This window comes from Podarcis vaucheri (assembly GCF_965113315.1).
Source record: "Podarcis vaucheri genome assembly, chromosome: 7".
Classification (NCBI taxonomy): domain Eukaryota; kingdom Metazoa; phylum Chordata; class Lepidosauria; order Squamata; family Lacertidae; genus Podarcis; species Podarcis vaucheri.
This window is the reverse complement of record NC_138765.1, coordinates 14,982,142-15,054,230: the sequence shown is the minus strand read 5'-3', so window position 1 is coordinate 15,054,230 and position 72,089 is coordinate 14,982,142. Positions and strand designations below refer to the sequence as shown.

At 44.5% G+C, this 72,089-nt stretch overlaps 1 protein-coding gene and 1 long non-coding RNA gene across 2 annotated transcripts; both read right to left on the bottom strand.

Moving 5' to 3' along the window:
• Window positions 1–20,227: 20,227 nt before the first annotated feature.
• On the bottom strand, window positions 20,228–24,475 carry LOC309537949. The gene is made up of 2 exons (XR_014222071.1): window positions 21,632–24,475; window positions 20,228–21,128 (listed from the first exon to the last, which is right to left on the bottom strand). It is a non-coding gene; the product is annotated as an uncharacterized lncRNA (long non-coding RNA).
• Window positions 24,476–56,020: 31,545 nt separating this feature from the next.
• On the bottom strand, window positions 56,021–72,065 carry LOC309537963 (uncharacterized protein). Its single transcript, XM_082233130.1, has 6 exons — window positions 71,303–72,065; window positions 66,328–66,414; window positions 64,504–64,590; window positions 60,342–60,488; window positions 57,141–57,272; window positions 56,021–56,573 (listed from the first exon to the last, which is right to left on the bottom strand). The coding sequence occupies exons 1-6, from the start codon at window positions 71,349–71,351 to the stop codon at window positions 56,416–56,418; spliced, it is 660 nt and encodes a 219-aa protein (XP_082089256.1). The 5' UTR covers window positions 71,352–72,065; the 3' UTR covers window positions 56,021–56,415.
• Window positions 72,066–72,089: the final 24 nt, after the last annotated feature.

Below are 72,089 nucleotides of genomic sequence, written 5' to 3'. Positions count from 1 at the left end.
CTGCTCTGGTTTGCCAGAAGCAGCTTAGTCATGCTGGCCACATGACCCGGAAGCTGTATGCCGGCTCCCTTGGCCACTAAAGCAAGATGAGCGCAGCAACCCCAGACTCATCTGCTACTGGACCTAACAGTCAGGGGTCCCTTTACCTTTACCTATTTCAGGGCCAGGGAGCAATTTTCTCCTGCAAACAAATTAGCCGGTTTGCATGTTTTTCCCCACCTTGTACCAACTGTCATAATTTTGGTGCATTAGGCATTGGACTTCATCCTTAGTCACAAGGGTACCCCATTAGAGGGGTCCAGGAAGAGTGACACTGGCAGCTTGTGTAGGGTTGGGGCATCCAATCCATTTTGCAGTTGACTCCGCACTAGGGGGTTGACCCCACCAGGTAGTTTAATCCTCTCAGGTAGCAAGCAGGCTGCCTGTTGCAGGATACATGCCCAATGCCTTAGTCAAACATAGTCTTTCCTGTAATCAATAAAGTTGTGGCCTAATTCAACCCAATACCAGTCTCCTATGTCATTCTTGTGGCCCTCCTGTCACCTGCCATGTCCATGATATGCCTGTGCCAGCAAATTCCAGAGATGAATACAAGATAAATGCCCCTTCCAGTCCATCTCAGCCTTACTCTTGTAAAACAGGAATTGTGAGTAGATGAGTTCTTTTCTGGAGTTCCATGAAATTTCACCACATGCCCTCCTACTTTATCCCCACCTCAGTTTCATAACAATGTCCTTGGGACCAAGATGTTCTCAGTCAGGCACAAAGTAACCAACAATTAATGCATCACATGCTCATTCTTCCCAGTCATCTGGTGATAATGGAACCTAATGGCATTCCTGGATCCAGCCAAGTTTACGTGTTCAATTTTGTAGTTTCCCTGATTTAACTGTGCATAGTTTGAGAATCCACCTTCTTTTAAATGCGTCTGTGGGAAGGGGAGGTGTTGTTCTGAAGTTTTGTTCTATTTCTTCCTTGTTTTTATCCTATATTTTATTCTGTGAACCACCCTGCAATCATATGATGAAGGGTGGTGTATAAATTTAATAAATAAAAGTACCAATAATTGTACCAAAGGAAGGAAATGGTGACACTGACATATAAAGCCCTTACAATTTTGAAGGAAAAGGTCACCAATCCACTTTAAATTCTTTCATTGCAATACTTTAGTCGCCATCCACTTCTCAGAAAATGCAGCGTTGATTCCTTTATTGGTAATGGAGCCCTACACTGTATTCTCAGGCATGCAGCAGGCATCACATGGAACTTAACTTTTCCCCAATTCTTTCGTATTCTAGTTGCCCTTCGCATCTGGGGAAACCATTTCAGGAATTCCAGGGTTTGCTTCTGGTCGGACAATGAAGAAGTGGTAAGGATTGTAGCCAGGCAGTCAGCAAAGTCTGACCAGGCCATCAGGGTGTTAGCGCTGTTCCTCTTTAATTTCTATATAAACTACACTGTTCAACATATGGCAAAGTATAAGTCATCAGCTCCCGCCCTGGAAGGCAAACATCTGAATATATTGCTATATGTGGATGACATGGCTGTCATGGCACTCACTCAAAGGGGCCTACACAGCATGCTGGAGGGGCTCGCAGCTTATTGTTCCCAAAACTCTCTAAAGATAAATTATGACAAAACAAAAATTGTGGTATTTACTAGAGCTCGCCACACATTTAGATGGTCTTTAGATGAACACAAAATTGAACAGTGTCTTTTTTTAAAATATCTTGGTATCACTTTCCAAGCTGGCTTGCCCACTTCAAGACTGTAGCCCTTCTAACACGTAGGACAATTGGTGCTCTGCTCAGCTTTTTTTATTCGAGGGGATGGCAACTGGTGATCCTGGCACTAAAAGCTTTCGTTGGAAAAGTGATTCCCCAGATGTTATATGGAGTAGAACTCTAGGGATGGAACCAGAAGCTGTTAGAACGGCTTGAAATCTTCCAAAATTTTTATCTCAGAAGAATTCTAGGCCTCCCTCAGAGTACTCCGGCAGCTCTCCTAAGAGTGGAAGTAGGATTACCTTCTGTGTCTGCCAGGGCCCACTTAAGATTCCTGCATTTTTTCACCAAGCTCACAGATGCCCCGAACACCTTATTGGCTAAACAAGCCTTTGTATCATTACAAAGCGTGTTCTCCTTCATGGAGAGCACGTGTTGTGGTGGGGGCCGCCAGGACACTCCAAAGTTGGGGGTGGGCTAATTGATTGTTAGACAATCTGGGAGCAGAATGCTGAACTAGATAGACCTTTGGTGTCATCCAGCAGGGGTCCCCTTATGTTCCCGACTCCTGAATCCCATAGTGGCTCTCCAGAACTTATTCAAACAGTAATAATCTGTTCTGGCTGCCTAGCGCTGTGTGGCAAATCTCCAGTAAAAGCAGCTACAAAAACCCACAGTGGGCTGCATTTTAGAGCTTTTTCAATGTTTTCCTCTTGATACTATGGGTAGGATGATTGCTCTTTTATTTGTTTTGATTTTTGTGATGTCCTTATGATATTGTAAGCCACTCAAAGATTACTTTAAAATATGGCTTGGCATATATTTTTCGCCCTATAGGACACACTTTTTCCCCACCAAAAATGAAGGGGAAATGTGTGTGCATCCTATGGGGCGAATGCAGGTTTTTGCTGAAGCCTGGAGAGCGAGAGGGGTCAGTGTGCACCGAGCCCTCTCGCTCTCCAGGCTTCAGGAAGCTCTGCGCAACCCTTGGGAGACCGGGCGAAGTCGCGCCCACCTCCCAATGGCTGCGCATAGCTGCCTGCAGTCCCGGGCTCAGCGCAGCTCTGCGCAGCCATCCGGAGCCGAGCGCGAAGTCACGCCTGGCTCCCAATGGCTGCGCAGAGCTGCCTGCATTCCGAAGCCTGGGGAGACCAGTGCGACTTACCGCTTGCCTCCCTAGGCTTGCGGATAGCAGGCTGTTCTCGGGGCTGGGGTTGGGGGAAGCTCGGGCTTCCCCACGCCAGCCCCGTGCCTGGGGGGGAACATTGGACAAATTCATGAAGGAGAAGGCTAATCCGCCATTAAACACATCCAAGTTGTGGACCATCATTACTTCTTGTAAGACCAAATTCCAAAGATTAAACACATGCTGTGTGGAGTAGTTCTTGCTTTCTTCTGCCCTTAATTTTCCACCATTCCATTCCACAGGTTCTAGTATTATAAATCGTGTTCTCCTTGGAAATGAGAGCACGTGTTGCGGTTGGGGAAATATAGGCCACCCTTTAGTTATTGGGCAGTATTGAAACCAAGCTCAGAAAGGGTTAATTCGGGTTACTGGGGAAATTAGGATGTTGCAAATTCTGGAGGAGGGAGCCGAGGGTATAAATGCAGGACGCCCAACGTTGGAGCGTCCTCTCGGCTTCTGCAACGGATCTTGGAGCAGTTCAAGTCGGGAGTCGGTTGTATTTCAGCTATTTTACTACCAAATAATTCTAAGCCTCATTTTCCCTCCTTCTTAAGCCTCCTCCCTTTTACCCTTCTTTCTTCTATATCCAACTACCTTCCCCTTCCCGTTGTCCTTTCTTTCCCATTGGTTTTCTATACCTTTCTTGCTTAATCAGTTGTTTAATTTAATTGAAACTCGGCTGAGGGTGGGGTTCCCCCCCCAGCCTGGGGAGGCCTCGCCTCCCTAGTCCAATTACGCTCCCACGCCCGCGGGTCCCTGACGCCAGGCCGGCCTTGGGACGCGGCGCGGCGGCGTCGCCGATCGCCGGGACCCGTCCCCCCCCACTTCCTCCCGCGCGAGTGACCGCCGGCGAGGGTCCGGGGCCTGGGTCCCACGGATCGGGCCGGAGGCCCTGACTCCGTGGCGGGCGAGGCCTGGTCCCTCTACCCGGGCCGCCGCGGCCGCCCCCACCCCTCCTCTAACAATACCGGGCGGCGTTCGGAGCCGCGAAGCGCCGGCCGGGGAGCCCCCCCTTTTTTCCCTTCCTGCCGGATCGCGGCGGTGCGTACCTGTTGGCCGGGGTGGTGGGTGGCCTCCCGTCTGGAGGGCCGGTGCTCCGGTGCCCTCCTCCTCCGTGGCGCCGAGGCCTGGAACGCGTAGGCGCGGAGCGGACGCACGGCGCCTGCTGCCTGGGCCGCGGCGGGCCCGATCTGCTGGCCACGCGGCCTGCCTGCCCGGTGGCAGCGGGTGCGGGGCCGGTAAAACGCCTGGGGCCTCCTGGCAAGGATTGGGCCTTCTCCCAGGGGCAGAAAATATTTTTTGCTGAATAATCGCGCTCGCCATCTTGGCGCGCGTGGTGTTTGGGGGGGTGTTTGCTGCTTGCCCTGGCCTGCGTCTGGCCCTCTAGTGGCCGTGGTTCGCTATTGCGCCTTGGCAACGGGAGTCCCGGCCTGTAGTTCGGCCTAGTTCTACATCTACTCATTTGGGTGAGTTGAACTGTTTTGCCCCCTGTTGGCCATAATTGGTTACTGCACCCTTAAATTTAATTAGGCTGTTATAGGCTAATCCATTGGAGTTGCTTGATTTCCTGCCTGCCTCTGGGCTAGGCCGGCCGGGAGCCGCGCAGCCTGGCTTGGGAATCGCGGGGCCTGGTTAAAATTCCTAGACACTGATAGATTAATTACACATTACTTTAGGAGTTCCTTTTGATTTGTGTTGGTTCCAATACTGAAATTTAACCAATTTGATTGTATCTTTGGCTAGCAGGTATGGCTCCCAAGAAAGTCGCTAGTCGTTCCTGCCCAGCTACCATTTCTAAGCGGCCGATTAGAGGCCCATCTCAGGCGCTACGATCACCACCTGCAAGCCAACCAGCGGGTCGGGTACAATCACTGGTGGCGAGTATGGCCGGTGACCCTTCAGCGCTTTCTCGCTTTGCAGCTGACATGGACAGTTTCCTCCAGCATTGCTCCTCCCAGCCCTCAACGTCTAGAAGGCAGCCCCCTGCGGCATTGGTGTCGTCACCGGCTTCACCATCATCCAGTGAAGATGGGGGAGAAGGGTCATCATCTGGTGGTTTGATCGCGAACCCCCAGTTATCTCAGTCCACGGTCCTACCTGCTGGTCGGGGTCAACCTCGAAGGTCGGGCCGTGCCACTAGAAGGGCCTCTGGGAGAAGAGCCCCTCTGGTAGAGTCCACCCGCAGGCGCTCGACCGCTAGTCATATGGGCGCAGTGGCTTCGGGTTCTGGCATCTCACATGCTGTTTCTGTCCAGTCTGTTTCAGTTCCATCGCAGCTGGAGCCTGATTCGGAGTCGTCTATTGAAGATAGTCTACCAGTCCCTGCCAAGAAGTCCTTGGGTGGGAAGCGTCGCCAGAAGAAGTCATCTCGGAAGCGTGCTAAGAGGAAGAGGGACGACACGTCTTCCTCTCATTCTGGTACGTCTTCATCTAGTTCCGATGATGAGGGTAGTAACATGCAGCTTTACTGGGGTTTTGGCGAATCGGCTTCCGGGCTTCCAAGGTGGGCCTGGGAACGTAGATCCAATACGCATAGGGCGCAGTATGGAGCGGTCCAGGAGTGTAAGGATGGCAAGTTGGTTCCTGACGTTAAAGTCTCAACCAATTCTGCCAGAGATATCATTCCGGGATCACATTTATCGTCAAAACTGCGGTCCAGAATCTTAAATGGCCGCTATGTAGATATGTTCAGGCTGCTCCCACCTTCAGAGGAGCCGGAAAAGGAAGGTTCCTCATCCAAAAAACGTATAGGGGCTTCTACAGCTGACAGGACGTTCGAGCACTGGCTCGACTGTTTCCAGGTCTTCGCAGGTGTGGTGGTGGCAGCCTATCCACGAAGGTCCCTACATCTGTTTGTCTATCTATCCATCGTGCGCTCCGCATTCTCCAAAGCTGGAGAAAAGGCAGCGATCAAATACGATGAAAATTTTAGGCGCCGCGCTGCCAAAATCCCCTCAGCACGGTGGGATCGAAAAGATCTCGATGTGTGGACTACTTACGTAGCTCCACTTATTGACAAAAAAGTGCCGGAACAGCAGAAGCCGAAGTTTTCTGCTTTCAGATCTGGCCGTCGTTTGCTATGCTGGGACTTTAATAAGGGCTCTTGTCAGCGTCCGGCTTGTAGATTTGCGCACAGTTGCGATAAGTGTAATGGATCACATCCTGCTTCCTCTTGCTTTGGTGGCAGGCGGCCCTTTCGCGGTGGTAGAGGGGGTTCTCAGCAACCCACCAAACCAACCCCTCCCCTCCCTTCAACCTCAGGAGCAGGAAAATAGTTCACTGATGTCATTGGCTCATACCCCGGTGCGATTGCCGGCTCTTAAAATTTGGCTGCAATCCTACCCCAATAGGTCTGATGCACGTTACTTAGGTGATGGTTTTTCTGTAGGTTTTCGGATTCCGGTAGCCATGCCTCCCGTGGCACGGAATCCTCCTAATCAAAAGTCAGTTCGTGAATTACCTGAAATTGCCCGAAAAAAGATTGCAAAGGAGGTGTCCTTGCATCGGATGGCGGGCCCCTTTTGTGCCCCGCCTTTTCCTAATTTGCACATATCCCCACTGGGCGTTGTGCCAAAGAAGGCCCCTGGGGAATTTCGGTTAATTCATAATTTATCGCATCCGAGGGGTACGTCGGTCAATGATATGATCCCTCCGGAACTTTGCTCAGTAAAGTATGCATCCCTTGATAAGGCAATCAAAATGATTCGAAGATTTGGACGGGCTGCTTTGTTGGCAAAATGCGATATTGAATCGGCTTTTCGATTATTACCGATTCACCCAGAGGATTTTTGGCTCCTAGGTTTTCGGTTCGAGGGCAAATTTTATTTTGATAAGGCCATGCCTATGGGTTGCTCTATAGCATGTGCTGCCTTTGAGGCATTCAGCACCTTCTTGGAGTGGGCCATCAAGCAAAAAACTGGGCTGGGCGGGGTCACTCATTATTTGGATGATTTTTTATTGGCCTCAGATTGTGATTCCGGCAATTGCGCGGAGTTGCTGCAGGCCTTTGCTGATCTTATGCAGGAACTGGGGGTTCCGCTGGCAGCGGATAAGACGGAGGGTCCTGCGACCCAACTTACTTACCTGGGTATCCTTTTGGATACGGTGTCACAAACTTCCAGCTTGCCTAGGGATAAGCTGGTGGCTTTGAAGATGGTCATTGAGGAGCTGATCCCCCTGGAAAAGGTGTCCCTTCGGCAGATTCAATCGCTGCTGGGTCACCTGAATTTCGCGTGCAGGGTGGTGGCCCCTGGACGCCCCTTTTGTTCACGCTTGGCCCGGCTTACCGTGGGTCTAAAAGCCCCACATCACCGGGTTCGTTTATCTAGTGAAGTGCGGGCTGACCTCAGCATTTGGCTTGAATTCTTGGAGGAATTCAATGGGGTGTCGCTATGGCAGGACACGTTGAACTTGCATAACGACTTTCAGGTACAGTCTGATGCCGCAGGTTCCCTGGGCTTCGGTCTGTATTGGAAAGGACGATGGTGTGCCATGCGTTGGCCACTGGATTGGCAAGGGACTGATATCACGCGGGACCTAACTTTTCTTGAGTTCTTTCCCATTGCAGTGGCAGTGCACTTGTGGGTCGATGAGTTCAGGGACCGACGTGTTTGCTTCTGGACTGATAACCTGGCGGTGGTGAGCGTGCTGGCCAAGCTGTCGTCACGCTCTCCTAGGGTGTCAGCCCTTTTGCGTGCTTTTGTATTACATTGCTTGCGCTTTAATATAGTGTTTTCTGCACGTTTCATCCCTGGAGTGTCTAACGAAATTGCTGATGCTCTGTCCCGTTTTCAGATGGAGCGGTTCAGACTTCTGGTTCCAGAGGCTCGGTTACGTCCGGAATATTTCCCGGATCATCTCTGGAGCCTTGGCAGGAATTAGTTTTTCAGGGAGTGGCTGCTTCTGTTTCCTCTTCTACCCTCAGGTCGTACACAAAAGCTTGGACTGATTTTCTGGACTTTACTTATCAGTCGGTAGGGGAGGAGATGGGGGCTTCTCCCTCCTCTTCTCAGGTGCTGAGATATTTGGCGCACCTGTTCCAGTTGGGACGTGCAGCTAAGACTATAAGGATCCAGGCCGCGGCCATTGCCTTTTACTGTAAATCTTTATTTGACAAGGACCCTTGTGCGAAATTTGTGGTGCGTAAGGCCCTTGAAGGGTGGGGCAGGATCTGTCCTTCTCAACCAGCCGCACGGCATCCAATTTCCTTTGACTTATTGCGTAAGATGCGCAAGGAATTGAGGAAGCTTTGCTGGTCAGGGTATGAGGCTCGCCTTTTTTCCGCGGCCTTTTCCATCGCCTTTTTTGGGGCCCTAAGGGTTGGGGAGCTTGTGTTGGAAAATCACAGGGATGGCTGTTCCAGGGGTTTATTGCTACAGGACATACAGCTGTCTTCGTCGGAGCTGAGACTCATGATTAGGAACTCAAAAACGGACCAAAAAGGTAGGGGAGCCCTTATTCGGCTTCCGGCTACAAGGGAGGCGGGACCTTGCCCGGTCAAGGATGTTAGGAGGTACCTGACCGTCAGAGCTCCAGGGGATGGTCCCCTGTTGAGACATGAGAATGGTTTACCTTTGACCAGACGTCAGTTTGCATTAGTAATGCGGAAGGCCATTAAGGCTTGTGGTGGCTCTGAGCATGATTTTGCCCCCCATTCTTTTAGGATTGGTGCTGCCACGACTGCTGCGCACTGGGGACTGACAGCCAACAGGATAAAGGATTTGGGCCGTTGGAAATCTGACGCTTTTAGAGTTTATGTTCGGTAATATTGCATATCCTTACATTTGTTTGTTTATTCACCTCAGGTTTAGCGGCTGTCCGCATCTGGATGGTCGGGCACAGCATCGTGCATTGGGCCGGCGTTGAGGCCCAGCGGTTTGGATTGGGACCAGGTCTCGGTCTTCCTCCACACGTGCATGTCTCCTGGCTGACCAGAAGGGGGATGTCATGGCCAGAGTTTCTGCCGTTGATGAGAAGGCAGTTGGGCGCAGAACGGCCACCCACGGCCATTGTGATTCAGCTGGGTGAGAACGACCTGGTGTCGATGGACTGTTTTTCTTTGCGTGCTGCAATTTTGAGTGATCTGGAGGTGCTGCGAGCAATGATGCCGGCTGCAAAGATATTTTGGTCAAAGTTTTTGCAGCGTCGTGTTTGGAGGGGCAGTCGTTGCCCAGATGCCACCGAAAGGTCCAGAAAGCGGATTAATTCTGCTGTCTCAAAAAAGGTTTTTGAGCTGGGAGGTGATGTGATTGCACATCCGGAGATTCGCTTTCAGGATGCATCTCTCTTTAGGGATGACGGGGTGCACCTTTCGGCCTTGGGAAATAAGGCGTGGTTGGGTGCGGTGATAGCTAAGCTAAGGGCTTGGCTGGGTTTGTGAGTGGTTTGGCGGTGAGCTCAGGGCTCTATGGCGGTTAGGCATTGGTTAAAATTGGTGGATGGAGGGGTAAGTGCCTACCCCTCCAATGGTGGTGAGGAAAGGGAATTCCGTTAAAGGAATCCAGGGGCTTACCATCCTTTCGTCCTTGTCCCCGGAGTCGGACTTGGGCCGGGTAAGCCCCACAGGAACATGAGGGTGAGAAGTGAGGGACTGATACCCAGCTTCATATTTTCTCACCCAATACTTGTTTCCCACTGGCTTCCGCTGGAATCCGGAAGTCAGCCTGTCCCTGGGCATGGACAGATAGTCATAACCAATGCCTAAGCAACCACTCACATATTTTGTATTGAATAAAGTTGTGGCCAAAATTATGCCAAAAAACCTAAACAAAAATGATGCGTGAAGTGTGAATTTTTGGTGGGGGGTGGCTTTATGGGACTCAACACGCAAATCGTGTTCTCCTTGGAAATGAGAGCACGTGTTGCGGTTGGGGAAATATAGGCCACCCTTTAGTTATTGGGCAGTATTGAAACCAAGCTCAGAAAGGGTTAATTCGGGTTACTGGGGAAATTAGGATGTTGCAAATTCTGGAGGAGGGAGCCGAGGGTATAAATGCAGGACGCCCAACGTTGGAGCGTCCTCTCAGCTTCTGCAACGGATCTCCCGCCCACCCTCCCTTTAATGAAGGGGGGGTTTCTGTTGGTTCGCTTGACCTTGCTATGCCTGTCTAGGGGTCGCCCGCCTTGGTGCGGGGGCCTGGTAGGAATTTACCATATGGCGAATTGGCTGGTGCCATTTGGGTTTCGCCTACTGCGTAGCAAATAGTCACAACTTGTAAGGTTGGCGGTTAGGCATTGGTTAAAATTGGTGGATGGAGGGGTAAGTGCCTACCCCTCCAATGGTGGTGAGGAAAGGGAATTCCGTTAAAGGAATCCAGGGGCTTACCATCCTTTCGTCCTTGTCCCCGGAGTCGGACTTGGGCCGGGTAAGCCCCACAGGAACATGAGGGTGAGAAGTGAGGGACTGATACCCAGCTTCATATTTTCTCACCCAATACTTGTTTCCCACTGGCTTCCGCTGGAATCCGGAAGTCAGCCTGTCCCTGGGCATGGACAGATAGTCATAACCAATGCCTAAGCAACCACTCACATATTTTGTATTGAATAAAGTTGTGGCCAAAATTATGCCAAAAAACCTAAACAAAAATGATGCGTGAAGTGTGAATTTTTGGTGGGGGGTGGCTTTATGGGACTCAACACGCAACAGTTTCTGGGGTTCACAGGTGGGAGAGCTACTCTGCTCATTCATTATTTTCTGGGCTTCTCACAGGCATCTGCTTCCTGAGAACTCTATGCTGGACTAAATGAGCCTTTTATGTGATCCAGCAGGGATCCTCTTTTGTCCCTGACTTTTGAATCCCTCAGTGCATCTCCAGAGGTCTGTCAAAGAGAAATTTACCCTGGTAGCCTACTGTTGTATGGCATATTTCCTGGAAAGGGAGCACAATAGCCCGACATCAGCTGCACTTGACTACTTTGTCCAGCACCACCCTCTTAATAAGTATCTGAAGCCACTTCTCTCAGCTATAGTCCTGCTTTGCATCCCTTTTCACATTAACACCCATTGTCAATGTCCTCATATGAAGGGAAACTCCCCTCAAGAGTAGAAATTGTATATTGGATGGATGGAAAGCAAGGAGATGGAGAACAAGGAGAAGGGGGGAGTTCAAGGGGGAAGACAGTTTAAGCTCGAACTCAGAGGGAGGGCCACCGGAAATAGCCCATCCCATGATGCATAGGTGCACAAGAATTAATGAGAGGCGTGAACAGAAAAGGAAGCAAAAGTGGGGTTTTAAATGTGGGAATAGGAAGGGGCGGAACTCAGACTCAGCAACAGCTAATTTGGAAGCAGACACTGAGTGACTGAGCTCCAGAGTGATTTGTGTGTTTTGAGCAATAAACCTGAGTTAATTACTGCCAGAGTTGTCTCGCTTCTATGGGAGAGACCCAACCATTACACCCATTATCACATAGTTTTTCCATATTACCATTCCTCTCTGCACATTATTGAAGTAGGATTTAGAATGTGAAAATGAATTTATTTTTATTAGCTAATATATTCCATTTCTTTCTAATTGGCTTGTTTCAAGAGTTGTAGGGACTTCAAATGTTTTGTTCCTAATACTATCCACCCAAATAAAAGTGTTATATACTGTGTGTGTATTCTAAGGTTGCCCAACTGAGGAGATTATGACCATCAGCAGGTCTCCGATATTTGAAACTTCTCAATAAATAAGAATGAATGTATAATTCCAGTCTTGGAATTCCAGATTTACGTTATTGAAAGCCACTCAGATTTCTTTGAAATATGGACTGGAATATACATTTCCTAAATCAATAAGATAACTCATAATTACCCATTGTTTTTCATTCTAAAAACAGTGCCCTTCATCACCACTGCCACCAAATATTCTTAATTTGATAAATGCAGACACACAACACAGTTTTGATTTGCTTCACCAATTTATTTTGATTATGAACAAAGGAATTTTTTACACATATCCCATGTTTTCATGAGCCAAAGCCCCACATTTCTACTTTAGATTTCTATTCCCTGCATCCCATTCACCAAATTGAAGCCTCAGGAGTCCTGTGAATACCAGTTGCTCTGGACTCCCATGTTCAGACAAGCAACCACCACTTCCACTGTTGCAGAAAATAGTGGAATCCAAAAGGAAGAAGACATTGCTCTCTCCTAACTACCTTTAAAAGCTGACTTGCTTTGGTGAAACTATAGTTTCATAGCATCGTGTTTGTGTTATCATGCCTGAAAAGTACTTGTTAAGCATTGATGTCTTGGCCAATTCACAAAAAGCTGGTGATGCACAGCCTTTGACGACCTTATCAGGAACTTCACTGTTGTCTAGTAAAGAAAAAGAGACAAGGTCAGATGAGCGTCTTGGTAGCAACCGGTGTGTGTGTGTGTGTGTATGCAAAAGAAAAAAAAAAGGCCCACCTTATTTTTTAATAACTATGTTGAGCAAGTATAGAAAGCCTCTGAAAATCACCACATGAAATGCATATGAGAGAGGTGTTAAGTTAGAAAGAAAAAAGACTATTTTTTTCTTTTCTTATGGGGCAAGGACTCATCTTCATTGCAAGGCGGTTCTACTTACCATGAACAAGAACAAATTCAATGCACTGAGTCTCCTCGTTGTAACACTTGATGGCATTTGAACCCTTAGAAACTTCTGATTCAGCTACACCAAGGTTTGGGCACTCCTGCCCATTCAAGCGCCTTGGTGGCTCTGCAAGAAGGAAATACTAAAGTCAAGACATGATTCCAGCCCATTTATCTTTATTCTTATTCCTAGGCTTCAGTTCTCTAATCTTGTGAGAGGGTTGCAACATCTCTACTTCATTCTGTTTCTGCAATGAATGATGTTGATGATGCAGATATTTAGACCTGAGATGAGCAGAGAAGCAGTGGTATTTTTTAGGGAATGAGTTGGGGAGTTTATTGTTGTGAATGTGACTTATTGGCCACTGTTATTTTTGGTGCTTGGTTTATTATATATAGTGTTCAAAAACTAATTACATATACTTATGTAGTGCTTTTTACTATGAAAAGGGTATATAATTTTGTTTAAGTATAATATGCTGCATACTTTGTTATTATGTTGGAAACACCTCTGATTAAGGTTACTATGTAAAGTTTTTAAACAACAAATGAATGAGTAAATAAATAAATAAAGCCTTGGTGTTTATCTGTTAATTTATTAATGATTATTATATATCACTTAATACTAAAAAGAGTCTCCCAGTAGTATAAAAAACTCAGAAACTACAATAAAATTTAATTTTATACCTAAATGCATTACAGTGCAATAAAATATAAAATCTCAAAAAAACCAAAAACATCAGCATATATTGAAGTGTGTTTAAAGTGAAGGAACCCTTCTGTCTTCAGTGCTCCAATATTCATAATAATAATAATAATAATAATAATAATAATAATAATAATTTTATTATTATTTCATTATCTATACCTTGCCCATCTGGCTCAGTTCCCCCAGCCACTCTGAGCAGTTTACAGCATTAATAAAGCATCCCCTAACTTACAAAATGCTACACATCACACTAAGATTCTGCCTCTAATATCCACAAACTATAAAATTATTACATCTGCAGTTCAAACCCATCAAGGCAAGTCCCATGGTGAACTGGGCTTTCAGAAAGCAAGGGGGAATGTTTTGTACACTTGTTGAGTGATCAAAACTAAGTTTCAATCTAAAATTTTATTTTTTTCCTCATGGGCAGGTAGGGTTTCAGCCTGCATACCAGTTGGAGCTGGTAGACAATTGCTGTGGACACAGAATTGACCTGCACCTCCTTGAACAGCTGTGCGTCCAAAATGACTCCCAGGCTGCCCTCCTGGTCTTTCAGAGGCACAGTTACCCCATTCAGGACCAGGGAAATCTCCACACCCACCCGCCCCCTGTCCCCCAAGAACAGTACTTCTGTCTTGTCAGGATTCATCCTCAATCTGTTAGCCGCCATCCATCCTTCAACTGCCTCCAGACACCCATACAGGACCTTCACCACCTTCACTGGTTCTGATTTAAAAGAGAGTTATAGCTGGGTATCATCCGCATATTGATGAACACCCAACCCGAACCCCTTGATGATCTCTCCCAGTGGCTTCATGTAGATGTTGCAAAGCATGGGGGAGAGGACGGACCCCTGAGGCATCTCACAAGTGAGAGCCCAGGGGTCTGGTCTGAACACTCATCCTCCCACCACCACTTTTAGAACATGGTCCAGGAGGAAGGAGTAGAACCACTATATAACCGTGCCCCAGCTCCCAGCCCCTCTAGACGGTCCAGAAAAGGGGCAAGCAACTTAAGATCCCCAGGCTGGATGCGGCCCAATCGCCTTCTCAATCCGGCCTGCAGACGGTCCCGGAATCAGCATGTTTTTACATGAGTAGAATGTGTGGTTTTATTTAATATGCATCTCCGGCCCACCACATGGTCTGAGAGACGGTGGACTGGCCCACGGCTGGAAAATGTGATTTTTGTTTTTAAAAATGCTTTTAAAATCCCCTCCAAAACCCAATAACTTATTTTTGTTCCCAAATATTTTTGTTCTCAAATAGAGCTCAACAACTTTGCCCAAGCAGTGCAACTTTTCTTGTTCTCCAGTTAGATGGCATCCAGCAGCAATAGATAGTTTCACTAACTACCTCTGCAGTTCTGCCCCACCAAGATGAGTCCCAGAGTGAGCAAGAGGGGGCATGTGTTCTTATCTCTCTCTCTGTTTCCCCAATTTTTCTGGGGCGTTCTCTTCCACACACCCAGTGGTCATTTGAAACTCTTGGGGAGAAAGTGCTTCTCCATGACATACAGATGGTGATGCTGATTCCAAGAATTTTTCAAACAAACTAGGTTAGGGCATGTACTGAACAGTCACGTAATCTGGTGAACCGGGTTCGCGTCTCCGCTCCTCCACATGCAGCTGCTAGGTGACCTTGGACCAGTCACACTTCTTTGAAGTCTCTCAGCCCCACTCACCTCACAGAGTGTTTGTTGTGGGGGAGGAAGGGAAAGGAGAATGTTAACCACTTTGAGACTCCTTAAAGGGAGTGATAGGCGGGATATCAAATCCAAACTTTTCTTCTTCTTCTTCTTCTCCAAAGAATTATTGAGGCCCCATTGGGAGCTCAATATTTACTTACTTATTTATTTATTAGGAATTAAATTTGTATACTGCCTTTCATGCAAAAATCACAGGGCAGTTCACTACATATTTTTTTGACATACCGTATATCAAAATTCTGTCCCTAATTACTGGCAAGGGAACATTGCACTGGCACTCAATCAAGTGATACAACTTTTTTACCTCATGTCATCTAATTTTCTTAATCTTTTGTACACTTGTTGAGTGATCAAAACTAAGTTCAAATCTAGAATGTTAATTTTTTATCTCATCCCGTTTTTGAGTTATGAGGGTTTGAAATTTCAAAGAGAGAGAGAGAAATTTGACCTTGCCAGAATACACACAGGCCTTAAAAGCTCAGCCCAGCATTGAGATATGTCAAAACTAAAAACACAAATCCCTGCAGAACCTGAGCTTCATGATATGTCACATGATGGACTTACTCTAAATCTAAAAATCTAAGTTACCAAATTTTCAATTTTTAATAAAGGATTTAAAAAATAAATATGATTTAAAAATTCAAATATATACTGATTATTTAATATTTCAAAGAGCGACCTGCAAATTTCACATTTTTCAAAATATAGTTTGTACATAAATGTCTGCCTTATTGAATTTTATTTGGGATAAATGGGTCTTCTTGGAGTAAAATATAACAGAATAAACAAGATCTCAACTATAATATTAGTTGCTTCAGGCATTTCTTTAGAAAGTTATTCAATTAAAAGGTGTCTGAAAAGCTAGTTAGGCTTTTCTTGAGGTAAAAAAGTTGGATTACTTGATATTGAATGACCCAGGAATGCTTGTCTTAGAGTAAAAAGAAAAGAAATTTGAAAGCTCAATGCTATTTATCTTTGGCAGTAGATAGAGAGTTGATAGATGGATAGATGATAGATAGATAGATAGATAGATAGATAGATAGATAGATAGATAGATAGATATACTTACTTTCAGAAAATCCTTGGTTGCAGAAAATTTTTTGACAGCAATAGTAGAAATTCTGGAAGTATTTGTTTTCTACTGAAGAGAAGGTGGCATTTGCTGAGATGCAATCTTCAGCACAACCCTTGTTCTTGTAGGTCTTTACAGAGCCATCTGTTAGAAAGAATTGAAGGAATAGCAATATATGCAAAAATTCTAATTGATGAATGTACAGATATAAATACATTGGGTAAATGGGTGATTTAAGAGAAAATACCTGGCAACAACTGAATTCAGCAAAGTAATCCATAAAGTAGTTTCTTTGAAGTATATTTTTTCTGCAATACCATGTGAATATTCTAGGATAGTTCCTTAACAACTTGCACATAAATGGGACTAGATGGACTTCCTTTTCTGCCCATACAAAAGAGTCTAGAATAGTTTGATCCACTACCCATCTCTACCTGATATGGAACTAGCTGATCCAGGGGCCTGACTCATGAAGCTTCCTTATATTATGTACTATATTTCTGAGAGACGGGAAAAGATGGTTTTTCATCTGTTTCCTCTAATTTTCTAATCTCTTGAACTCACTTCTCTCTGGCTATCTCAATACAAGAAATCTTTTTGCATGCAACCTTCTATGGGGAAAAGCAGTTATATCTGTCTGAGTATGTTTTTTCCTTTTTAAAAAATTTCTGTGGCTTCATTTGTCAACAGAGTATTTCAGCATTTGATGCTATGTGCTGTTACTATATGTTGCAGCCCTATTTGGCATCAGCTAATAGTGCAACTAGATAAATGGGTTCCACTCTGGCGGGAAGGTAAATGGCGTTTCCATGCACTGCTCTGGTTCGCCAGAAGCGGCTTAGTCATGCTGGCCACATGACCCAGAAACTGTACGCCAGCTCCCTCGGCCAATAAAGTGAGATGAGCGCCGCAACCCCAGAGTTGTCCGTGACTGGACCTAATGGTCAGGGGTCCCTTTACCTTAATTGGAGACTGGTTCTAAAAGGAGAGAGTGGGGTGGTGGCATTGGGGACAATATTTATAAGATGTGGCCAGGATCAGGTAAATTCATTCTGATTGGTCTGAGAATCTCCATTCACCCCTTCCTCCTTTTCAGGAGTGTTGTTTGCATCCCAGTGTGACAGTGGATAGGCTGCGCCTCTGGTCATTGCCTACTCTGGCCCATGCAGCGTCCCAAATCTTACAGACATGCCTGTACAAGAAAAAACTCAAAAGTACATGAGAGTGTAAAGCAGGGGTTGTCAACCTGGTCCCTACTACCGACTAGTGGCCATTTCAGGGTTCTAGGTGGGCAGTAGGGGGTTCTACAGCACAAGCTGAATCCTCCTTCCATCGAGCACTGGTGGGTGGTAAGGAAAATTTACCATCAAGAAAGATGGGCGGTAGTGGGCAGTAGGTATGACTACCCTGGGGTAAAGTGAAGTGACTTCTGGTTTCCCACAAGATGGAACATGGCATGAGCTCAGAAGGGCTCGATCGGTAATGGGCTTTGAGGGGGAAGACGCAAAGGCTACGCATCCCCCCAACCCCCAAGAGGGAGTCTTGGGGTCAGCATAGAAGCATTGTTGTCAAAGAGGAGTTTCCCGGTCTCTTCATCTCTTTGTAAGGAGAGGGGAAAGGGGGATGGTGCTGATGCAAGAGAGTAGCAGCCCATGATGCCGGTTCCAAGAAGCAGGAAATCTCCATATCCCCATAGTTTAACAGAGCAGAAAAGGGAAATCTTACAAATGAAATTTAAAATTGAACAAAAAAATCTGGCATGAAGAAAGGGGTAAAAAGAAAGTTCCCTCTTACTTGGTAAAACATACTCTGCCTTGAGTAGTATATGCACCCAGTGATAATAAAGCTGATTTCTATAGACACCTGGAAGAAACAGTGTTAGACTATATGGAGGAGAAAATAATTCTCCTAGGAGATCTGAATGGAGTTGTTTCGAAAAACGATAGAACTCAGAGAAGTGTAGATAATAAAACAGGACAATTATCTCAAACTTTTTCCAGTTAACAGAAATTTAGTAGACGCTTGGAGGTTTAAACATCCAAGGGCAAAGGAATTCCCATATTATACTGAGCCGAACCAGTATGCCAGCAGGTAAGATGGAATTTGGATCTCAAAAGAATTAACATTAAGAGTGAGAAAATTTGAAATTGATCCAAAGTCCCTATCAGATCACAATTCAGTGTCCTTGTTCCTGAAGGGGAAAGAAAGAGGGCGGAAAAGATAGAGGATGAATGAAGTGTTACTTATTGATGAAGGAATAATTCAGAAACCTTTTGAAGAATTCTTCAGATTTGATGTGGGAAATACTATGGACAAAAACAAGTAAATTCACTGCATGCATGACATTAAAAGAAAATTTAATGAAGATGATGTATTGGTGGTATTTGACGCTGACTAAACTTGATAAGGTATGTTGGAAATATAAGGAGAAGGAAGGGAATTTATTGTATATGTGGTAGACGTGTCCTAAGATTAAAGCCTACTGGGATATGCTATATAATGAACTGAAAAAGATTTTCAAAAATACCTTTAGTAAAAAGGTATATGAAGGAACATTGTAAACATTTGAAAACACTTGCAGGGTTCATTTAAAATATTGATAGGTTATGATTTGATACCTGTTTATAAAAATTAGAAGTCTTTTAAGTATGGGGATAAGATAAATATGGTGATTTAGAAATGCTAAAAGTGATAACATATGGAAGTCAGGGTGGGGGACAGGAAGAAGTCAAAGATCAGTTAGAGCAAAGATATATGTGGTGAAGAAATTTTATTTGGTTGTTATAAAGGGGAAAAAAGAAAATAATAATAATAAATATTATATTTAAAATATTAAACAATAGAAAAATTCTTCAAATTTAATATAAACAAAGGAACTAATATTAAGACTGTCTGGAAGACAGGGAAAGCATCCATGAGAGGATTTTTCATCCACCAGAATGCAATTCATAAGAAATTGAAAAAGAAAGAAAGAATGGAAATATTAGAGGAGATGAAAATAGTAATAATAATAATGAAAAAGAAATAGCTAAGAACCCAAAGAACAAGATGTTAAGTCAAACTATTAAAATGCTTCAAACTTGAATCAGGAAACAGAATGGAAGATAAAAAATGTTAAAACAAAAAATCAGACTAGTGTTGGAAATGTAAAGAAGTGGCAGGCAAACATATGTTTGTTGGACCTAAAAAAAGATGAGGGAAATTTGGGAAGGAATATATAAATAATTTTTAAAGATGTTTAAAAGCTCATTCCCTAAAAAGAACTAAACATTCCTCTTAGGGATCATGCGGGATGAAATTCCAAGAAACTTTAAGAAAGTATTTATGTATGCCACCACAGCAGCAAGAATCTTGAATGCCCAGAACTGGAAAATGGAGACCTTATCAACAAAGAGTTACTGGCTGATCAAATTGATGGAGTATTCAGAACTGGACAAGCGGACAGGTCAGATAAAAAGATCAAACAATACAAAAAATTAAAAAAATGATTGAAATATATTCAAACAGTATTTGAAAGACCATTATTGAGAATATATATATTTTTTTTACCACTTTAGAGTATTCCAGTAAGAAAAGAAGAAGAAAAAAGTAAAACATAATGGAATTAGGTTATTGAATAAATGGCTGTGTTAGGAGGGGCAGTCAACTAAGTCAAACTGAGGACTGAGGTAAGAAGGGGAGGGAAGTCAAACGGAAATGGATTACAAATGAATCAAATCAATCAATAAATATGTATTTTTGTTCTTTTTTCTTTCATCATGTTTTAAAAATATATGTTTAATCATGGAACTTTGAATTGTCAGGCATAGCCCTACTGGCTTTAGCCCAAACGTAGCAGAGTTTTCCTGCACAGCGAAGAAGCTAGTCGAGGTGGAAATGACTAGTCAGCTAGACTCAGAATAACTATTTACAGGATTTATTAAAAGGAAAAATAAAACCAGCAGAGTTTCTGCATACAAAGCAAAGCAAATAAATCCTTTCTATCTCTCTCTCTCTTAACCATACACAGCACTTCTAACTCCTAACACACCTAACACACCCCAAACTGTGCTAGCATTTCTAGATAACAGAGTTGAGTGCTGGTCGTTAACCAATCAGAGTAAGTAGTTTCTAGGTCAAGCAGACCTTGGCTTTCTGCCAAGAGTAAATTGACACTGCCTTGAGTTAATTGTTTGAAGCCAGAATCTGCAAGTTCCCACAAAATCAATTAACAGAACTGAACACCCCCTCACAGATTCTGCTGGACAATTAACATCAAATAACACCTATGTAGGAGATTATTTTTCCAGCAAACCTAAACCCTTGCACATTTGCTTGTTCTTTATCTTTGCCAATGGTTTAGTTAATACATCTGCTACATTTTCTTCACTTGATACATAAGTACATGTGATTATATTGTCTTGTACACAGCAACGTACATTTTGGTATTTTACAGAGATATGTTTAGAACGTGATTTGAAACCCTCTGTTTTACTTAAGGTTATACAAGCCTGATTATCAATGTAAACTTGTACTGGTTCTCCACAATTTACATTTAAATCTGCTAACAAATGCTTGAAATAAATCACCTCGTTGCACAATTCACTCAATGCGGCGTACTCTGATTCCGTTGATGACACACTTACAATGTCTTGCTTGCGTGACCGCCAGCTGATTAAAGCTCCACCGACCATTATGACTAGTCCTGTGACAGATTTTCTATCTGGCAAATTTCCCCAGTCACTATCACAGTAGCAACTCAACATTTCGTCCTCGGAAGAATTTAATTGTAACATATAGCCAATTGTCTGTTTGAGGTATCTCAGAACTTGTTTTACCCCTTTCCAGGCATTTAGTGTGGGTTTTGAGACCAATCTACTTAATATGCCTACTGCGTAGCTAATATCAGGTCTGGACCACTGTGCTAGATACAATAAACTTCCAATTACAGAGTGATATACATCAGGATGTTCAAATTCAGGACTCTCATCTATATGAAGTGTTTTTATGAAACCTGGATCCATAGGCACCGCTGCCCCTTTGCAATCCTGCATCCTGTATGTAGTCAGTAGTTGTTTAACTTTGTTCTGCTGACTAATTAGGCAGCTGCCATCTTGGGCCCAGCACACTTCCAACCCTAGATATGTCCTAACCGGGCCTAAGTCTTTCACTTTGAACTTACTGGACAATTGCTTGGCAAACCTTTTAGTTTGTTTATCTGTTTTACAGGCATACAATACATCATCTACATAAATCAGACAAAACTCTTGATCACTGCCTGTACCACATACATAAACACAATTGTCAGCTGTACTCTGCTTGAAACCAAATGACACTAAGGCCTCATGGAAACACTTGTTCCAAGATCTTGCAGACTGTTTGAGACCATATAGAGCTTTGTTTAATTTCAACACTCTATTGGAACCTGTCTCATAACCAGGCGGTTCGGCTAGATACAGGTCTTCTGATATTGATGCATGTAAATATGCAGTCTGGATATCAAAATGGTTTAACAGGAGTTTTCTCTTTGCTCCAAGCGTTAAAATCAGCCTTACACTGTCCCCCTTAGCAGTAGGGGAAAAAGTCTCATCATAATCTTTTCCAGGCCTCTGAGAATATCCTTGAGCCACTAAACGAGCTTTGTATTTGTACTTTCCTGTCACCAGAGGTTTAAGTTTGTACACCCACCTGCAGCCTACAATCTTTGCCCCCTCAGGCGCTGCTACTGGTGTAAAAACCTTGTGCTCATTCAGAGAGGACATCTCTTCCTCCATTGCCTGTTTCCAGAGCTCTGCCTCCTCTTTTGGTAACTTTAACACCTCCTGAAAACTCTTGGGTTCTGCAATTACACTAAACACATTTGCAGTATCAGGAGAAAAACGCACCGGAGGCACTCCTTTGTTTTGTCTTTTAGATCTTCTGGGAGAAAATTTTTCTTCTGACCCACTTTCCTCCTCAGAACTACGACCTCTCTTTTGTTGCTTAGCAACTGGTCTCTGGCTAATTCCACTTTCTTGAGAGCTCTTATCTGAACTTTCCTCCCCCTCAGACTCTGATTCTCTATGTTTACCTTCAGAGTCATGAAGCTCCTGGGAAGGTTCAAACCAAACCTCAGTATTGGCATGTAGTCTCTCCCAGCCACTATGTTCACAAAAACTGGCATTCCTGGAGATCACAATGCCATTTGTCCCTTCAGCAAAACGGAAACCTTTTCCCAGCTCCTGGTAACCCACAAACACTAACTGTTTGGTCTTAGGATCTCCCTTCTTTCTGATTTGTTTTGGAATTAATACCCAGGCTTTTGATCCAAACACATGCAAATGGTCAATTTTGGGTTTTTTCTGAAACAATTTAAAGTACGGGGTTGTACCTATTGTTTGATGAAAGAGCCTATTTTGGAGATAACACGCGGTGAGCATGCTCTCCCCCCAATAAGACATGGGCAAATTAGCATCATCAAGCATGGCAAACATCATATCTTGTAAAGATCTGTTTTTTCGCTCTGCAACGCCATTCTCCTCTGGGGAAAAAACGTTCGTTTTTCTATGCCCAATGCCACGCTTTTGTAACCAATCTCTAAAGGCATTTGACATAAATTCGCCACCTCTGTCCGTCTGTATCCTTTTGAGCTTAATGGACAGAAATCTTTCCACAGATGCCACCCAGCCTTTAAACTTAGTGAACACGTCACCCTTATTCTTCATGGGAAAAACCCAAGAGTAACGCGTGGCGTCATCCACAATTGTTAGTGAAAAGCGCGCTCCACCCCTGCTTACAGCAAATGGACCAATTACGTCCATGTGAACCAGCTGTAGCGGTGACTCACTAACTCTGTCACTTCTGGGGTAAGAGACTCTGTGGGTTTTAACCTTTTTACAAACATTACAATCAAGGTACTTGTTACAACTCTTTAAATTACCCCCATCAGCCAATTCAGACATTTTTAGTACACTTTTCCAGCAAGCATGCCCCATTTTCCTATGCAATAAGTGCACACAGTTGTCATGTATAGCTTTGTTATTCACTGCAGGCTGAGATTTACTGACTACTGCTGCAACTTGAGATCCTGCTTTAAGCCAAAACAAGCCTCCCTCTGACTTAGCAGTGCCTAAAATCTCACCAGCCTTCTTAATAATGCAACTGTCTCCTTCAAAATACACTTTAAACCCAGCTTTCAGCAAACAATCTACAGACATCAGATTGCTCCTTAATGAAGGCACACAAAGTACATTTTGCAGGCATTCACGAAGACAAGGAACAAAAACTGCACCCCCCGAAATCACTTCGGAAGTACTTCCGTCTGCTAAAGCCACCTGGCTGCGCTGTGCTGAGTTCTTGGAAACAAACAATTCATCTGAATTTATGATGTGGCGAGACGCTCCCGAATCGACCACCCAGACCGCTTGTTTCTCATCAGCAATCTTGACCTTGGCAGTCACCAGCTGAGCCGACTGTTTTTGTTTGAAGAATTTCTTTTTACGCTGCTGCTGCTGCTGCTGATCTCGTCTCTGCTCCTGCACCGGCAACTGAGACTTGACCAACTCTGGACATTGTCGTTTTAGATGCGCTGAAGACCCACATTGGAAACAACGCCTAACAGCAAACGCTGACTCCTCACCAGTACGCTGCTTTTGCTTCACCTCTGGAACGGCATGAGAACTCCTTCCAAACCGCCCGCCAGTAGAAGTCTCTGCAGCCAACGACCTTTCTTGCCTCTTCTGCCATTCTTCAATCAAACGCCCAGTAACGTAACTGACTGATAAATCACGCTCCTGTATGCCCTCTAGAGACAAAACTAAATTATCCCAGCTTTCCGGGAGAGAACTCAAAATAATAGCCACCTTCTCCTGCTGGTCTAATGCACAGTCTCTTTCCTGTAGCGCGGCAAACTTTAACTGTAAACTGTGTAGGTGTTCCTGCATTGTAACCCCAGGCTGTAACATTGCCTTGTACAATGCCTTGCGAATGAACAGCTTGGAAACCGCTGTCTCGCGCACATGGAGTTCTTTAAGTGCTTGCCACACACCTCTAGCTGTCTTGATTCCCCTCACATATGGCAACTGGGAATCTTCCAGCCCCAAGACAATTGTGGCCCTTGCTCTTTGGTCTTTATCGAGGTCTTCATCATCAGGCTTCGTAGGAAACTTACTCACCACTTGCCAGAGACGATCCCTCTGCAGCACTGCCTGCATGCGTTCCGACCACAGCAAGTAATTGGAGTCATTCAGACGCTCAAAAGCCATCTGAATTGGTTGTGAGGCCATCTTGAGAGCGATGTCCCTGGAACCCGGAACCAGCTACTCACGACCACCGAGAGAGAAAACAGGAACCACAGCACCCAGCACTCACACGCTGCAGCTGTTGTCCTTGTGTCCGCTGCGTCACCAGCTCACAACAGTCAGGAACCAGCCAGTGTCCATCTGCTGCACCAACAGGAACAACAACTTCTGGGACTGCTGGAACCAACACCGTTGATGCTGACACCACCACAACTCAGGCTGGCAGCACAATGCCCATAACCTCATGGAACTTTGAATTGTCAGGCATAGCCCTACTGGCTTTAGCCCAAACGTAGCAGAGTTTTCCTGCACAGCGAAGAAGCTAGTCGAGGTGGAAATGACTAGTCAGCTAGACTCAGAATAACTATTTACAGGATTTATTAAAAGGAAAAATAAAACCAGCAGAGTTTCTGCATACAAAGCAAAGCAAATAAATCCTTTCTATCTCTCTCTCTCTTAACCATACACAGCACTTCTAACTCCTAACACACCTAACACACCCCAAACTGTGCTAGCATTTCTAGATAACAGAGTTGAGTGCTGGTCGTTAACCAATCAGAGTAAGTAGTTTCTAGGTCAAGCAGACCTTGGCTTTCTGCCAAGAGTAAATTGACACTGCCTTGAGTTAATTGTTTGAAGCCAGAATCTGCAAGTTCCCACAAAATCAATTAACAGAACTGAACATTTAATTAGAGGAAAATCAAGTTGTTACAATGTGATTTGATGAATGTATGTCTAAAGCAACCAATAAAAATGAATTACAAAAGAGAGAGAGAGACAGAGTAAAGTGAAGTGACCAATGGACCCAAGTCACAGCAGTCTGCTTTGCTTTCAGTGGAAAACATTGCAGGACTCAAGGGAAGAAAACAACAAATGAAGGAGGAGGAGGAGATTGGGTGGTCTGTGTGGGCCGTACACAGTAGGAGGACAAGGAAAATGCTTGTCTGTTGCTTGGTTAGCCCTGCGAATGAAAGAGGCAATTGTGGAGGGAAACTGTCCATCCCATCTGAGTTAACAAGGACCAAGTACTAGCTTTTTTCAAAACGACCTTGACAGATTAGAGAACTGGGCAAAAACTAACAAGATAAATTTTAACAGGGAGAAATGTAAAGTATTGCACTTGGGCAAAAAAAAATGAGAGGCACAAATACAAGATGGGTGACACCTGGCTTGAGAGCAGTACACGTGAAAAGGATCTAGGAGTCTTGGTTGACCACAAACTTGACATGAGCCAACAGTGTGACGCGGCAGCTAAAAAAGCCAATGCAATTCTGGGCTGCATCAATAGGAGTATAGCATCTAGATCAAGGGAAGTAATAGTGCCACTGTATTCTGCTCTGGCCAGACCACACCTGGAGTACTGTGTCCAGTTCTGGGCACCACAATTCAAGAAGGACACTGACAAACTGGAACGTGTCCAGAGGAGGGCAACCAAAATGGTCAAAGGCCTGGAAACGATGCCTTATGAGGAACGGCTAACGGAGCTGGGCATATTTAGCCTGGAGAAGAGGAGGTTAAGGGGTGATATGATAGCCATGTTCAAATATATAAAAGGATGTCACATAGAGGAGGGAGAAAGGTTGTTTTCTGCTGCTCCAGAGAAGCGGACACGGAGCAATGGATCCAAACTACAAGAAAGAAGATTCCACCTAAACATTAGGAAGAGCTTCCTGACAGTAAGAGCTGTTCGACAGTGGAATTTGCTGCCAAGGAGTGTGGTCTCTTACTTTGGAGGTCTTTAAGCAGAGGCTTGACAACCATATGTCAGGAGTGCTCTGATGGTGTTTCCTGCTTGGCAGGGGGTTGGACTCGATGGCCCTTGTGGTCTCTTCCAACTCTATGATTCTATGATTCTATGATTCTAAGTAAGATTAACTAAGTGATGAAGCAAAATGTGCAAGCCCAAGGGGACTTTTTACAGGACAGATTATACACTACTAAGCAGCTGGCTACAAGGCGTGGCTTGTGGATATCCTTAATGGCATGCAGGTCTTGGTCCAGGTGTTGTAGGTTTGGCAGTCACCTTCTATGCAACCTTCTATTTCACCACTTTGTGCAGCAGAAGATTCCTTGGGCTGGATTCCTAGTGGGAATGGGAGGTGAAGCCCCACCCTGTCAGATGGGATCCCTCTCAGGGATCTTGGAAGAATGTATTCCTTGTCCATACATCCAGCTCAGCGGTTCAGGGGACAGAGCACCCCTTGCCAGTGTCTACTTGAGGTTCACAGGATGCTCTTCATGCTGTTGATGGATTCTAATATTGGTCATCCCCAATAGTCTATCAGTCAGTAGGCAGACTGGTTACATGCCCAGTGTCTGTGTCAAAGCTGTTTATCCCTGTAATCAATAAAGTTGTGGACTAATCTGAACCCAACACATGTCTCCTTGTGTGCATTCACTTGCTGCGTACCTCATTGCTACATCAATGTGTCTGCACCAACGAAGAGTAGACTCTGATTTGGTTGCTTTCTAAGCAGTTGGGAATTATCATTCAGTGAGGGATTGTCATTTAAGAATTAAGGGGGAGCTATGAGACAAATGTCAGAGAAAGATGAGGCCTGAATATTTGTGCACAGTTTGTTCACAGTAAGCAGCTGGTAAAAGTCAGGAGAAGGTTACCAGTGGCTCTGTGGATCTATGAGGCTTCCCTGAGTCAAAGGTTCCACACTCTATTAGTTAATGATATGGAAATGTGCCATCTCAGTGGCTCCTTGCAGACTCTGGAATTCCCTTGCTGAGAGAGAGAGAGAGAGAGAGTTTTCAACATAGAGAGAGATGGATGGGTTTTCTTCTTTATTTATTTATTTATTTTTTGCTTTTATTGTACCTCACAAGAATTTAGACTAGATCCCGCCTTGTTGTCATTTTACAAGTGGGTCTCAACAGGTTTTTGGAGAATGACTGCTTTTACTGAAAGGGTTGGGGTTGTGTTGTTTTTATTGTAATTATTGGTACATTTTAAACAGATTTTTAATATAGTTTTAATTCTAATATTTAATTGTTGAAAAAGTTGAGTTCCTCAAGGATGGTGAGATCAGCATTCTGTTGTCACACTAGATACCCGAGAGACCAAAGGATGCACTCACACACTTTGAGTTAATATGACAGAAAGGCTTCATACTCACTTAAATAGGTTTCAGTAAGCTGAGAAAAGCAACTTCCTCCTTTGATACGACAAGTATTCTTCCTATTTGCAAAACATTCCACAATTTTCACTGCAGAGAGGAGAGGAAAGGAAACATAAGTTGTTCAGTGTTTGAGAAACAGAATATTCCAAGCCAAACACAAGCAATGTTAATGGTCTCAGGATCCACATGAAGTGGTGGGTTAGAGGCTGCATGCACACCAAGACACATCTCTCCCCGCCCCCATTCCTCACACAGGAACATCTCCAGACACAGAAATGGAAAGACACAAAGCCTTCTTCCCATTTGCTAGTATGCATGCTAAATCAGGGACATACTCTTCCCCCCATACCCACTACATGTTGTTGGCCAGTGAATCGCAGAATGGGACTTCAGCAGTCTCATTACATACTTTCACATTCAGCACACTGGTAATGGTGCTTCCCCTTAACCAAACAAATCAATTTGGGGTCGATGAAGAGAGTATGGGGAGAAATGTACATGAGAGTGTCTTCCCTATCAACCACCCACCTCATGGAAATAATGTCCATCAAACCCTGCCAAGGACCTTAGCCACCTGAGGGAAGCACGATTGCCACAGCAGAGCAAGGGCTGAATCAACAAATATGGAAAGTTGGCAACCTGCAGATATATGAGGCCCACGGACCACAGTTAGGTGACCTCTGCTGAAAGCAATGGGAAGATGGCTGAGTCTTCATGAGATCAGCATAGGAATCCCTACAATTGTTGACTCTAAAACCAAACTCCCATCCACTTCCAATTTTCCATTTAATATTCCCAATCATGGGCTCAGGAAGCAAAATTATGAACAAACCTGGGGTGTGTCTTTGTGAAAAGGCATTGCACACAGTGCACAGATGCAGATTAGCACCATGGGTGTTTGCCACAAGTACTGAAGGAACTCTATACCCAACCCAACAGGTGGGGATGAACTCTTTGCCCCTCTGATGTGGGTAACATGGCTTGGGTTTGCCTAGGCATTAAGTGAGCTCAGTGTGTAAAGCATGAGACTCTTTATCTCAGGGTTGTTGATTTGAGCCCCGTGTTGGTCAAGGGATTCTTGCATTGCAAAGGGTTGAACTAGATGGCCCTCCCAGTCCCTTCCAACTCTACAGCTCTAGGATTCTATGGGACTTATGTGAGATATAAAATGGAGCCATAATTCAGCCACCTTTCCCCTCACTCCAGGCCTACTTAGTAGCTGCCCAGCTGTATAAAGCTTCATCATAGGTCTTCAATCCCCCCATGAACTCTAAGTATGCTCCATAAATCCATAATTTGATATATTAATTCTGGCATAAATTTAAATACCGCAGTAAGCAATTGGCACCTTCCTGTGCTTTGGTTTGCCTGCATCAATCTCACCTACAATGTCCTTTCCTTTCTTGGTAATTTCCCTATTTAAGTGAGTGAACACAACACAATATCCCCTTTCCAAATCCTTTCCTTGGTAGTTGGGAGGAGATGGAGCCAGGTGCGGGCTGATGGCTCTGAAAATGGGGTGGCATCCGCTTAACCACATCCAAGGGATCAGGGTGGGGCAGCACTGATGATATAGACCAGCCTTCTCCCCTTCCTTTGCCCTCTGAGCTGGTGGGTACTACTGCATGAAGGGGGGGGCATCAGAGTTATCCCTGCAGATCAGGGTGATTAGTCACATCCACAGATCCTGGGTCCCTTTCCTGATTACAAGCATCCAACAAGATGGCACATCCCCCTGTATAAAGGGGGAGTCCAGTGGAAGCCGCAGCCACCACTGGAGGAGAGAAAGTCCACTGAGCTGGACTCCAACCCTGACCAATCCATGGCAATTGGGGATGCCACCCTGGCCAACTCCACTGCTGAGAATAAAATGCCTCACCTGTTGCAGTATCAGTTGCCATGACCACCTCCTGCGTGCCTTCCACCTCTGGCACTTCCTGCGAAGCAAAACCGGTACTTACTTCCAAGGCATCCAAACCTGTTGAAATTAAATTAACAGCACCTTGATTAGGATTTTGTGTTTCTTGCTTCTGGCAGCTGACAAGCACTTGGAAGTTACAGGTGCAGTAGGGCTCTTCCTCCACAGAACGAACAGGAGGGGAATGGGATGCCTATGCATGCTCTTTCTGTGCTTTTCCTTTGCCCTTAGGGCCCCCCTTAGCCTTGCCTTTACCTGGAGCCATGCTAAATGCACCCCACTCCCCATAATAATCCTGAGGCTCAAAAAGGCTCTGCAAATGTAAAAAATTCCCCTTGCCCCATTCCCTAAGGAGATATAAGCACACTTTCTAAATGGACCCTCAAGACCCAACCACTAAAAAAGACTCAATATCAGCTTTGTGGTTGAATGGGGAATTTTGAATCTGATCTCTCTCAACTCCTGGGCTCAGTACGCTAACCACTACACTACTTTGCCTCTCCTGCTTCAAAATGTGGCATATGGACACTTCTAGCCCCTTGACTGAATGTTCTTCGAGAAAGAATTCAAGATCTCAGGCTCCTACTCACCTGGGCAAAGGATGACCAAGAGGAGACAAGTACTCAAGAAAGTCCTCATAGTGCTGAAGAGATCAAAGTGCTCAGAACAAACAAGCCGGTGAAGGATGGAGGATGAGCCTAGTTTGGAGGGTTTTATAGGCCAAGAAGGGAGCCTGAGGGTTCCAGGTGAAAAGAACTAGACCAGTAAGGGGGTGGGAAATGATGAAATTAGAGATTGCATGCTTTCCCAGACATGGTGCAATTTTATACTGGAACACAAAAAAGGATTAACTCTTTTTTGGAAACGGTATGAAATTCTGCCACCTGCAGTTTGCACTCCCTCCCATTCTCAGGGTTAAGAAACAGGTATTTTCCTTAATTGAATCCTTTTTGAGAACCCTGTGTAATTTCACCAAATAACCCCCTAGTATATCCTACCTAAATTTCATCACAATGCTTCTGGGGAAATGATGTCCATGATCAGGTACAGTGATCAGCAATTGGTAAATCACATATATATTTTGTTCACAGGAATCTGGTGATGCTGGAACGTGACTGTATTCCTAGAACCAGCCAACAGGGTATGTTCAGTTTTGTAGTATTTCACCATTTTTCAAAATATATCCTCTAGAAATATTTGGAAGTGTGGTTCCTTGAAGCTGAATCAAATATTCTGTCCATAGTCCTCACAAAAATGCCACCTCCAGAATCCTCTAGGGAAGAATAATGGGTACTACATGAGAATGAATTCCATTATAGTGGATGCTCAGGTTGCGCACATGATCCGTGCGGGAGGCACGTTCCCAATCCGCAGTGTTTGCAACCTGCAACGTCGCGATTCGGCTTTTCTGTGCATGGGCAAAATTTGATTTCGTGCTTCTGCGCATGCGAGAGCACCAAAACCCGGAAGTAACCTGTTCCGGTACTTCCGGGTTTGGTGTGGTGCGCAACCCAAAAACGTGCAACACAAAGCATCTGTAACCTGAGGTATGACTGTATATAGTTGTCTGCACCAACATTATCATATCAAACTGTGATTTACAAATTTAGCCTTCAAATTATTGACTGGGAGGGTGTGTTTCAGCTTTTTAAAGTTATTGATGTTTTCAAAAGTTTTAAATACATTTCATTTTATTTGAAACTCTATTCTTTTCTGTTGTTTGCTTCCTTACGTTTCTTTGACAGGATGTGTGGGACCAAATAAAAAATGTTGAAAAGCCCCAAACCCAATACAGTGGTACCTCTGGTTACATACTTAATTCATTCCAGAGGTCTGTTCTTAACCTGAAACTGTTCTTAACCTGAAGCACCACTTTAGCTAATGGGGCCGATGGAGCACGATTTCTGTTCTCATCCTGAAGCAAAGTTCTTAACCCGAGGTACTATTTCTGGGTTATTGGAGTCTGTAACCTGAAGCGTATGTAACCTGAAGCATCTGTAACCTGAGGTACCACTGTATTGAGCATTGAGAGACCCCACATCTGACCCGTCTTCACTGAGGATACTGCAGGTTTATACTGCTTCCTATTCTTTACTGACCGTTCCTTGTCTTCCAGGACAGCCAAGCTTACTCAGAAGTCTTTTATGGTGAACTTAGGGTTCCCACATCCCAAAAAGTAAAAGCCAGTACACTCAAAACTTGGTTTTTTTAAGGAAACCACCAAAAATATTGAGCTTTTTGAAACGAGAACCCAAAAGTTGTTGAGCTTTTTATAGAGGTCAATTACCTGTAATGTCTGGGAAAATATGTATGTTTGCCAGCCCTACGTTATAATGTTTTTTATTGTTATGTACTGAGTTGAATAGGATCCAAACTGCAGCAGTCTGATTGGTCCTAGAACAATAGGATCCAAAATGCAGCAGTATGATTGGTTGGCAGGAACCACCCAATCCTGCTCCAGATAGAAGTGAATCCACAACCTGATTGGCTTACAGTAGATTTCCGGAATTAGCCAATCATGTGCAGCCCATTGTGTAAATAATGTATATAAAGCAGTTACTGTGAGGGGACTTTCATTCATTCCTCCTCACCACTATGAGCTGAATAAAGAGCATGAAATCACTTTGCGACTCTGAGTATATTTCACTGGCGACAAGGATGGGATCCCGCAGAGCTGACTGCCACACACAGCACCGCAGCACCGCCACCTGCCGCACCGCTGCCTCACACCGTGTATCCAGGCTTCAGCTCCGGGACACAAGGAACTCAGAATGGCAGCCAACAGCAGCGTCTCGCCATTCAACCCAGCATCTGGAGACTGGGAAGCGTACGCCTCCCGTTTCACCTTCCTCCTAGAAGCCAAAGGGGTCACCGATGAAGAAGACGCCAAGAAGAGGGTGATATTCTTCAGCGTCTGCGGAGAGGAGACGTTTGAAATTGCCCAGGCTCTCCTTGCACGTGAAGACGTCGCTACTGTTCCATACAAAACAATAATGGAACAGCTGAAGGGGCACTTTTCGCCGCAGCCCTCAGTGGTGGCTCGTCGAAATGCCTTCTACGCAAAGCGGCAAGCCCCTGGGGAAACCATAACTGGGTTTGTGACCTCTCTCCGCCAAGCCGCCCGGTTCTGCAACTTCTCAGAGCTGGAGAACATGCTTTGTGACCGCCTCGTCGTTGGCCTGAAGGATGAGAAGCTGCAACGACGCCTCTACGCTAAGAAGGACCTAACGTTCCAGGTCGCTCTGGAGGAGGCCCTGGCAACGGAAGCTGCCGAGAGGTCGACGCAAGAGGCACGGCCGAGCCTGCCATCCCAACCGAGGGTCCACCACGAAGACCTCACAGACGACTCAGGATCCGACAGGGAGGAGGTGCACCGAATACAGCAGCGAACTCAAGCAGCGCACAGACCACAGCTTCCTCGACGAGAAGGAGGAAACTACGCAAGCTGCGGGGAGAGTCACGAGAGGAGGACCTGCCGTTTCCGCAACGCAGAGTGCAGGCAGTGCAGAAAATTGGGACACATTGCCCGGGTGTGTCGGGCTTGGCCCACCCGACACCAGGCATCAGATGACCAATCCAAGAGCCCCAGGTTCCAGAGCCCAGCGCACCAAGGCAACTCGACGGAGCTCACGGACTGCCAGGTATACCAGTTGCCCCACCCCAACGTAGAGAAAATTTATGTAGAGGTACAGATAGAGGGGGCCCCATGCCGCATAGAGCTTGACACAGGTTCAACTCTATCCATAATCTCGGCAAGGACCTTAAGGAAACTGTGTCCTGCTGGGGGTCCCAAACTCAGACCGGCCCCATTCACCCTACGAGACTTCCAGAAACGTAAGGTCCCCACAATGGGGGTGGGGACCTTCAGGGTGCAATACCGAGGGCGGACGCGGCAACTGGACTTGCTCGTGGTCAGGGGCCCCTACATTAGCTTACTGGGATTGGCATGGTTTGGACCACTGGGGCTAGCTGTCACCGGGGTGAACCACACTAGCTTACAAGTGGACGTGGACGCCATATGCAAGGAATTTCCAGGGGTTTTAGATGGGAAATTGGGACAGTATACGGGCTCCCCCATTGCGCTACAGCTTGACCCCGCAGTACGACCGGTCAGGCTCAAGGCCCACCGGGTCCTGTTCGCCTTGAAACCCCGTATAGACGAGGAATTGGGCCAACTCGTGGAGTTGCTGTAGCCGGTGCCTAATGCCCCCTGGGAAACACCAATCGTCACTCCCATCAAGCCTAATGGATCGGTCCGCATCTGCGCAGTCTACAAATGTACCATAAACAAGGCCCTCACGGCCCACGCATACCCAGTGCCAGTGGTCAGCCATGTCCTTGCCACCCTGGCTGGGTCGAAATTTTTTTGCAAGCTGGACTTGGCCCAAGCATATCAACAGCTGCCAGTAGATGAGGCCACAGCTGAGGCACAGACGACTGTGATGCACAGAGGAGCGTTCAGGGTAAAGCGGCTGCAATTCAGGGTCAGTGTGGCACCAGGCATATTCCAGAATCTAATGGACTCTCTCCTTAAAGGGATTCCTAGCGTCACCCCCTTCTTCGATGATGTGTTGATTGCCGGGCCCACAACAGAGGAGTTTGAGGACCGCCTCCGCACCGTTCTGCACCGTTTCCAGACGGCGGGTCTCAAGGTGAAGCTGGAAAAATGTCTACTAGGAGTGCCTCAGGTGGACTTTCTGGGATTTATGGTGGATGCAGAAGGGGTCCACCCGACTGGGGACAAGGTACGGGCCATTTGTGATGCCCCAGCGCCCAAGAGCAAGACTGAACTTCAGGCCTTCTTGGGACTATTGAAATTTTACCATTCCTTCCTTCCCCACAAGGCGGCGGTAGCGGAGCCCCTACACAGACTCCTGGACAAGCAGGCCCCTTGGGCGTGTGGCCAGCGCCACGAGGCCGCATTCCAGGCAGTCAAGGACTTGCTTGTCTCAAACTCGGTCTTGGCACACTTCGACGAGAGGCTGCCGGTGGTGCTAGCATGCGACGCCTCACCCTATGGCATTGGCGCTGTCCTGGGGCACCAACTCCCGGATGGAAGAGAGGTACCGGTGGCGTACTTTTCCCAGACACTCAACGCAACCGAGCGGAACTACTCGCAAATCGATAAGGAGGGGCTGGCAATCGTGAAGGGAGTTAAAAAAATTCCATGATTTCTTGTATGGGCGGCCCTTCACCGTGGTGACCGACCACAAGCCGTTGCTTGGCTTGTTTGCCCCCGATAAGCAGACCCCCAAGTGCTGTCTCTTCGCGTCCTCAGGTGGTCAATTTTCCTTGCCAGCTACCAGTATGCACTGATTCACCGCCCTGGGAAGGTGATGGGCCATGCGGATGGCCTCAGCAGGCTACCACAACCGGAAACAGGCCCTGACCCAGCACCTGCACAAGAGGTTATGAGCCTGGAGCTGCTTCCCGACCGCCCCATTCAGGCACAAGAAGTTGCACACCATTCCAAGAAAGATAGGGTCATCTCCCGGGTCCTGGACTGGGTGTGAAGGGGATGGCCCAGCAGCAGCCCCGGGCCAGAATTCGCTGGCTACACAACCCACAAACATGAACTGTCGGCCCACAAGGGGTGCCTGTTATGGGGAAGCAGAGTCGTTGTTCCCCAGCCCCTCCGCCAAAGGGTCCTCACAGCCCTACACGAGACACATCCAGGGGTAGTAAGAATGAAGGCCCTTGCCAGGAGTTATGTGTGGTGGCCAGGGATCGACAGAGAGATAGAGGCCTGGGTCAAACACTGCCAGGCCTGCCAAGAATCCCGCCCAGATCCCCCAAGGGCCCCAGTCCAGTCCTGGGAGTCCGCCCGAGCACCATGGTCACGCCTGCATGTGGACTTCGCTGGCCCCTTTCAGGGGAAAACATTCTTCATAGTGGTGGACTCCTACACCAAATGGCTGGAAGTCGCACTGGTACCGTCCACTTCTACACCCGCAGCCATTCGGGTACTACGCAGGCTGTTTGCAACCCACGGGCTCCCTGACACTCTCGTCTCAGACAACGGGACTGCATTTACGTCAGGAGAATTCCAAACCTTCACAGCGCAGAACGCCATCTGCCACATCCGTTCGGCACAGTTCCACCCTGCCACCAATGGCCAAGTAGAACGCATGGTGCGGACCACCAAGGACACCCTTTGTCGCATGACGCAAGGGGACTGGGAGTACCGCCTTGCCACATTCCTTCTAGCACAGCACAGCACCCCCAGCTCAACGACTGGCCGGAGCCCCGCTGAACTACTAATGGGTCGGCGCCTTGCAATCAGATTGGACCGCCTTCACCCCGATAGAGCTCAGGATGAGGTAGTGGTGAGGGAAGGCAGGAACCCCCAGACCTTCGAGGCCCAGGACCCAGTGTACGCAAAGAATTTTGGGGCAGGCCCAGCATGGGTACCCACCACAGTCACCAGGGTCACTGGCCCAGTGTCGTATGAGGTGCTAACGGATGGGGGGCAATGCTGGCGCCGCCACTGCGACCAGATATGGCGACGATTCCCGGGTGAAACCCAGGAGGAGGACAGGTCAGAGGAGTCCCAAGGGAACAGCGGGGCAGTGAGGCCCTTAGAGCAGGAGGGGCCAGCAGGAGAGGCAGAATCAGTAAATACAGAGAGGACCCGTGAGGCCGAAAGGACACCGGAACCAGAACCACGACTGAGCGAGCCGGTTGCACCAGACCAAACAGCCCCATCACAGCCAGCATCCTTGGAACACGAGCCAGAACCTGGAGCCCAGACCATGGAGCACCCCAGGCCGCAACGCACACATAGGCCGCCGGCATACCTTGAGGACTATGAATGCGACCTCCCGGGCAGGACTGGAACTTAGAGGGGAGGGGTGTTATGTACTGAGTTGAATAGGATCCAAACTGCAGCAGTCTGATTGGTCCTAGAACAATAGGATCCAAAATGCAGCAGTCTGATTGGTCCTAGAACAATGCAGCAGTATGATTGGTTGGCAGGAACCACCCAATCCTGCTCCAGATAAAAGTGAATCCACAACCTGATTGGCTTACAATAGAATTCCGGAATTAGCCAATCATGTGCAGCCCATTGTGTAAATAATGTATATAAAGCAGTTACTGTGAGGGGACTTTCATTCATTCCTCCTCACCACTATGAGCTGAATAAAGAGCATGAAATCACTTTGCGACTCTGAGTATATTTCATTTATCATCCAATTTCGACTTGTGTGGGAGGAATAGTGGTATAGTAATTGGAGAAGAGAAGAGAAGAGAAGAGAAGAGACAGGATAAACTGGGATTTTCAAATGAAAAACCATTTGAATATCCAGCCAGGGCTCCTTTGGCAAGAATGATGAGATAGAAATTTCATAGATAAAATTGATGATTAATAGTATATTCATTGTGGTGGCCCATATAGATAATAAAGGGGCTGTGCAGCTCTCAAAGTTTCACCATTTTGATTTAGTGAAACTTCAGGTAAAGAGTTATGTGGCGGCTGCATTTGGCTCCCAGGCCAGGAGTTCTCAACCCCAGGAGCATATTAAAAAAGGGCTTGATAGTGTCTCAACCTGTTTGCTCTTTTGGCTCCCCACACTCAGCCACATGAGCATTCAAATTAGATAAAATTATGAAGCCATACATCTTCAGCAGGTACATTATGGAACATTGAACTCTGCAGCAGGTACACTGGGTGAACACCACTTGGAAGCAATGAGGAGTTTGGCTGCTGTAAGAAGATTTCCTATTAACTGCAACAGGGTAGAAGATAGAAGATAGAGGAGTTTGGCTGCTGTAAGAAGATTTCCTATTAACTGCAACAGGATCAGCCTGTTGAATCAGGCCATCTGCCCAAGAAAAGTATTTTTACAGTGGCCTGAAAATAGGACATGAGAGCAACGCCACTCTCCTACCACTGTTTCCCAGCAACAGACATTCAGATCCACATTTCCCCCAAACAGCAGAGCTAGAACATAACCATCGAGTTACTCAATTTCATTGCATGTCCACAGGTTCTCATATTATGAGAGACAGATGAGTACTAGTCACAATAGCTACTTTTCCTCCCGTATAATAGCCAATGAGACTCTCCGTTAAGGTTCTGGAGATCACAGGTGGGAGAGGCTTCTCACAAGCATCTGTTTCCTAAGAATACTATGCTGGACTATATGAGTTTTTGGGTGATCCACTAGGAATCTTCTTATATCTCTGACTCCTGAATCCCTCAGTGCATTTTCAGTGGTCTATCAAAGAGTAGCAATTTGCCCTAGTTGGCTAGTGTTTTTTGTCAGATTTCCAGAAAAGGGGGCATAATAGCCTAAAGTCATTCGAAGTTGATTATTTTATTCAACCCTGACCACTTTGATAAGCAGATAGAGTGGATAAACTGTTACACTTCTGAACTTTTAACAATTTTAGTAGGGCTTTCCTCAGCTCCCTCTGTTCCCCAACCCCCTAAACCTCTCCCTTCCCTTCCAGTGCAACCATTTAACCTTCCAAACTCCATATCTCAAGCCACTTTTCTCTTCAACCTTGCAATCCTGCTCTCCACCCATTTTCACTTTAAAACCCACGTCCGTGTCCACATGAAACGTCCCCCTCCTTTCCTGCAACCCCACATTGAAAACAAACCAGCCTGTGATAACCTCCTGTATCTTCCTCCTGCCACACATTGCAGCTATTAAAGCCCTTTCTCACTTTCCACCCAATTATGGTGGCACCACCCCTTCTTATTCTGCAGACATTTTCATACCCTCCTTTCCAAATTACCATGTCCCTATGCCTGATACTCCCTTTTTGCAAACCACTTGGCTCACTTATCTTCAGCTTCACCTCCTCTTCCTCCCTTCCTCTTTACTTATCTCATCGCTCCCTTGCACACATATTCCCCTATTTCCATTCTTTCTCCTCTCTCTTTTTCTGCAGTCTCCTTTTCACAGACACACCAACATTCACAATCACCCGCTTCACCCCCCTTTTCACCTTTCCTCTTTTTTCTTACTCCCTTGCACATAAAACACTCCCTTTTCCTGGTTTCCTGCTTTCTGCTATTTTGCAGTCTTCCTCTGCACACATCTCATGATGATCTTTAATGTATATTTAAATTTATTTGGATCTTAAGAGGAAGCCTGCATGTTGGTTGCTCAGTTAGAGAAAGTTAACCAGTTTACTGAAGTTGCGTGTATGAAAGAGAGTGAGTGTGCTCCCTTGTTATTGAAATATTGATTATAAATTACTACACTGAATTTGGAATTTCATGTTGAAGACAACACATTGTTCCAGGAAGTAAATACATTGTGCAAAGGTCCTATAGAGGTTTTGAGGGCTCCACATCCTTTCTCTCTCTCCTATGAAGCGGCCGAGGAATGGAAGAAAGACCTTTGGGTACAGCAAGAAGAGTGAGACAATTAAAGAAAAAGAAAGGCTTGTTTTAAACAACAGCACAGGTATAGAAGAGATGGGGAGACACTGATAGTTTTAATAATAATACTAAGTTACAGCAAGGACAATATTCCCTCACCTGGGACCCTGGCTGATCATCACGGGATTATCCATCCCATCACTGAGTCTTCAGTGGCCTGACCAGAGGGGAGAAGTGGGCACGTTGCCTATGGACCTTGCTCTGGTTAATTAAGTCTCTGTATTTCAGGGCCAGGGATGCGGGTAGTGCTGTGGCCTAAACCACTGAGCCTAGGGCTTGCTGCTCAGAAAGTTGACAGTTCGAATCCCCACAATGAGGTGAGCTCCCATTGCTCGGTCCCTGCTCCTGACAACCTAGCAGTTCAAAAGCATGTCAAAGTGCAAGTAGATAAATAGGTTCCGCTCCAGCAGGAAGGTAAATGGCGTTTCCGCTCTGCTCTGGTTTGCCAGAAGCAGCTTAGTCATGCTGGCCACATGACCCGGAAGCTGTATGCCGGTTCACTCAGCCAGTAAAGCAAGATGAGCGCAGCAACCCCAGACTCGTCCGCGACTGGACCTAACAGTCAGGGGTCCCTTTACCTTTACCTATTTCAGGGCCAGGGAGCAATTTTCTCCTGCAAACAAATTAGCCGGTTTGCATGTTTTTGCCCACCTTGTAGCAACTGTCATAATTTTGGTGGATTAGGCATTGGACTTCATCCTTAGTCACAAGGGTACCTCATTAAAGGGGTCCAGGAAGAGTGACACTGGAAGCTTGTGTAGGGTTGGGGCATCCAATCCATTTTGCAGTTGACTCCGCACTAGGGGGTTGACACCACCAGGTAGTTTAATCCTCTCAGGTAGCAAGCAGGCTGCATGTTGTAGGATACATGCCCAATGCCTTAGTCAAACCTACTCCTTCCTGTAATCAATAAAGTTGTGGTCTAATTCAACCCAATACCAGTCTCCGATGTCATTCTTGTGGCCCTCCTGTCACCTGCCATGTCCATGATATGCCTGTGCCAGCAAATTCCAGAGATGAATACAAGATAAATGCCCCTTCCAGTCCATCTCACCCTTACTCTTGTAAAACAGGAATTGTGAGTAGATGAGTTATTTTCTGGAGTTCCATGAAATTTCACCACATGCCCTCCTACTTTATCCCCACCTCAGTTTCATCACAATGTCCTTGGGACCAAGATGTTCTCAGTCAGCCACAAAGTAACCAACAATTAATGCATCACATGCTCATTCTTCCCAGTCATCTGGTGATAATGGAACCTAATGACATTCCTGAATCCAGCCAAGTTTACGTGTTCAATTTTGTAGTTTCCCTGATTTAACTGTGCATAGTTTGAGAATCCACCTTCTTTTAAATGCGTCTGTGGAAAGGGGAGGTGTTGTTCTGAAGTTTTGTTCTATTTCTTCCTGTTTTTATCCTATATTTTATTTTGTGAACCACCCTGCAATCATATGATGAAGGGTGGTGTATAAATTTAATAAATAAAAGTACAAATAATTGTACCAAAGGAAGGAAATGGTGACACTGACATATAAAGCCCTTACAATTTTGAAGGAAAAGGTCACCAATCCACTTTAAATTCTTTCATTGCAATACTTTAGTCACCAACCACTTCTCAGAAAATGCAGCGTTGATACCTTTATTGGTAATGGAGCCCTACACTGTTTACTCAGGCATGCAGCAGGCATCACATGGGACTTAACTTTTCCCCAGTTCTTTCCTATTCTAGTTGCCCTTCGCATCTGGGGAAACCATTTCAGGAATTCAAGGGTTTGCTTCTAGTCGGACAATGAAGCAGTGGTAAGGATTGTAGCCAGGCAGTCAGTGAAGTCTGACCAGGCCATCAGGGTGTTACACCTGTTCGTGCTAGAATGCCTTCAGCACATCTTTTTCTTCATGACACGTTTCATACCAGGTCATAACAATGACATTGCGGATGCTTTATCTCATTTCCAGATGGAGCATTTCCACAAACTGGCACCCGAGGCAGCACAGATACCTGACCCCTTCCCAGACGACCTGTGGCAGATTGGATGCGAGAAAATGGTCTATAGGTGGTACATGACCCCAGTTAAGCTAGCAAAAATTTACCATTTGCCTGATAACAAATGTTGGAAATGTAAGGAAACTGAAGGTACTTTTTATCATCTTTGGTGGACATGCCCGAAGATTAAGGTTTTCTGGGAGATGATATATAATGAAATGAAAAAGGTATTTAAATATACCTTCCTTAAGAAACCAGAGGCCTTTCTCTTGGGCATTGTCGGCCAATTGGTGCCAAAAAAGGATAGAACTTTCTTTATGTATGCAACAACAGCAGCAAGAATACTGATCGCAAAGTATTGGAAGACACAAGATTTACCCACCGTGGAAGAATGGCAGATGAAAGTGATTGACTATATGACATTGACGGAAATGACGAGCAGAATTCGTGACCAGGGAAAGGAGACTGCGGAAGAAGACTGGAAGAAATTTAAGATTTATCTTAAGGACTATTATAAACTTGATGAAGTTTAGAATGTCGAGATTTTATAGAGAGAAAGGGTTGCAGTAATATAAGATTAGATTAAGAAAGGACTATGATGAATTAGGACGGGAAAAAACATTTATAAGTTGCTATAAAATTTGGACATGAGGATGCAGAAAGGGGAGGTATGGGGAAGTCCGAGGAAAGAAGTCTATGAAAGGACATTATGAAATTATATTTGTTTGTTTGTCTGTTTTTTATGTTTGTTTGTTATAAAAACTTTTGTAAAACCAATAAAAATTTTATAAAAAAAAAAAAAGGATTGTAGCCAGGCAGTCAGCAAAGTCTGACCAGGCCATCAGGGTGTTGCACCTGTTCGTGCTAGAATGCCTTCCGCACAACTTTTCCTTCATGATACGTTTCATACCAGGTCTTAAAGACGACATTGCGGATGCTTTATCTCATTTCCAGATGGAGCAATTCCGCGAACTGGCACCCAAGGCAGCACAGATACCTGACCCCTTCCCAGACGACCTGTGGCAGATTGGATGCGAGAAGTAATGCAGGGAATATTTTTGGCATTAGCACCCTCCACTAGCGCTCATATGCCAGAGCTTGATCATCCTTGGAGTGTTTCTGCGGCCGCTATGGCTTGGCCTCCAGACGTGCCTCTGACTCTGACATGCTAAAATTCTGGTTCCACCTAAAATGTAGAGGCTTGGCCATCAAAACGTTACTGCTCTAGAAGGCAGCTATTTCATTCTTCCGTAAATGTTTCTGGTGGCCTGACCCTTGTGAAAGCTTCCATGTCAAGAAGCTGCTCGTGGGGTGGCATTGTATTATCCCTCCCCGCCAAGATGGCAGGAAGGCTATAACACCAGATACCTTGAGGTTAATTTGGGACAAGTTGCCAGAGCTGGGCTGGTCGAACTTCGAAATGCACCTCTTCCATGCAGCATTCTCCCTGGTCTTCTTTGCGGCTCTACGCATTGGTGAATGTATTGTCAGTATCCCCTCCTCACCACACTCAGGTTTAACAGACACTGATGTATGTTTCTTAGGGCTCCACCTAAAAATTAAGATTTGTTCATCCAAACCGAGCAGTTGTGGAGGGGTAACACCACAACACTGGCCCCCTCTGAGCAGGATGGCCCCTGCCTGTGGTGAGAAACACGCAGGTTGCTCTGAGTGTGTCCTAACCACTGGGGTGCCTTCCTCATCCATGCAGTCTTACCTATGGCCATTGAGGCCTGTGGCGGCAATCCAAGGGAATTTTCAGGTCATTTCTTCCACATTGGTGGAATTATCAAGGCTCTGGACTGATGGTGTTCTGCGCCCTACAAAGGGCTACATTCGTCCCCACTCATTTTCATTTACTGTTTCCCTTTGACTTTTATTGCAGGTGTGCCCGGCACAAACATCTGGGTTGTGGGGCATAGCATTGTACCCTGGGCCACGATCGATGTCGCCTTGCACATTTGGGGAACTAACCTTGACTAACCCTAATGCCAGCATACATTGGATAGGACAACGAGGCATGCATTGGGGTGCACTGATGCCCATGTTACGCAGAGCCTTCACTGCCCACAACCCGCCAGAGGCATTGATACTGCACCTGGGAAGAAATGACCTGATAGCGCAAAAAGGCATCAGCCTGGTTCTGTCTGCGAAGGCAGACCACGAAAATGTGCATGCCCTATGCCCAGCAAGGACCATCCTCTGGTCCGACCTCCTTCCCTGTCAGTGCTGGAGAGGGGCCAATAAACCTTCTCGCATCAATTATACAGTGCAAAAAATTAATAGGGTCATGTGCAACACAATGCACCAAATCAGCAGTGTCTCCATTCGCCACCCCAAAATTACAATGGACAATTCCGAACTGTTACGTGTGGATGGAGTACATTTGATTCCCAACCCCGGTAATGCGCTTTGGTTGTGCGATGTCCGTTAGGGCCTCAAGGACTGGTGACTGGCAGGGGGCTTTCAGCTTTAGGTATCTTGGTGCCTACAGTTTGGTGTCTTTTGTGGCAGTTCTAGGCCTTAGCAGCGTCCATTAAAGGGTGGATTGTGGGAGCCACTGGCCCTGGAGTGGTGTCATAAGGTCAAACTCACAGCTTTGGTGAAGTGGGGGGGTATGCTGTGTAAGTTCACATTTATAGTTTCCTCCCACAATGCTTGACTGCCCTGCACATCCTCAGCCCCTGTCAGGTATGAGAGGGATACCTTCGAAGGCCTATGCCAAGGTCCCTACACCTCAAATTCAATAAAGTTGTGGCCTAATTTTAAACCCATCCACTGTTGTCATGTTTCCTTCCTGGGGGGTAAGCTCCAGGGACAGGGTTTAGTGCTTGGGTTCGCAAAAGCTTCCTGAAAAAATATCCTTATTTTCATAGGAGAAATGTTATAGGGCATGGCCTGCAGGATCAGGCCATCTCAAAATCTGCTCTGAACATATGTCATCCTAATATCTTCTCCAGATTATGCATTCCATTTAGGAGGTACCCAGGTTCAAAAGACATAGAATCATGCTCCAAAAGATCCTTTGAATTGTAGTCCAGTGAAACCAAATTAAATTTGCTGTTAGAAGACATCACAGCACTGCAGTTCCAAGAGTCTGCCAGGAAGAAAGTTTGCACTAAGGTTCTGATAGCAAATGATGATATGTGAATGTGTTTAAATATGTAATTCTATTAACAGATCATATTATTTTAAATAGCAATAGTAATTTATTTAAAAGACCAAAGCCTAAACAACCTACAAGCAACTGCAGGCTGCAAGACTGCCAGGTCCATCACATGACACTGAACTAAATCAAATACGTGCCCAAAGTAAGGTGCTTCAGGTCACTGCCCTCTGAACCACCCCCACACCAACCAACGTGAGCCAGTTGAACAAGAATCATAGGGACTTTCAGTTGGAAGGGACCCAAATGTCATTTATTTGAGGGCTCCACATCCTTTCTCTCTCCTTTGAAGCAGCCAAGGAATGGAAGGGAGACATTTGGGTGCAGCAAGAAGAGTGGGGCAATTAATGTGAAAGAAAGGCCTTTTTTAAACAACAGCATAGTTAAAGGAGAGGGGGGGAGACACTGAGGGTTTTAATAATACAGTGGTACCTTGGGTTACATATGCTTCAGGTTACAAACTCCGCTAACCCAGAAATATTACCTCGGGTTAAGAACTTTGCTTCAGGATGAGAACAAAAATCATGCAGTGGCGGCACAGCGGCAGCAGGAGGCCCCATTAGCTTCAGGTTAAGAACAGTTTCAGGTTAAGAACAGACCTCCAGAACAAATTAAGTTCTTAACCCGAGATACCACTGTAATAATGGGTGGTAGCAAGGACAATATCCCCTCACCTGGGGCGCTGGGTGGGCAGCCATTGCCTTATGGAGTGGCTGGGATCAGGGGGCGGTCAGGTGTCATTAAGGGGGTGGCCAGGTGTCAGCTGCCCTCTTGGCTGATTGTCACAGGATTTTCCACCCACTCACCCAGTCTTTAGTGCCCCACCCAGAGGAAGGAAGTGGGCACTTTGCTTATGGACCTTGCTCTGGTTAATTTGGTCTCTGTATTTCAGAGAGAGGGAGGAATTTTCTCCTGAAAGCAATCTGGCCAACTTGTAGGTTTTTGCCAACCTTGTAGCAACCATCATTACTTGGGTGGATTAAGCCTTGTACTGCATCCTTAGTCACAAGGGCACCCCATTGAAGAGGTCAAGGAGGGTTGACTCTGCCCAGAAGTCCACCAATGGACCAATGGGCCAATAAATTTCTCCCACTGGCAGCCAGTGTGGGGTTGTGGCATCCAATCCATTTTGAAGTTGACACTGCAGCACGGGTTTGACCCAGCTAGGTAGTCTGATCCTATCAGGTAGCAGGCAATTTGCTTATGCAGGATACATGCCCAATGCCATATTCAAACCTACTCTTTCCTGTAATCAATAAAGTTGTGACCTAGTTAAACCCAGTGCCAGTCTCCAATGTCATTCTTATGACCCTTCTGTCACCTGCCATGTCCATTATATGCCTGTTCTGGCAAATACCAGAGATGGGTACAACACAAATGCCCCTTCCTGTTCATCTCACCCTCACTGTCAGAAAACAGGAATCATGAGTAAATCAGTCCCTTTCTGGAATTCCATGAAATTTCACACATGTCCTTTTACTTTATCCCCACCTCAGTTTTACCACAATGTCCGTGGGCCCAAGATGTTCTCAATCAGGCACAAAGCCATTAACAATTACCTGTAGTACATCACATGCACATATATTTGTCTTCCCAGTAATCTTGTGATCCTGGAACCTAATGACATTCCTGGATCCAGCCAAGTTTACGTGTTCAGTTTTGTAGTTTTCCTGGTTTAACTATGTATGGTTTGAGATACCACCTTCTTTTAATTGTATCTATGGAAAAGTTGTTTCTGTGTTGTTTTGTTTTGTTTTACTTTTTTACTTATTTTTATCCTGTATTTTATTATGTGAACCACCCTGTCATCGTATGATGAAGGGTGGCTTAGAAATCTAAAAAATAATAATAAAAATCTTTCCAAATGAAGGAATCAGCTATTAAATCAATAGAAATTCATTTTTATTTCCAAAGCACAGGTCAAAATTAACTGAAATATAAATGCATTCAGGTATATAGAGCCCAAAGACTCTATATAATTTTGACATATTATTTGAACCATAGTCTAAATATGTAATTCTATTAACAGATTATATTATTTTAAATAGAGAAATTCCAATTAAACTTTCGATTGCACTAGCCATAGGCCATGTCATCATTCAGAAAGAGAACAAACAGAAAAACAACAAAAACCATGTTCCAGCTTGTCAACATCCTTTTTAAATTGTGGCACCCAGAATTGGACACAGTATTCCAGGTATGGTCTGACCAAGGCAGAATAGAGTGGTACTATTACTTCCCTTGATCTGGACACAATACTTCTGTTGATGCAGCCTGGAATAGTGTTAGCTTTTTTCCCTACTGCACACAACGTTGACACATTTAAGATTGTGGCCAACCAAGACTCCCAGATCCTTTTCACCTGTACTGTTAGTAAACCAGATGTCCCTCATCCTGTATTTGTGCATCTGGTTCTTTCTGCCTAAGTGGAGAACCTCACATTTGTCCCTATTGGAATTCATTTTGTTAGCTTGAGCCCATTTCTCCAATCTGTTAAGGTCATTTTGAATTCTGATTCTGTCTTCTGTGGCATTAGCTACCCCTCTCTGCTTGGTGTCATCAGCAAATTCAATGAGTACCCGCTCAGATGGACAGGGTATCAATAATACAATGGAGGAGGAGGAGGAAGAGGAGAATGACATCCCTATTTTTATCAGAGAAATGTTGGAGGGGGTTCACTACGAGCAGTCACATCGTGTTGCTTTTCCTTATAAACACACGGAAGAAACCTATTTGCCATAGTTATATTTTGGACGAGGACTGCGTTAGCGGTGCAAAAAGTGGATTGGCCAGAGTATAGAAGACTGGCTGAAATGGATATATAAAATGTGTATGAGACAGGAAAGAGTGTGCTGCTTTGAGATTTTGAGGAGCAGTATTGTTTTTAATTGCTTGACATTTTCAATCATGCGCTGGACTACATTGCTCTTTATACTAGTTACTGGAGATCCCAGGAGGGAGAGGGCTATTGTGTACATGCCTTGTTTTTTGGGGGGCTCCACGTAGGCATATGATTAGACAATCTGGGAGCAGAATGTTGAACTAGATAGACATTTGGTGTCATCCAGTAGGGATCCCCTTATGTTCCTGACTCATGAATCCCATAGTAGCTCTCCAGAACTCGGTCAAACAGTACCGTAATAATCTGTTCTGGCTGCCTAGTGCTGTGTGGCAAATCTCCAGTAAAAGCAGCTACAAAAACCCACAGTGGGCTGCGTTTTAGAGCTTTTTCAAAGTTTTCCTCTTGATAATCTGGGTAGGATGATTGCTCTTTTATTTGTTTTAATTTTTGTGATGTCCTTATGATATTGTAAGCCACTCAAAGATTACTTCAAAATATGGATTGGCATATACATTTCCTAAATCAATAAACTACTTAATAATTTCTTTCCATCTCCACCACTAAATACTTGTAGTTAGCTAAATACAGCCACAGAACACAATTTTTTTCTGGGTTTTTTTCATTTTGTACATTAAAAAAAAACACAATTTCACCCCCGAGACAATTCCATTGTAACTATCCGGCCTCCCAAAATTTCAACACCTCTTGCCATGGTTTGACCCCTTTCTGTTTTAACAGTACAAATTCTACAAATAGCTTCCATATCTCCTCAAAATCATTTCTCCTGCGTATTCCCCATCTTACCTTAATAGCACACATTCATTTCTCATTAATAACTATATCCCACACCTCTTTATACCATTCTTCCATTTTGTATTTGCCTTGCCCCTTCTACTTCCTAGCTATAATAACTCGTGCAGTTATCAATAAGTTTGTGAGCAAGTCCTTCATAGCTCGGGAACCATCCACCCCATCGTAAATGGATAACAATGCTACCTCTGGACTGTTATCTCTTTAAACACTCTTCTCTCTCTCTCTCTGTTTGTGTGTATATATATATATATATATATATATATATATATATATATATCTTGGGAAAATTGACCCTGCCGTCCAGCCAGCGCTTCCCCTGCGCAGCTCTGCTCGGAAGCTTGAAGCTGACCCAGGCAGGGAGCAGAGCAGCAGCGATCCTGCATCCTTGTGAGATGAGGGATAAATCAAGTCCAAAGACAGATCGGTTCTTATCTCTAGAAGTGTTTATTTACAAGCCATAAATCAGTCACATTCCAGCAGAGCTTTCCGGCATCTTTCGGTGCTCCAAAAGCACACCCGTGCAGCTTCTGTGCCAAGCTGCTTGTTTCTCTCTGTCTCAGTCAGAAGTGAAAGCAACTCTCACAGACAAAGCCTGTGACGCACTTCCCTGCGTCAGGCTCCTCCCAGATTCAGGACACCACGGAGTTTTAACTCTGTCAGTTCCAAACTCCACAATATCTATCTATATATATATATATATATATATATATATATATATATATATATATGCAGGTTTTGGTGTCTTCGGGTGTCTTCCCGTGTAAGAGTCGGGGTGTCTGTGCGACGTTTCGACGAGGTCTCACTCGTCATCTTCAGGCTGGTGCTTTCGGCTTCTTGTTACTGGAACAGAGCAGAATCTGGTGTTTGAGTTCCTATAAATACTGTTGAGGGGTGTGGTGTATAGCCTCCAACGTTCTGGGCAGAGAGGAAGTTCCTGGATTAGTGTGCCTTTTCTTCTTTTGTTCCTTAATTACTTGAGGGATATCTTGAGTGATTTCATGAGTGATATTCTGAATACCACTGGGTGGGTCATTAAGTGTAGATTAGTTGCTAAAGCTTTCGTGTCTTGACCTCTTGAGCTTGTGAAGAGTTTTTCTGAGAAGATGGCTGTGCTGCATTTAGTTGTGCTCTGGCTTGGCTTCGTGTATAGGGGCGAGCTGTGATTTTGTGCCTTGTGCCAGCCAGATCAGTGTAGGGATTGTAGGGGGGTGCAGCATCCGGAGGTGCCACTATAGTTTGGCTACTGGATGGAGTTTGTAATATGTCTGTGGAGAGGGTCTGGGTTTGGGTCTGGTGTGGTTGATTGGTGACGGCGTTCTGTGTGCCTCTGGTTCTGGTGTCGGTTTTTGTGGGGAGGGCTAATTTCCAGATGTCTGGCAGGCGGGACGTGTCGTCACGTTTGTTCATGTTGTGAGGGTGTTTCTCTATCTCGATGGCTTCCATGATTATTCTCTTGTGGTGATGTTCCATGTTAAAGAGCAATTTGGAATCTGCAAAATTAATTTCGTGTCCTGTTTCTTTCATGTGTTGGAAAAGAGAGGAAGTTTTTTCTTCTTTTTTGACGGCATTCTTGTGTTCTGCGATACGTGCATTTATTCGTCTGTTTGTTTGTCCAATGTACGTGGCTGGGCAGACTTTGCAGGGTATTTCATAGACCCCTTGGTTTTCCAGCTGGATTTTGTCTTTTGGGTTTCTGAGGATATTGGCTATTTTTTGGTTGGTGCAGAAGGCTGTTTTGATATTGTGTTTATGGAGGATTTTGCTAATTTTGTCTGTAGTGCCCTTGATATAAGGAAGGAGGGCCATGCCATTGTTTTCTTCTGTGTCTTGGTTTTTGGGGGGTGTTTCTTTTTGGATTAGCTTCGTAACCCTGTTTTTCTGGTATCCATTGGCGATTAACACATTTGAGAGATTCTGTAACTCAGTTGTCAAGTGGTCTTTGTCAGACCAAATCCAAAATCCAAAATCGGCTAATGGCGGAGTTCCTCCGATCGGAGGAACTGGCTCTGTGGAAACTGGGTCTTCCCGCCGCGGCGAAGGTGGGGACCCGCTAGAAATCCCAGGCAGAGAAAGCTGGGGAATGTGGGATTCGGCAGGGCACCAGGAGCGCCCCCCTACACACCAGGAACCCCATTTCGGGGCTCCAGAGTGAAGTGGGGTGAGCGGCGCGGTGCTGCGAACAGATTGCTACTTTCACAGAGTGAAGCCACACAGCCATTGCCGGAGAGCGCTGACTTTTTCCTCTGGACAATTGGATTTAAAACAAGTACCCGTGAGTAGAAACGGAAAATTGGATCAAGAAATATCTTAATTTGACACCGAAGCGGGAAGGTTCAAAACAGGAAGTCCGCCTTCCGCTTTTTGTACATAGACTGAAGCAAAAACCTTGTAAACTAAAGTCCGGAAAGTCGTTAAAAAAGTTTAAATTTCCTTCATTTATAATTACTGAAACCCCCTTGGAAGCAGGAGAAAAGGGGAGGGGACTTTGTTTAATGCCTGCAGGAGAGGGAGTGAAGAAAGATAAGTTTCCACCATCTCTAACCTGGGAACGGGGTGTCAGAGACAGAAATTCTTGGAGAGGTTCATTGACTGTGAATGGAATACTTTGACAGATAGCTAAAGAAGAGAAATAAATTGATTCCAATGTTGCCTTCTGCATTCTAAAGAAACAAAATATCTGAAAAATGAAAGTAATTTTCCTTTGTTGGACTTGCCTTAAAAAAAATGGATACAAATAGAAATTGTCTCCTCTAGAGGAAGCTTGCGAAATTGTTGCTGCGTCTACTTGAGGACTCTACAGCTGTCAGATTAAGATCGTGGGACCAGTCCTTTTTGACCTTGACTAAATATGAGCTGGGAGGAAGTTTTGGTGCTTGCTTTATGCAAGACAAGTGCCTTGCTGGAACAGATGCATGAGAAGAGGTATTTGATGAATGAGAAAATGGATTTGATGACTGTTGTGGTTAATAACTGTGGATAAACAGGGAATATTGATACAGAAACTATTCAGGGACCAACTCAGGAACCTGTACTGATTGGGCAAGTGCAGAAGATAATGGAGGAGGTTGCGGTTGCACCTCAAATAATACAAATGGAGAGACCCGAGGCCCTACAGGAGTATAAGCCGCTGTCTTTTAAGATTGAAGTTGGAGTTGGCCAGGGGGAGTCTGGAGCTGAGGAGGTTCTTAACTTTGGAGAGACCTTGAAATATGTTTTTAAATATTTTTTGGACTACATTGATGATTGTGGGGAGTGGGACTCTGGGGAATGGGCTGGTTGGATGAAGGGAGACGAAGATAATTTTGGGTTGGAATCCCCCAGAGACCTACTCCCCAATGAGAAAGGAAAGAAACTAAGAAAGAGACCAACAAAAGACAAGGAAAAGTGCAAGTATAAACAAGAAGAAGAAGATCTGCAGAAGGGACATGGAAGAGACTTAAGGGCCTTGGACATTAGATTACCAGGTTGATGGACTAGATGGAATGGACAGTAAGGACTGACACGACCCGAGACCAGGAAGAAGAGACGTTGGATGAAGATTGGAAGAAAATTTATAAAGAATTTTTTTTCTAGGGAATTAGCCTAGAAATGTTGGAATGAAACTATATGACTCTAGTAGAAAAGATATCAGGAGTTATGTATAATTGAGTATTAAGCGTTAAGCTCTAAAGTATTTTTTGGTAAGATAAGGTTAAATAACTTAAGGTAATTTGAATAACAGAATATGGGGAAAGGATGGAAAGGATTTGTTGAGTTAATTAATAGGTTAAATTGTCAAGATAAATTATTTAGTAAAAATTGAGAAAGATGGAAAGAATTTGCTGAAATAATCAATCAAGCTAGAATACAAAAAGGGAGGTGTGAGGAGGTCAATGAAACAAGCAAATGGAAGTTAAAGATATGTAATATGGAATTTGTGTTTCCCCCCCTTCTTTTTTATCTTTTTGCTGTATTGTTGCATTGGTTTTTATGTCTTTTTTGTTTTTTTTCCTATGTATTGTAGTGTTGTCTTTAATTTTTTTTCTTTCTTTTCTGTAATTTTGAAATTATTAATATTTTTTTTTTTTAAAAAAATAGATATTCAGAGTCAAACTGCCCTCAACAGCAGAGGTAGAACATTGGACGAATTCATGAAGGAGAAGGCTTCCATTAGGAGAAGGAGAAGGCTGCCATTAAACACATCCAAGTTGTGGACCATCATTACTTCTTGTAAGACCAAATTCCAAAGATTAAACACATGCTGTGTGGAGTAGTTCTTGCTTTCTTCTGTCCTTAATTTTCCACCATTCCATTCCACAGGTTCTAGTATTATGGAAGACAGGTACTAGTTCCTAGTCCTGTATAAAAGACAATAAGCCTCTTAAGAACAGTTTCTGGGGTTCACAGGTGGGAGAGCTACTCTGCTCATTCATTATTTTCTGGGCTTCTCACAGGCATCTGCTTCCTGAGAACACTGTGCTGGACTAAATGAGCCTTTTATGTGATCCAGCAGGGATCCTCTTTTCACCCTGACTTTTGAATCCCTCAGTGTATCTCCAGAGGTCTGTCAAAGAGAACTTTGCCCTGGTAGCCTACTGTTGTGTGGCATATTTCCTGGAAAGGGAGCACAATAGCCCAACATCAACTGCACTTGACTACTTTGTTCAGCACAAAGTATCTTAAAAAGTATCTGAAGCCACTTCTCTCTTCTATAGTCCTGCTTTGCATCCCTTTTCACATTAACACCCATTGTCAATGTCCTCATATGAAGGGAAACTCCCCTCAAGAGTAGACATTGCATATTGGATGGATGGAAAGCTCTTTAATCCAAGCAGGCTGAAAGCAAAGAGTAAGGTTACTGTTACTTCTGTCATAGAGCTTCAGTATGCTGAAGACAATGTAGTGTGTGCACAGTTCAGAGGATGACCTCCAAACCATCCTAAATATCTTCGCAGAAGCTTACAAAATGGTTGGCCTATCGCTCAGCTTCCCCAAAACCAAAGTGCTGCACCAACAAGCACAAAACAACCTCTCTGTAGTACCACAAATCCAACTCAGTGGTGTAATGTTGGAAGTTATCCTTCCACAAGGGCCGACATTGATTCTGGAATCCGGTATCACCTGACCTCTACAAGTGCAGCTTTCTCCCGATTGAAGTGCAGAGTGTTTGAGGGCCGGGACATTTGCAGAGAAACCAAAATGCTTGTTTACAAAACTATTGTACTACCAACCGTACTGTATGCTTGTGAAACCTGGACGATTTATAAACGCCAAATGAAGTGAAGGACATGAGGTAGGAGTTAATAATGCAGGTGAGCTACGCACAGGTGACCTGCAAGCAAGCTGCTGGCCAGCTCTGTGAAGGCTCCTTTTATTGACACATGCAAACCTAGGCAGACACATTTTGACCTTTACACATCTTCCAGTCCCGAGATCATGGGGTGGTACAAAGTTATTTTGGCACCTGTTTCCACCACATCAGCACAGTGTATAACGAAGGAGACAAAGGTCTCAGACAGGACACCGCAGGCTACTGAGACCACAGAACGTTAGAGAGGGCATGATGTTCAGAAAGCTGTGGCTTTGTCTGTGAGGGGGCCTGTGCTCCACACCCCAAGGTCACGTGTGCAGGTAGACTGAGACTGAAGGTGGGGAGTGTGTTCCGGACCCAGCAATCATCCCTACAGCCAAAGACCACCAGTGGCGAAGCAATGATTCTTCAACATCAAATTTGAGCTATGTACCCAGCCAGGAATCTGGCTGAGGATTTGCAACCACTATGCTTACTAAAATGCCTCAGTAAAGTGCATCTGCTGAGAAATGAACTCTTTAGGTGATTCATTGGCTGCCAACCCTGCTGAGCTACTCTGCTGAACTCTTTGTGTGCCCTGAAGTCTGAGAGTGCAGGCATGCATACCAGGAAAGTCCTGGGGGCGTCAGGATGGTAAAACATACAAAATAATAATAATAATAATAATAATAATAATAATAATAATAATAATTATTATTATTATTATTATTATTATTATTATTATTATTATTATTATTATTCTTTATTTATACCCCACCCTCCCCAGAAAAGGCCGGGCTCAGAGCAGCTTACAAGCAATAATAAAAACAAGATGAATGATTACAACTTAAAAACAAAAATAAAATACAACATTAAAATAATGGAACATTAAAATATTAAAATGTAGCCTCATTGCAGGAGGAGAAGGAAAAGAAAAAAGAAAGAGAGGGAGGGAGGGAATCAAATTGGCTCCAAGCCAAAGGCCAGGTGGAACAACTCTGTCTTACGGAAAGAAATCAGATCCTGCAGGGCCCTGGTCTCATGAGGCAGAGCGTTCGACGAGGCTGGAGCCAGAGTTGAAAAGGCCCTGGCTCTGGTTAAAGCCAATCTAACTTCCTTAGGGCCTGGGACCAGTAGGGTGTTGTTATTTATGGACCTTGAGGCTCTCCGTGGGACATACCAGGAGAGGCGGTCCCATAGGTACGAGGGTCCTAGGCTGTGAAGGGCTTTAAAGGTCAAAACCAGCACCTTAAATCTGACCCTGTACTCCACCGGGTGCCAGTACAGCTGGAAAAGCACTGGGTGAATATGCTCCCATGGCAGAGACCCTGTGAGGAGCCTCGCTGCAGCATTCTGTACCCGCTGGAGTTTCTGGGACAGCTTCAAGGGCAGCCCCGCGTAGAGCGAATTACAGTAGTCAAGCCTGGAGATGACCGTCGCATGGATCACTGTGGCCAGATTGGGGCGGGAAAGGTAAGGGACCAACTGCTTGATATACAAATGTGTATATTTATTCTTATTATACTAATGCACTTATAATTGTCAGTAACCTAATATATTCTGTGTAAACTCAATCCAAATATCATTGAATTCATCCAAAGAAAATCTGCGCCTATACAGTAAGTTTTCCGTTCATATGTTACCAATGTTGTCATGTTGTCCAGCGATTGAGTAAAGGGAATTAAATCTCTATTCTTCCAATTCATCAGTGTCAGTCTCTTGGCCACCATTAGGGTGCAGAGAATCCATTTTTGCTTTCTTGTTTTCAATTTCCATACAATGGGTATATAATTCAAGAGCATAGTCACTTCTGAAAATCTTAATTTTTTGAGTAGTGTCTTTGGGAGAAAGTCCTTGTGTCCAGCACTTTCTCCCAAAACTTAGTAAGTGTGGGACACAGTAAAAGCTTGTGTTTCAAAAAAGAATTGTCAATCATACATCTCCAACCAAGAGATACATTAGATAATCTTTTCTTATACAAATGCAAGGGAGACCAATAGATTCCAAGAAGGATTTTCTGTTGTATAATTCTTAGATTAAGATCCATTGGTATGATACCGAAGCCGAGACATTTCCCACTATCTAGGTAATAGTGAACATTCCAATTCTTTATTCCAATCATTTCTTAAACTCTGCATATCAAACCTATTTGGTGATTTAAAGAATCTATAAAAAGTAACTGCTGAGTATCAAATTAACTATCCAATTGCTCCAAATTTCGGGTTTCTCAGATGCTGTGAAGGTAGTCAGACCAAACAAAGTTACTAAAATATGTTGTACATGCAAGTATTACCATTCGACCACCTCTGATAGATGATATTTGATGTACGTATTGTATGTATAGAAGTCTCCCTCATCTATCAGTTGGTCCAAGGTCAATACACCTGTTATCATAGTTTTTCCATATTACACCCCCCCCCAATTATTAAAGTAGGATTTAGTATGTGAAAATGAATCTATTTTTATTAGCTAATAAATTCCATATCTTTCTAATTGACATAATTGTTTCAAGAGTTGTAGGAACTTCAGATATTTTGATCCTAATACTATTCACCCAACCAAAACTGTTATACAGTGGTACCTCGGGTTGCAAACACTTCAGGTTACATACGCTTCAGGTTACAGACTCCGCTACCCCAGAAATAGACCTCCGGTTAAGAACTTTGCATCAGGATGAGAACAGAAATTGTGCTGTGGCGGTGTGGTGGCAGCAGGGGGCCTCATTAGCTAAAGCAGTGCTTCACAACAGTTTTAGGTTAAGAACAGACCTCCAAAATGAATTAAGTAGTTAACCCGAGGTACCACTGAATATGTATATTCTAAGATTGCCCAACTGAGAAGATTACAGCCATCAGCAGGTCTCCAATATTTGATACTTGTCAATAAATAAGCACAAATGTATAATTCCAGTCTTGGAATTCCAGATCCACCTGCCTTAACTTGTAATTGCATGCCTAATTTTCTTGGCTTCTTGTAGGAGTAGGGTTAAGTACTCTGGCACCAGGATAGTGAATTAGATATGTCCTTGGAGAGATCCAGGAGGGATCGTCTTCTGTTCCTGACTCCTGAATTCCGTGGTGCCTCTCCAGAATTCTGCCAAACAACAGCAATCTGCCATGACTGCCTAGTGCTGTGTGGCAAATCTCTGGAAAAGCCTCTACAATAGTTCACAGTTGACTGTATTTAAAACTTTCTTCGATGTTTCCCTTTTAGTAGGTTGGGTGGGAAGTTTCTGTATTGTATGTCTTTGATTTACGTTATTGTAAGCCAATCAGATTTCTTTGAAATATGGACTGGAATATATATTTCCTAAATCAATGATAACTCATAATTACCCATTGTTTTTCATTCTAAAAACAGTGCCCTTCACCACCACTGATACCAAATATTCTTAATTTGATAAATGCAGAGACACAACACAGTTTTGATTTGCTTCACCAATTTATTTTGATTATGAACAAAGGAATTTTTTACACATATCCCATGTTTTCATGAGCCAAAGCCCCACATTTCTTTTTTAGTTTTCTATTCCCTGCATCCCATTCAGCAAATAGAAGCCTCAGGAGTCCTGTGAATACCAGTTGCTCTGGACTCCCATGTTCAGACAAGCAACCACTACTTCCACTGTTGCAGAAAATAGTGGAACCCAAGAGGAAGAAGACATTGCTCTCTCCTAACTACACTTAAAAGCTGAGTTGCTTTGGTGAAACCACAGTTTCACCGCATCGTGCTAGTGTTATCATGCCTGAAAAGTACTTGTTAAGTGCTGATGTCTTGGCCAATTCACAAAAAGTTGGTGTTGCACAGCCTTTTACAACCTTATCAGGAACTTCACTGTTGTCTAGTAAAGAAAAAGAGACAAGGTCAGATGAGCATCTTGGTAGCAACCGATGTGTGTGTGTGTGTGTGCAAAAGAAAAAAAATAGGAGCACCTTAATTTTTAATAACTCTGTTGAGCAAGTATAGAAAGAATCTGAAATCACCACATGAAATGAATATGAGAGAGGTGTTTAAAAGTTAGAATGAAAAATGTCTATTTTTTTCATCTTCTGGGGCAAGGGTTCAACTTCATTGATACTGCTTTCCAGATCAGGTCTCCATGGCTAATTTTACTTCTTTTAAAGACTGGTGAAAACACTCTTTTAATAAACTTTTACATGTAATTTAACAAACAGACTATTTCTCTCACCTTCTCAAACCTCCACCCCGGATATGTACATACTCATCTATATATATACAAAGCAAATGGGATTTGAGGTGAGTTATGTTTTCAGGAAAAAAGAAACTTTTCCTCAAATGCACAAATAACCTATTTTCTGGAAGGAAGCCACAAACAGAATGAAATAGTAAAACACACACACACACCATTCCCCCCCACACACACTCATTGCAAGGCAGTTCTACTTACCATGAACAAGAACAAACTCAATGCACTGAGTCTCCTCATTGTAACACTCAATGAGATTTGAACCCTCAGAGACTTCTGATTCAGCTACACCAAGGTTTGGGCACACCAGCCCATTAAAGCGCCTCAGTGGCACTGCCAGAAGTAAATAATAAAGTCAAGACATGATTCCAGCCCATTTATCTTTATTCTAATTCCTAGGCTTCAGTTCTCTAAACTTGTGAGAGGGTTGCAACATCTCTACTTCATTCTGTTTCTGCAATTAATGATGTTGATGTTGCAGATAGTTAGATCTGAGATGAGCAGACAAGCAGTGGTATTTTTAAGGGAGTGAGTTGGGGAGTTTATTGTTGTGAATGTGACTTATTGGCCACTGTTATTTTTGGTGCTTGGTTTATTATGTATAGTGTTCTATCACTAATTACATATACTTACGTAGTGCTTATTACTATGAAATAGGTATATAATCTTGTTTAAGTATAATATGTTGTATACTTTGTTATTATGATGGAAACACTCCTCTGATTAAGGTTACTATGTAAAGTTTTTAAACAATAAATAAATAAATAAACAAACAAACAAATAAATAAATAAATAAATAAAGCCTTGGTGTGTATTTGTTTATTTATTAATGATTATTATATATCACTTAATACTAAAAAGAGGCTCCTGTTGTTGTTTAGTCGTGTCCGACTCTTTGTGACCCCATGGACTATTGCAAGCCAGGCTTGGAAACTACAATAAAATTTAATTTTATACCTAAATGCATTACAATGCAATAAAATATAAAATCTCAAAAACAAAAACATCAGCATATATTGAAGTGTCTTTATAGTGAAGGAACCCTTCTGTCTTCAGTGCTCCAATAATATTCTTAATAAATAATAATAATAATAATAATAATAATAATAATAATAATAATAATAATTTTATTATTTCATTATCTATACCCTGCCCATCTGGCTCAGTTCCCCCAGCCACTCTGGGCAGTTTACAGCATTTATAAAGCATCTCCTATCTTACAAAATGCTACACATCACACTAAGATTCTGCCTCTAATATCCACAAACTATAAAATTATTACATCTGCAGTTCAAACCCATCAAGGCAAGTCCCAGGGTGAGCTGGGCTTTCAGAAAGCAAGGGGGCATGTTTTGTACACTTGTTGAGTGATGAAAACTAAGTTTCAATCTAAAATTTTATTTTTTTCTCATGGGCAAGTAGGGTTTCAGCCTGCATACCAGTTGGAGCTGGTAGACAGTTGCTCTGGACACAAAATTGACCTGCATCTCCATGGACAGCTGTGAGTCCAAAATGTCTCCCAGGCTGCGCACCTTGTTCTTCAGAGGCACAGTTACCCCATTCAGGACCAGGGAATTCTCCACACCCACCCGCCCCCTGTCCCCCAAGAACAGTACTTCTGTCTTGTAAGGATTCATCCTCAACCTGTTAGCCGCCATCCATCCTCCAACCGCCTCCAGACACCCATACAGGACCTTCACCACCTGCACTGGTTCCAATTTAAAAGAGAGGTAGAGCTGGGTATCATCCGCATATTGATGAACACCCAACCCGAACCCCCTGATGATCTCTCCCAGTGGCTTCATGTAGATGTTACAAAGCATGGGGGAGGGGACGGAACCCTGAGGCACCTCACAAGTGAGAAACTAAGAAGAGAAAAGAAACAGTTCACTAACTGAGACATGAAATATAGCAATGGGAGTAACTTAGGGCTACCATATGCCCATATTTTCCTATATGTATGCCAAGTAGGGTGGTTTTTGTTTTAAAAAATGCTTTTAAAATCCCCTCCAAAACCCAAAAACTTATTTTTGTTCCCAGATAATTTTGTTCTCAAATAGAGCTCAACAACTTTGCCCCAGCAGTGTGACTTTTGTTGTTCTCCAGTTAGATGGCATCCAGCAGCAATAGATAGTTTCACTAACTACCTCTGCAGTTCTGCCCCACCAAGATGAGTCCCAGAGTGAGCAAGAGGGGGCATGTGTTCTTATCTCTCTACCTGTTTCCCCATTTTTTCTGGGGTGTTCTCTTCCACACACCCAGTGGCCATTTGAAACTCTTGGGGAGAAAGTGCTTCTCCATGAGATACAGATGGTGATGCTGATTCCAATAATTTTTCATACAAACTAGGTTAGGGCATGTACTGAACACCTCCAAGGAATTATTGAGGCCCCACTGGGAGCTCAATATTTACTTATTTATTTATTAGGAATTAAATTTGTATACTGCCCTTCATCCAAAAATCACAGGGCAGTTCACTACATATTTTTTTGACATACCGTATATCAAAATGCTGTCCCTCATTACTGGCAAGGGAAAATTGCACTGGCACCCAATCAAGTGATACAAGTTTTTTACCTCATGTCATCTAATTTTCTTAATCCTTTTTACACTTGTTGAGTGATCAAAACTAAGTTTAAATCTAAAATTTTAATTTTTTATCTCATCCCGTTTTTGAGTTATGAGGGTTTGAAATTTCAAAAAGAGAGAGAGAAATTTGACCTGTACACAAAGGCCTTAAAAGCTCAGCCCAGCATTGAGATACGTCAAAACTAAAAGCACCAATCCCTTCAGATCCTGAGCTTCATGATATGTCACATGATGGAATTACTCTAATTCAAAAATCTAAGTTACCAAATTTTCCATTTTAAAAAAAGGATTAAAAAAAATAATATGATTTAAAAATTCCAAAAATATGTTGATTATTTCATATTTCAAAGAGCCACCTGCAAATTTCACATTTTTCAAAATATATTTTGTACATAAATGTCTGCCTGATTGGATTCTATTTTGGATAAATGGGTCTTCTTGGAGTACAATATAACAGAATAAACAAGATCTCAACTATAATATTAGTAGCTTCTGGCATTTCTTTAGAAAGTTATTCAATTAAAAGGTGTCTGAAAAGCTAGTTAGGCTTTTCTTTTTAAAATGTGTTAAATGAGGTAAAAAAGTTGGATCACTTGATATTGAATGACCCAGGAATGAATCTTGGATTGGAATAGTATTGCTTATCTTAGAGTAACAAGAAAAGAAATTTGAAAGCTCAATGCTATTTATCTTTGACAATAGATAGATAGATAGATAGATAGATAGATAGATAGATGATAGATAGATAGATGATAGATAGATGATAGATAGATAGATAGATAGATAGATAGATAGATAGATAGATAGACTTACTGCCAAGTGCTTTCATGTTGCACAAAAATATTTTACAGCAATGGTGGATACGCCGGAAGTATTTTCTTTCTACTGAAGAGAAGGAGACATTTGCTGAGATGCAATCTTTAGAACAACCCTTATTCGTGTCGGTCTCATCAGAGCCATCTGTTAGAGAGAATTGAAGGAATAGCAAGTTATGCAAAAATTCAAATTGATGAATGTACAAATATAAACACATTGGGCAAATGGGTGATTTAAGAGAAAATACCTGGCAACAACTGAATTCAGCAAACTAATCCATAAAGTAGTTTCTTTGAAGTATAATTTCTTCTGCAATACCATGTGAATATTCTAGGATAGTTGCACATAAATGGGGCTAGATGGACTTCCTTTTCTGCCCATACAAAAGAGCCTAGAATAGTTTGATGCACCACCCATCTCTACCTGATATGGAACTAGCTGATCCAGGGGCCAGACTCATGAAGCTTCCTTATATTATGTAATATATTTCTGAGAGACGGGAGAAGATGGTTTTTCAGAGAGTGGGGTGGTGGCGTTGGGGACAATATTTATAAGATGTGGCCTGGATCAGGTAAATTCATTTTGATTGGTCTGAGAATCTCCATTCACCCCTTCCTCCTTTTCAGGAGTGTTGTTTGCATCCAAGTGTGACAGTGGATAGGCTGCACCCCTGGTCATTGCCTACTCTGGCCCAGGCAGCGTCCCAAATCTTGCAGACATGCCTGTGCAAGAAATAACTCAAAAGTACATGACAGTGTAAAGCCACTACCCACTAGTGGCCATTTCAGGATTCTAGGTGGGCAGTAGGGGGTTCTACAGCACAAACTGAATCCTCCTTCCATTGAGCACTGGTGGGTGGTAAGGAAATTTTACCATCAAGAAAGATGGGTGGTAGTGGGCGGTAGGTATGACTACCCTGGGGTAAAGTGAAGTGACTTCCGGTTTCCCACAGAATGGAACATGGCATGAGCTCAGAAGGGCTCGATCGCTAATGGGCTTTGAGGGGGAAGACGCGAAGGCTACGCATCCCCCCAACCCCAAAGAGGGAGTCTTGGGGTCAGCATAGAAGTGTTGTTGTCAAAGAGGAGTTTCCCGGTCTCTTCGTCTCTTTGTAAGGAGAGGGGAAAGGGGGATGGTGCTGATGCAAGAGAGTAGCAGCCCATGATGCCGGTTCCAAGAAGCAGGAAATCTCCATATCCCCATAGTTTAACAGAGCAGAAAAGGGAAATCTTACAAATGAAATTTAAAATTGAATAAATAAATCTGCCATGAAGAAAGGGGTAAAAAGAAAGTCCCCTCTTATTTGGTAAAACATACTCTGCCTTGAGTATTATATGCACCCAATGATAATAAAGCTGATTTCTATAAACACCTGGAAGAAACAGTGTTAGACTACATTGAGGAGAAAATAATTCTCCTAGGAGATCTGAATGGAGTTGTTTCGAACATGATAGAACTCAGAGAAGTGTAGATAATAAAACAGGATGCTTATCTCAAACTTTTTTCCAGTTAATAGAAATTTAGTAGACGCTTGGAGGTTTAAACATCCAAGGGCAAAGGAATTCCCATATTATTCTGAGCCGAACCAGTCTGCCAGCAGGCAAGATGGAATTTGGATCTAAAAAGAATTAACATTTGAAAGAAAATTTGAAATTGATCCAAAGTCCTTATCATATCACAATTCAGTGTCCTTATTCCTGAAGGGGAAAGAAAGAGGGCAGAAAAGATAGAGGATGAATGAAGCATTACTTATTGATGAAGGAATAATTTGGAAAGCTAAGAAAGCTTCCGAAGAATTCTTCAGATTTGATGTGGGAAAGACTATGGACAAAAACAATTAAATTCACTGCATGTATGGCATTAAAAGAAAATTTAATGAAGATGATGTATTGCTGGTATTTGACGCTGACTAAACTTGCTAAAATTTAGAAGATAAGGTATGCTGGAAATATAAGGAGAAGGAAGAGAATTTCTTTCATATGTGGTGGACGTGTCCTAAGATTATGTGGTGGACGTGTTCTAAGCCTACTGGGATATGATATATAATGAACTGAAAAAGATTTTCAAAAATACCTTTAGTAAAAAGGTATATGAAGGAACATTGTAAACATTTGAAAACACTTGCAGGGTTGATTTAAAATTTTGATAGGTTATGATTTGATACCTGTTTATAAAAATTAGATGTAAGTTTTTTAATTATGGAGATAAGATAAATAGGGTGATTTAGAAATGCTAAGATAAAAGTGATACCACATGGAAGTCAGGGAGGGGGACAGGAGGAAGTCAAAGCTCAGTTAGAGCAAAGATATATCTGATAAAGAAATTTTATCTGGTTGTTATAAAGGGGGGAAAGAAAATAATACTACTAATAATAAATATTATATTATAAAAAATAGAAGAATTCTTCAAATTTAATATAAACAAAAGAACTAATATTAAGACTGTTATAGGATATTGAATAAATGGCTGTTGTAGGAGGTGCAGTCAACTAAGTAAAACTGAGGACTGATGTAAGAAGGGGAGGGAAGTCAAACCGAAATGGATTACAAATGAATCAAATCAATCAATCAATCAATCAATCAATCAATATGTATTTTTGTTCTTTCCCCCCAGTATGTTTTAAAAATATATGTTTAATTACAGGAAAACCAAGTTGTTACAATGTGATTTGATGAATGTATGTCTAAAGCAACCAATAAAAATGAATTACAAAAGAGAGAGAGAGAGAGAGTAAAGTGAAGTGACCAATGGACCCAAGTCACAGCAATCTGCTTTGCTTTCAGTGGAAAACATTGCAGGACACAAGGGAAGAAGACAACAAATGAAGGAGGAGGAGGAGATTGGGTGGTCTGTGTGGGCAGAACACAGTAGGAGGACAAGGAAAATGCTTGTCTGTTGCTTGGTTAACCCTGCGAATGAAAGAGGCAAGTGTGGAGGGGAACTGTCCATACCATCTCAGTAAACAAGGACCAAGTAAGATCAACAAACTGATGAAGCAAAATTGCAAGCCCAAGGGGACTTTTTACAGGACAGATTATACACTACTAAGTAGCTGGCTGCAAGATGTGGCTAATGGGTATCCTTACTGGCATGCTGGACTTGTTCCAGGTGTTATAGGTTTGGTAGTCACCTTCTATGCAACCTTCTATTTCACCACTTTGTGCAGCAGAAGAATCATTGGGCTGGATTCTTAATGGGAATGGGAGGTGAAGCCCCATCCTGTCAGATGGGATCCCTCTCAGGGATCTTGGAAGAATGCATTCCTTGTCCATACATCCAGCTCAGGGATTCAGGGCACAGAGCACCCCTTGCCAGGGATGCTCTTCATGCTGTTGATGGATGCTAATATTGGTCATCCCCAATAGTCTACCATTCAGTAGGCGGAATGGTTACATGCCCAGTGTCTGTGTCAAAGCTGTTTATCCCTGTAATCAATAATGTTGTGGACTAATCTGAACCCAACACATGTCTCCTTGTGTGCACACTTTATTGCAACATCAATGTGCCTGCACCAAAAAAAGATTAGACTCGGATTTGGTTGCTTTCTAAGCAGTTGGGAATTATCATTCACCGAGTTAAGGGGGAGTTATGAGACAAATGTCAGAGAAAGATGAGGCCTGAATATTTGTGCACAGTTTGTTCACAGTAAGCAGCTGGTAAAAGTCAGGAGAAGGTTACCAGTGGCTCTGTGGATCTATAAGGCTTCCCTGGGTCAAAATATGAGAGAGTGAGAGAGGTTCTACACTCTATTGGTTAATGATATGGAAATGGGCCATCTCAGTGGCTCCTTCCAGACTCTGGAATTCCCTTGCTGAGAGAGAGAGAGAGAGAGAGAGAGAGAGAGAGAGAGTCCAGACTAGACTCTCAAGAATCTAGTCTAGATCCCACCTTGTTGTCATTTTACAAGTGGGTCTCAACATGTTTTTGGAGAATGACTGCTTTTACTGAAAGGATTGGGGTTGTGTTGTTTTTATTGTAATTATTGGTACATTTTAAACAGATTTTTAATATAGTTTTAATTCTAATATTTAATTGTTGAAAAAGTTGAGTTCCTCAAGGTTGGTGAGATCAGCATTCTGTTGTCACACTAGATACACCAGAGACCAAAGGATGCACCCACAAACATAGATTTAATATGACAGATAGGCTTCATACTCACTTAAATAGGTTTCAGTACGCTCATAGAAACAACTTCCTACTTCGATAATACAGCTTTTCACTGCGCTTATTACACATTGCAGTTTCACTGCAGAGAGGAGAGGAGAGGAAACATTAGTTGTCCAGTCTTTGAGAAACAGAATATTCCAAGCCAAACACGAGCAATGTTAATGGTCTCAGGATCCACATGTAGTGGTGGGTTAGAGGCTGCATGCACACCAACACACATCTCAAGACACAGAAAAGGAAAGACACAAAGCCTTCTTCCCATTTGATAGTATGCATGCTAAATCAGGGACATACTCTTCCCCCCATACCCACTACATGTTGTTGGCCAGTGAATCGCAGAACGGGACTTCAGCAGTCTCATTACATACTTTCACATTCAGCACACTGGTAATGGTGCTTCCCCTTAACCAAACAAATCAATTTGGGGTCAATGAAGAGAGCATGGGGAGAATTGTACACGAGAGTGTCTTCCCTATCAACCACCCACCTCATGGAAATAATGTCCATCAAACCCTGCCAAGGACCTTAGCCATCTGAGGGAAGCACGATTGCCACAGCAGAGCTGAATCAACAAATATGGAAAGTTGGCAACCTGCAGATATATGAGGCCCACGAACCACAGTTAGGTGACCTCTCCTGAAAGCAATGGGAAGATGGCTGAGTCTTCATGAGATCAGCATGGGAATCCCTACAATTGTTGAATCTAAAACCAAACTCCCATTCACTTCCAATTTTCCATTTAATATTCCCAATCATGGGCTCAGGAAGCAAAATTATGAACAAACCTGGGGTGTGTCTTTGTGAAGAGGCATTGCACACAGTGCACAGATGCAGTTGGTGTTTGCCACAAGTACTGAAGGAACTCTATACCCAACCCAACAGGTGGGGTTGAACTCATTGCCCCTCTGATGTGGCTTGGGTTTGCCTAGGCATTAAGTGAGCTTAGTGTGTAAAGCATGAGACTCTTTATCTCAGGGTTGTTGATTTGAGCCCCATGTTGGTCAAAGGATTCTTGCATTGCAAAGGGTTGAACTAGATGGCCCTCCCAGTCCCTTCCAACTCTACAGCTCTAGGATTCTATAGGACGTATGTGAGATATAAAATGGAGCCATAAATCAACCACCTTTTCCCCTCACTCCAGGCCTACTTAGTAGCTGCCCATCTGCATAAAGCTTCATCAGAGGTCTTCAATCCCCCCCCATGAACTCTGAGTATGCTCCATAAATCCATAATTTGATATATTAATTCTGGCATAAATTTAAATACCTCAGTAACCAATTGGCACCTTCCTGTGCTTTGGTTTGCCTGCATCAATCTAACCTACAATGTCCTTTCCTTTCTTGGGAATTTCCCTGTTTAAGTGAGTGAACACATCACAATATTCCCCTTTCCAAATCCTTTCCTTAGTAGTTGGGAGAAGATGGAAACCTGGTGGGGGCTGATGGCTCTGAAAATTGGGTGGTGTCCACTTAACCACATCCAAGGGATCAGGGTGGGGCAGCACTGATGATATAGACCCGCCTTCTCCCCTTCCTTTGGCCTCTGAGCTGGTGGGTGCTACTGGATGAAGGGGGGGCATCAGAGTTATCCCTGCAGATCAGGGTGATTGGTCACATCCACAGATCCTGGGCCCCTTTCCTGATTACAAGCATCCAACAAGATGGCAGATCCCCCTGTATAAAGGGGGAGTCCAGTGGAAGCCACAGCCACCACTGGAGGGGAGAAAGGCCACTGAGCTGGACTCCAACCCTGACAAATCCATGGCAATTGGGGATGCCACCCTGGCCAACTCCACTGCTGAGTATATAATGCTCACCTTTTGCCATGACCATGTCTTGAGTGCCTTCCACCTCTGGCACTTCCTGCGAAGCAAAACCGGTATTTACTTCCAAGGCATCTAATCCTGTTGAAATTAAATTAACAGCACCTTGGTTAGGATTTTGTGTTTCTTGCTTCTGCCAGCTGACAAGCACATGGAAGCTGCAGCTGCAGTAGGGCTGCCTTCTGCCTTCTCAGGGCCTCGAGGAACATTTCCTTTGCCCTTAGGGCCCCCCTGGAGCCATGCTAAATGCACCCCACTCCCCATAATAATCCTGAAAAGGCTCTGCAAATGTAAAAATTGCCCCTTGCCCCATTCCATAAGGAAATATAAGCACACTTTCTAAATGGACCCTCAGGACCCAACCACTACAAGACTCAATATCAGCTTTGTGGTTGAATGGGGAATTCTGAATCTGATCTCTCTCAGCTCCTGGGCTCAGTACGCTAACCACTACACTACACTACCTACCAGGAAAATATCAAAACTGTTGCCTATCCACAGAAAAATGGCTGGGGAGTTATTATGAAAACCCCTTCACCCCTCTCTATACCACTTCTCCAGCCCAGGGCCCACAACAGCAGGGGCCATATTCCATCCCTGGTCACTGCTAACTGGCTACTTCCACCTAGCGAGATTTTCCCAAAAAAGCTAATTCCCTACCAGTGATGGCCCTTGCACTGGTTCCCTGCTCTTGCAACCAGTGCTTTCAACTTGTGGTTAAAGGGAGGCACCAAGTTCTGGCTGACATTGGGGGTGCTCATTGTATGCACTTGAGACCACAAGTACAACATATTCAAGGAGGTTGCAAGGAGGCACAATGGGGCCCCTCAAGTTTGGGGAATTTTCAGTCCCATCATCACATACTGGGGGAGGCAGAGATGTTCCCAGCCCCATAGGGTTGGCATCTACGGTTAGAGGTCTCTCAGTGCCTCAAAGTACCATTGATCTGTTGCCTCCAGCAAGAGCCAGTTATCTGCAGCAAGCAGCCTAGTGCAGGGCTAAAGTTACTCCTCTCCTCTCCACTGGCCTCCTCATGAGTAAATGGAACAGTAAGGAGGACTATGGCTGTTGGATGGGGTCCAGCAGGCTTCCTCGGCGCCCTACTGCTCTCCCCCGGAATAACTCTCCGTCAGCTTCTTGTAACAGAGTAATCTGTTGCAATGTGTGTGTAATAACTTCAGACTGCACGCAAGCTTTCCTGCTTATCTCCAACAGTCTTTAATCATGTAGAAAAACAACATAGATCAGACCCGGCGAGAGAGCGCACATCTTGCTGCCTCGCCACCAAAAGCGGAAGAAGAAAGAACACAGAGAAACACTCCCCTCTGTGAATATAGGCACGCCTCAGAATGTGAGACGTCACTCAGAACTGTTTAACCCTGTAAGTTCTGATTCTCTTCACACCCCCTCTCATCTCGCATCCTGAGGGAAACTGTGAACACGCATCTTCAGACCTCTGAGAATTCAACACCCTTCCAATTGCCCCTCGCCCCTTCCTGGTGTCTTTTCCAGGCAACTGTTGAACCTCCTCAAAACTCTCAAGTTTGCACTGTGCGAAACCAACCCACGCACTGGTGACCTGAAACCTCTCAGGTGGAACTCCCTTCGTGGTGCGAGTGGATCGTCTGAGCACAATCCCAGGTGCTCCTTCTGACCCACTGGGGCCAGCAAGTGTGTCCTCTACATCAGAAAACTCCCCCTCTGACTTACTGCATCTTTGGGCCTTCTGCACTTTGCTAACAGGAGATGAAGGCTCACTCTTGGGCTCTCTTTTAACAACCTGTGGAGATGCCCAATCCTGTTCTTGACCCTGGTCATCGACCTGGTCCTCATCAACAGGTTCAGCTTCTACCTCTCCCTCTTCCTCAGAATCAGACAGACATTCTGAGAGAATGTCAGGACTCGCTTGGAGCCTTGACCAACCATCCTGCTCACAGAACTCAGCATGTTTGTTGACTAGAAGCTTGGACTGATCACCTTCTGGATATGCAAACCTCCACCCCTTTGTCGCAGGTTCATATCCACAGAAGATCATTTTCTGGAACCTCGGGCTACCTTGCTTCTGTTGAACCTTTGGCACAGGCACCCAGGCCTGTGACCCAAACACACGGAAGAAATGCAGCTGCGGCTTCACTCTGTGGAGCACAAAAAACGGGGTGTCACCTACCACTGAAATTGTAGGACCTGTTCATCGTGAAATTCACCGTCTTCATCGCCTCCCCCCAAAAACTTTGAGGCAAACCAGAGTCACACAGTAGAACTTCTGTTGCTTGAACCAGAGCTTTACTCCTAAGCTCCGCCACACCCCTCTCCTGAGGAGAAGTAGCACCCGTCACCTTGTGACATATCCCTCTCTGGCTAAAAAACTTCTGCAGAGCAGACCCAGTGACCTCTGCGCCTCGGTCACTCTGGAACCCCTGCACCTTGGTGGAGAACCGTAGTTCCACCTCCACAACCCAGTCTTTGATCAGTTGCGCTGCCTCTTCTTTTGTTCTCAGCGAATAACACCAGCCAACCTGGCTGAAATCGTCTGTCAGTGTCAGCACATACCTGGCCCCGTCCAGACTCGGCTTTGGCATGGGCCCAAAAAGGTCTGTGTGCACGAGCTCAAAAGGTTTTGTGGTTACCCTCTCCACCCTGGGATAACTGCACCCTTTTACCTTTGCCTTTCTGCATGCCCTACAATCTAGGGATCGGCCACATTCTTTTATTTTGCAACCTTTAGTGCACTCCAGCAATATCTGGATATATTCCCAAGAACCATGTGACGTTCTTTTGTGCCACACACAAGCACATGAAACATGAGTGGGAACGGTTGCACACTTCACCTGTGCTCCCTCAGCGTCCCCCTTACCCTCCAGTGGTGTCTCCAGAACAAAGAGGTTGTTCTGCCCTTTTGCAACACTGACCAGTTGCCTCCCACCCCTGGAAATGGAGCAGACATCATTCTCAAAGAAAACCTTGTACCCCTCCTGTAAGAGACAAGATACAGATAAAAGACAATGTTTCATCCCAGGCACAACGTAAACTTCCAGCTCCGCCTGCAAGAAAGAAACAAAAACATTTGCCACGTTATACAAAGGCCTCTTTGACCCATTAGCAAATACAACTGTTTTCCCAGCTGAAACAGCTCTGCAGTTCCACATCTCGACACCAGGTGGCGCTGTTATCAGGTGATTGCTGGCTCCAGAGTCAATCACCCAGCGCATCACTCTGTCCTCACTGGAGTTGTCCTTAATCGTTGCCATGACAACAAACTTGTCGCTGCCCCCGTCCGTGGGGCCTCTGCAGATGTCCTCTCTGGTTGTCACGGCAACAGACTTCCCCCGGCAGGAAGACTTGCCCACGACCTTCTCACACTCTGTGTCACGTCCTCCCTGCGCCTTCCCACGCTTGCCTCCTCTCCTGGACTGACTGCCATGGAAACCTGGCTGACTGCCATGGGAAGTGACCTTGGAGACATCCTGCCCAGCCTCTCTGGCTCTCTGCGGGCAGGAACGACGCAGATGGTCAGCAGAATTGCAGATAAAACAGCGACGAGTGGAAAAACACTGAAGTGAGCTTCCAGCTGGCCTGGCCCCCGGGCTCTCTTTGCCAGCCCTGCCCCCTCTGAAACGGCGTTCCTCCTCGTCACACACAGTGGAAAACTTTCCAAACTTGCCTTTGGGCTTTTCTGCCCCCCCCCGACTCTGTCAGCAGCTCTCCTTGAGGCTGCGACTTCAGACATTCAGGGCTTTTCACTGGGCTCTCGGCTTCCTTCTGGCCCTGGCTTCCTGCTGAGCTTTCACACAAACTCCTCAGCACCTCCCAGGCAGCATGAGCCGACTCAATGCCCTCCAAATGGGGCAACAGCGTAGGTCCCACGCTTGATTTCAACATGCAGAACTCCTCTTTCTCTCTCTGCTTTCTATCCACCAGAAAAGCAGACTCCAGCACTGCATCTCCAGCAGCAACTGGCATGGGTGGGGCCGGCTCTTTCTGGGCTATACTCCAGAGCCCTGTTGCCAAAAACCACCCCCTCACTTTTCTAACCCAGATATGCCAGGACTGGGTTGTGAGCTTTTCAAACGGGACTGCATACAATTCATGGCTGTCTGCCATCTTCTCCCCCGGGGCCCAGCGTACTCACACAACAGCAGCAGCTTCTCCGGCACCCAGCTCAGCAGACCAGCGAGCTCCTCTGCCTCAAACGGTAGGCACAGCTCCAAACTGGCTCCAGCTTCCCCTCAGCTGGCTTCTACACACACCGGCACGACTTGGCAACAGTTTCAAAGCTTTGCTGACCTTCCATAACCTATGGCTGTTGGATGGGGTCCAGCAGGCTTCCTCGTGCCCCACTGCTCTCCCCTGGGATAGCTCTCCGTCAGCTTCTTGTAGCAGAGTAATTGCAGCGGTAGAAATCTGTTGCAATGTGTGTGTAATAACTTCAGACTGCACGCAAGCTTTCTTGCTTATCTCCAACAGTCTTTAATCGTGTAGAAAAACAACATAGATCAAACCCGGCGAGAGAGCGCACATCTTGCTGCCTCGCCACCAAAAGCAGAAGAAGAAAGAACACAGAGAAACACTCCCCTCTGTGAACATAGCCACGCCTCAGAATGTGAGACGTCACTCAGAACTGTTTAACCCTGTAAGTTCTGATTCTCTTCACAAGGACCAGTCCCCTTGCCTCTCTAGACAGTTGGCTCTGCTGCTTTTATCTTCTCCTGCCAGCCTCCCTGCTCTGCTCTCCCTCATCCAGTCCTCTGATTAGCTAGACCTCCTCTCTTTCCTGCAGAGCTCTTTATGGCTGCAAGGGCGTAGGTAGCATCAACTGTGTTGGACTGGTCATGTTGTTTGGATGCTTGATTATTATCTTCCACAACAACTACTTTGCCTCTCGTGCTTCAAAAGGTGGCATATGGACACTACTAGCCCCTTGACTGAATGTTCTTGGAGAAAGAATTCAAGATCTCAGGCTCCTACTCACCTGGGCAAAGGATGACCAAGAGGAGACAAGTACTCAAGAAAGTCGTCATAGTGCTGAAGAGATCAAAGTGCTCAGAACAAACAAGCAGGTGAAGGATGGAGGATGAGCCTAGTTTGGAGGGTTTTATAGGCCAAGAAGGGAGCCTGAGGGTTCCAGGTGCAAAGAACTAGTCCAGTAAGGGGGTGGGAAATGATGAAATTAGAGATTGCATGCTTTCCCAGACATGGTGCAATTTTATACTGGAACACAAAGCACAATGTGGAAATTTGATTAACTCTTTTTTAGAAACGGTATGAAATTCTGCCACCTGCAGTTTGCACTCCATCCCATTCTCAGGCTTAAGAAACAGGTATTTTACTTAATTGAATCCTTTTTGAGAACCCCATGTAATTTCACCAAATAACCCCCTAGTATATCCTATCTCAATTTCATCACAATGCTTCTGGGGAAATGATGTCCATGATCAGATAGAGTGATCAGCAATTGGTAAATCACATCTATATTTTATTCACAGGAATCTGGTGATGCTGGAACATGACTGTATTCCTAGAACCAGCCAACGGGGTATGTTCAGTTTTGTAGTATTTCACCATTTTTCAAAATATATCCTCTAGAAATATTTGGAAGTGTGGTCCCTTGAAGCTGAATCAAATATTCTGTCCATAGTCCTCACAAAAATGCCACCCCCAGAATCCTCTAGGAATGAATAATGGGTACTATACGAGAATGAATTCCATTACAGTGGATGCTCGGATCGTGAACGTGATCCATGCGGGAGGCCCGTTCC

Bases quoted from the DNA above. Each gene is read 5' to 3' on its own strand.
- LOC309537963 (XM_082233130.1), bottom strand. From the start codon at position 71,351: ATGACGACTTTCTTGAGTACTTGTCTCCTCTTGGTCATCCTTTGCCCA. The intron at 57,273-60,341 runs GTAAGTCTATCT...TACTTCTGGCAG, and splicing joins CAACATGAAAGCACTTGGCA to TGCCACTGAGGCGCTTTAAT. The intron at 56,574-57,140 runs GTAAGTAGAACT...TTTCTTTACTAG, and splicing joins TGAGTTTGTTCTTGTTCATG to ACAACAGTGAAGTTCCTGAT.